The sequence below is a fragment of the Amaranthus tricolor genome, chromosome 3 (assembly GCF_026212465.1).
Source record: "Amaranthus tricolor cultivar Red isolate AtriRed21 chromosome 3, ASM2621246v1, whole genome shotgun sequence".
NCBI classification, from domain to species: domain Eukaryota; kingdom Viridiplantae; phylum Streptophyta; class Magnoliopsida; order Caryophyllales; family Amaranthaceae; genus Amaranthus; species Amaranthus tricolor.
In genome coordinates this window covers 769,983-840,964 of record NC_080049.1, presented here as the reverse complement: position 1 = coordinate 840,964, position 70,982 = coordinate 769,983, and the positions used below count along the sequence as shown (strand labels likewise).

General features: G+C 32.2%; 9 protein-coding genes across 9 annotated transcripts; 2 read left to right on the top strand and 7 right to left on the bottom strand.

The window, feature by feature from the left end:
- Window positions 1-3,362: 3,362 nt before the first annotated feature.
- LOC130807967 (basic endochitinase B-like) lies at window positions 3,363-5,958 on the bottom strand. Its single transcript, XM_057673384.1, has 2 exons — window positions 5,010-5,958; window positions 3,363-3,967 (listed from the first exon to the last, which is right to left on the bottom strand). Exons 1-2 carry the CDS (start codon window positions 5,917-5,919, stop codon window positions 3,567-3,569), a joined length of 1,311 nt encoding a protein of 436 aa, XP_057529367.1. The 5' UTR covers window positions 5,920-5,958; the 3' UTR covers window positions 3,363-3,566.
- A 4,254-nt stretch (window positions 5,959-10,212) lies between these two features.
- On the bottom strand, window positions 10,213-13,063 carry LOC130808001 (uncharacterized). Its single transcript, XM_057673435.1, has 3 exons — window positions 12,806-13,063; window positions 10,753-10,853; window positions 10,213-10,659 (listed from the first exon to the last, which is right to left on the bottom strand). The coding sequence occupies exons 1-3, from the start codon at window positions 12,855-12,857 to the stop codon at window positions 10,381-10,383; spliced, it is 432 nt and encodes a 143-aa protein (XP_057529418.1). The 5' UTR covers window positions 12,858-13,063; the 3' UTR covers window positions 10,213-10,380.
- A 3,651-nt stretch (window positions 13,064-16,714) lies between these two features.
- Window positions 16,715-21,566, bottom strand: LOC130807980 (two-pore potassium channel 1-like). The gene is made up of 3 exons (XM_057673406.1): window positions 21,305-21,566; window positions 17,818-18,747; window positions 16,715-17,135 (listed from the first exon to the last, which is right to left on the bottom strand). Exons 2-3 carry the CDS (start codon window positions 18,711-18,713, stop codon window positions 16,982-16,984), a joined length of 1,050 nt encoding a protein of 349 aa, XP_057529389.1. The 5' UTR covers window positions 18,714-18,747; window positions 21,305-21,566; the 3' UTR covers window positions 16,715-16,981.
- A 1,794-nt stretch (window positions 21,567-23,360) lies between these two features.
- LOC130807655 (two-pore potassium channel 1-like) lies at window positions 23,361-29,020 on the bottom strand. Its single transcript, XM_057672949.1, has 5 exons — window positions 28,788-29,020; window positions 28,553-28,627; window positions 25,345-26,328; window positions 24,430-24,547; window positions 23,361-23,387 (listed from the first exon to the last, which is right to left on the bottom strand). Exons 1-5 carry the CDS (start codon window positions 29,018-29,020, stop codon window positions 23,361-23,363), a joined length of 1,437 nt encoding a protein of 478 aa, XP_057528932.1.
- A 1,347-nt stretch (window positions 29,021-30,367) lies between these two features.
- LOC130807654 (uncharacterized) lies at window positions 30,368-33,641 on the bottom strand. The gene is made up of 3 exons (XM_057672948.1): window positions 33,507-33,641; window positions 32,459-32,555; window positions 30,368-31,053 (listed from the first exon to the last, which is right to left on the bottom strand). Exons 1-3 carry the CDS (start codon window positions 33,639-33,641, stop codon window positions 30,368-30,370), a joined length of 918 nt encoding a protein of 305 aa, XP_057528931.1.
- A 1,371-nt stretch (window positions 33,642-35,012) lies between these two features.
- LOC130808003 (meiotic recombination protein SPO11-1) lies at window positions 35,013-49,986 on the top strand. Its single transcript, XM_057673437.1, has 17 exons — window positions 35,013-35,315; window positions 35,394-35,493; window positions 43,383-43,456; window positions 43,569-43,670; window positions 43,926-43,999; window positions 44,471-44,487; window positions 44,869-44,938; window positions 45,008-45,044; window positions 45,228-45,275; window positions 45,355-45,413; window positions 45,475-45,506; window positions 45,640-45,745; window positions 45,943-46,063; window positions 46,179-46,242; window positions 46,329-46,438; window positions 48,868-48,944; window positions 49,029-49,986. Exons 1-16 carry the CDS (start codon window positions 35,261-35,263, stop codon window positions 48,900-48,902), a joined length of 1,104 nt encoding a protein of 367 aa, XP_057529420.1. The 5' UTR covers window positions 35,013-35,260; the 3' UTR covers window positions 48,903-48,944; window positions 49,029-49,986.
- A 7,512-nt stretch (window positions 49,987-57,498) lies between these two features.
- Window positions 57,499-59,190, top strand: LOC130807968 (uncharacterized). Its single transcript, XM_057673385.1, has 2 exons — window positions 57,499-58,252; window positions 58,332-59,190. Exons 1-2 carry the CDS (start codon window positions 57,625-57,627, stop codon window positions 59,006-59,008), a joined length of 1,305 nt encoding a protein of 434 aa, XP_057529368.1. The 5' UTR covers window positions 57,499-57,624; the 3' UTR covers window positions 59,009-59,190.
- A 47-nt stretch (window positions 59,191-59,237) lies between these two features.
- On the bottom strand, window positions 59,238-62,441 carry LOC130807653 (protein MAINTENANCE OF MERISTEMS-like). Its single transcript, XM_057672947.1, has 6 exons — window positions 62,400-62,441; window positions 60,941-61,057; window positions 59,981-60,352; window positions 59,726-59,902; window positions 59,500-59,589; window positions 59,238-59,399 (listed from the first exon to the last, which is right to left on the bottom strand). The coding sequence occupies exons 1-6, from the start codon at window positions 62,439-62,441 to the stop codon at window positions 59,238-59,240; spliced, it is 960 nt and encodes a 319-aa protein (XP_057528930.1).
- A 3,746-nt stretch (window positions 62,442-66,187) lies between these two features.
- Window positions 66,188-67,330, bottom strand: LOC130807996 (uncharacterized). The gene has a single exon (XM_057673428.1). It carries the CDS (start codon window positions 67,260-67,262, stop codon window positions 66,561-66,563), a length of 702 nt encoding a protein of 233 aa, XP_057529411.1. The 5' UTR covers window positions 67,263-67,330; the 3' UTR covers window positions 66,188-66,560.
- Window positions 67,331-70,982: the final 3,652 nt, after the last annotated feature.

The window sequence follows — 70,982 nt, the reverse complement described above, 5'->3', positions numbered from 1 at the left end:
TTAAGGTGAGAAATAAAGTCAAATTAATAAAATGAAAGCAAATAAAAATGTATTTGAAGTAGTTAAGATAGTTGTGAAGAAGGTAAAATGAGTATAAAATAAAAATAATGAAAAAAAAGAAGATGATTTCTTCTATTATAGAAGTAATACTTTTCCCCAGCCTTCCCTAGGTTAAATATTTACCTTATAAAATTGAGACCTCTCATGTTTTTTCATTACTTTGCAACCATTCTTCCACCTCTACAACAATTAAATTTTTCTAATTTCTCATTTATAAACTTCGTTTTCTTACTTTAACTTTTTTTACCTTTTTAAATATTTACACTCAATTCAAGCATGTCCCTAGTGGAACTCAAACAAAGGGAAATAAGCATATACCTAGATTCGCGGTAGACAACAAATATTTTGATTGATGCCAACATAGTGATTCGTTAGACTCAAGTCAACATGAACCACAATTATTGAAACCAAGTATTGCCTCCAATATTCCCATGATTATATCTCACATATACATATATTTCCTATGTTCTTTTTGTTATTCTTAAATTAATTAGTATAATATTTAAATTCAAAAATCAAATTTTAATTATAAATTTTTCATCATTGAAAAATTTATGTGTGGTTTTAATGGATTATTCATTTCAATATTTATTTGTTCAAATATCAAATATTTATAATTTAGAAACACATAATTAAAGTTATTTGAATTTTATATTGAGATTTGAAAAAAAAAATCAAGAACAAAGAAGAGCATACGGAATAACATTTTAGGCTATATTTGTATTGTAATACATATTTATGGAAAAATAAAAGTTAAAAATTAAAATAAGAAATTAAAACACAGCGATTAGAGTATAAAATTAAGAGAATATAGTTATTGTTAAAGTTAGTGTTACATGGACTTAGTGCGTATTAAAGAGTATGCACCAACCTTAATTTTAAAGAGTATATGAGTCAGAGAGTGTAATTAATTGAAGTGGAGAGTGAGAAGTGTAAACTTGTGAATGAAAAATTAAGAAACTGTTTATACAAAAAATATAATAGACTAATCCCATTTTAAACTTACACTTATTATTAAGGGTAAGACATTACTTTAAAGTGATAGAGAAGGAGAGATGAGAGAATTAATCCCTCATTTTAAGATAAATATTTACTTTATGCTCCTCATACCATTTTGCATTATTTTTTCTTCATCCCTTCTTTCAAATTCATCACTATTCAGCTTTATTTTCGTAGTTTAATTTTATATTTTAAAATTTATCCAATACAAACATGATTTTGGTGTGAAAAATATTAATATTTGAAACAAACTTATTAGTACAACTTATAATTATTATTGAGTTTATTTTTTTTTGAAAATTGATATTATTATTATTATTATTATTATTATTATTATTATTGCTGCGTAGTAGTTGAGGTTATTTTGAATTCTTTTCATAATTGATCCCCACTCTTTAATTAGTTTATCTTCTATAGAAAAGCTAATGAGTATAAAATTTTAGGCACCGTCTTTTTTTTATTCATTTATACCAAAATTCGTTACGTTTGCATATGCATGCACGTAAGGTGAGGTTTGCAAGCTAAGGGTATGAATGAAGGAACTAGAAAGTATAAAAAAAGGCAATGGCAAAAATGAAAAAAAAGAATTTAATTTTTGTATATGTTTTGAGATTCAATTCTACCTTTTTTTAATTACTTTAACTTTTAGGCTTAAGTTGGGTTGTTAAGTCAATAAAGAAACTATGTTAAATAAGTAATTAATAAAGAATAATTTTTATTATAGGCAAGAATCAAGAATATGTTGTGCGACAACAGAAGTAAAAATAGATGAATAAATAAAGAAATTTAATGCAAACAATAAGAAAATGACACAAGAAGTTTAACGTGGTTCACTATCAATGTGATAACTACGTCCACGAGCACCGAGATCAAATAATTTCACTATGATTGCAAAGAATTTACAAGATGAATCACATTCACAAATAACAATGACTCTCTTGTAATCTCTCTCTCAATTTGTGAATAATAAACCCTAGCACTAATAAGAGGGTTATATATAATAAAACCAATTAAAAGAAAATTTGGGCTCCAAATATTAAAAAAATAACCGGCCACAAATAAAAATAATCGTCAAAAATGTCGCGAAGAACAAAAATCACATAAACCGCCAGTTGGGCCGCGGCCTGTACCATATGTCGCGGTTCGCGACTTGCCAAAAATCTAGAACCAGAAACTTTTCATCGGTTTCTCGCCCTCGCAATGCTTTTTGCGGCCCGCGACGCCCTTGATCCCGTCTTCGAGACATACTAACAACAAAATAAACTCCCTATAATTACTTGAACTAGTTTGTGGTTAACCGTACCATGTAATATTTTAAATTTTACTATAAACTTCTTCTCTCTCTATGAGAACACACCTAATATTTTTTAATTAAAATTTAATGAAAAAATGAATTAAGTTGAAGTATAAGATTAACACATATGAATGAAAGAAAATAATGGTTAATATATAGAGATATAATAAATTGTGAATGAGGTTAAAAGATTATCGTACATCTTGTTTTTTAATGTATTAAAAAATTTTATTAAACGCATAAAACCTATATTTTGCTTTCTTTATATCCTATTATAGAAATTGCTTTGAAATAGTAGCTTTCCAGGTTTAAGGATACAAACAGATAGGGTCTGTGTCCTACAACTTAAAAGCCTGGAGCAAAATATAAATTATAGGCCCTTAAAATTTAAAATTACCTTTTTTTACATTTTGGTATTTATAAATTTATTTATCAAGACGTACTTAGTACAATTATTTTTTTATCAATATATAGTATTAAAATATTACTAAATTTTATAATTACATGGAACCAACAACTATTAATCATAAATTCAAATAGCCATTCCTTTTATGTTTAAAGTTTAAACCACTATATATTATCACTTATCTTAATTGAATAATAATAAAAGTAGTAAATTAAAAATTATCAAGGGAGATTATATTGCTCACCTACAATAATTTGTACTAGTATATCCTAATCATTTAATACAAGTTGATAATACAAATTTATTAACCAATTTATATAATTATCTTTTAAAAAATAGATTGAATGTGAATACATTAAATTTTAATACTCTCCATATTCATTTAATTTTGCTCCACAATACACAAAAGCCCTCATTTTAATGTTAACCATATAGCAAAAATATGAGGCCTTGAAAGTTCGTTGGATTATCAGAAAGCAAAATCCATAATTTTTGTTATCTAGATTGTTTTTCGAATTACGTAGTCTAATCAAAGTAAGAAAAACGCTAGATAAGATTCAATCTTAAATTCTAACATAGAAAAACAATACTTACTCTAACTGATCGTGATAACATCCAATCATCTAGAATTCATAAGTATCAATTTTGCATATAAAGTAGAAATACAAGATAGAGTTGGTAGCATCAAACCCCTTAAACCCTTAATTAATACAAATAAAGTATTCAATACGTAAATGTAACATAGTACATGCCTAGCTAGCATGCATAGAATCGGGTCTTACAATAAGTAAACATATATAGTAATGTCTAGCAAGAAAGGTTACTCCCAGGATCCACACCAAAATGATTGCAATAAGTAGTAAAGTACCCAACTCGAGCATTAACAGCAGCAGGTTTTTTTCCATCACATTCTCCATTATTTATAGCTCGGATTGTAGACCCGAATCCACGACCCGAGACAATAAGCGGGTCCACATTTTTCATCCAAAACCATAAGGACGCACTGAAGGAGAGTGTTGGATCATTTGCAACAGTTTCTGGTGCATTTATACCGTCGAATCCAAGGGTTTGGCCAGCAGGACCGTAGTTGTAATTCCAAGTGAGTTGAAGAGGTCCTCTTCCATAGTATTGCTTGTTAGGATTGCATGGCCATTTTGCACTTCCTAAACAATATCTTGCTTTCCTTATCTCTTCTATGTAGCAAAAATCTGTAGTACAAATTTAATAAATCGTCTTAAAAATCATAATGCGCATCAATTTGATTAGGGTTAGGGTTTAGTCTGATGAATACTAGGTTTGTATTGCTTTATTAATGAGAGAAATGTACACCGATCTAAATATACATGATTTGATCATCTAATAAGGAATTAATTAAACATTATGGAATATTAAACTTAAGGAAACTAAATCACAATACACTAATTCTTAAATGAGACAGTCTCACGGTGAGACCATCTCTATTAGGCTGGCCTAATATATATTTTTTATCTTAAAATGATCACTTATAATTTTAATATAATTACTTTATTACTTATAACCTTAAAAACGATTACTTATGATATTAAAGTAATCAATTGCAGAAATAGACGATTATGTGGGCCCCGTCTCATGGTAAGACGGTCTCATACAAAATGAGCTAATTAATTACAATAATATATAATATAAATATAATATTCTAATTTCCTATAAATCGTTGTTGAGAAATAAGATAAATTTTTTTAATGTATGGATAAAAGTGGGCGGATTAGAACTACTTAAAGTAATTCTATATATAGTGATTGGCTTTCAACGCCAATTGCTATAAAGTAATTTTTAAACATTTTATTTGTTTCTAAGACGACTAGCGTGGTTACCTAATACTTCCTTTTATTTGTTTTAAGTGTGTTTTTTTATTTTATACACTCTATCTAATATATTTATTTAATTTTTAATATCTCTAATTATATATAATTAAAAATTAATACTCCACTACTTAGTTTCATTATGAAATACGTGCTATATATAGAAGTATCTTTGGAATTGTTTGTTGTTCAAGCGTTTTTTAAATACTCCATATTGCAGCTAATGTATAAGAAAAAAATGTAGTTAAGGTAAAATCTCATTTGAATCGTCTAAGCTCGTATTTTCATGAAATCAATTTTTCTAATTTTTAGTTATGCATAACTTAAAATAGAAATGATTAAAATATTAATTTGCATAATAAAGTGTAATATAGCAAATATAATTAAACGGAGAAAATATAACACTTACGTGCAGTTTCATGAGTTACGTGGGCGAAGAATGCAGCGATTTCACGTAAAGAAACATCGGATGATCCATGATTACCAAAGTTAGGGTAATTATTAACAGCATCCAGAAAAGCAGACCTGCTGTAGAAGTTTTTACCTGCACAACTTGAGCTAGCTTGAGCAATTATCCCATTAAAGAAATCATCAGTAACCACCTCAGAGATTGACACTCGGCCTCCTTTAGTTGGAACACTAGGAGTTGGAGTATGGCCCGGACCCGTGGTTGGAGTATGGCCCGGACTCGTGGTTGGAGTATGGCCAGGATCCGTGGGAGGAGTGTCGCCAGGATCTGTGGGAGTGTCACCTGGATCCGTGGGAGTGTCACCAGGATCCGTGGGAGTATCTCCTGGATCCGTGGGAGTGTCGCCTGGATCCGTGGGAGTGTCGCCAGGATCCGTGGGAGTGTCGCCAGGATCAGTAGGGGTGTCGCCTGGATCTGTGGGGGTGTCACCAGGATCCGTGGGGGTGTCGCCAGGATCCGTGGGGGTGTCGCCAGGATCCGTGGGAGTGTCGCCAGGATCCGTGGGAGTATCGCCTGGATCCGTGGGAGTATCGCCAGGATCCGTGGGAGTGTCGCCAGGATCTGTGGGAGTGTCGCCAGGATCAGTAGGAGTGTCGCCTGGATCAGTAGGAGTGTCGCCAGGATCCGTGGGAGTGTCACCAGGATCCGTGGGAGTGTCACCAGGATCCGTGGGAGTGTCGCCAGGATCCGTTGGAGTGTAGTCAGGATCCGTAGGAGAATCGCCAGGATCGGTTGGAGTATAGTCAGGATCTGTAGGAGAATAGTCCTGAGCTTCAATTAGGCGGGTAGTGATGCAAAGTACCAAAGATATGGCGAGGATTGCTACAAGGATTTTTTTGGAAAAAGCCATTGTTATGGCTATAATTAAGTAGTGAGGGATGATGAGATAATGGAGGATTGCTTTGGAACAAGCCATTGTTTATATAGTGGATAGTAGTACGTACATGTTAAGAAGTTTGACTAATGGAGAATTGCTTTCAGACTGTCCAATTAATAATGTCAACTGGCAATATTTAAGTTATATATAAATTTATATATTTAGAAATATTAATACGTACGTGCTGATTAAGTTGGTAGAAATTTTGTTATGTTTTTATTTGGGTTCATACCTTAATAAATATATATATTTTTAAATATTATCAATATCATTTGATTTTGTTTTAGATTGGCTACTATTTAACGATGTAAACTAGATAAGTTAATATTTTTAATTTTTTGGATTTTAATTGAAGTATATCTAGATGATTGGCTTTCCATAAGTGAAATGCTGACTGAATGACTTTTGACTTTGGGCAAAGTCAATGATACCAAATCATTGCCAACCATAAGTAACTAAAAAACGAGCAAGAAACCTCATGAAGATTGGGGCCATGAATATGATCACGCACGCAATGTCAAAATATGCAACTGGTGTGCCACTTAAATGACCAACCATTTAATCGTGAGGTGGTCGATGAGTCTTTTATTAAATTAATTAAAAACTAGTTTTTTAAAAATAAAACGTAAAAATATAATTTAATCTATGTTTACTATATACTAAAACAAAATACAGTTGACATAAATAATTCAAAAAAATAATGAGTTGTCATCTTCTCATGAGATTGTCTCTCTCATTTAAGCAAAAATGATGTCATTAAATAAAGATGATCATAGGAATTTCAAATGTTAAGGATGATTATAAGATAATTAATTTGACCGTCATTAAAAACTTTAGTTGGAACTATAACATATACTATTAAAATTTGAAAAACAATGTAATAAATAGTAGTATGTGATAAAGATGCATATATTATTATCTTTAATTTTTAATTTACAAAGCACCATTGATCTATATTTATTGAAAATAACTCATTCATTTTCAAATTAATTATATTGTTTTTAAATATACTTTTAACAAAAAAAGTTCACTAAAATGCTAATTATATTATAATATAATTTACAATGGCCCACTGCTTTATCATTATTATAATGATAACTATAAAAAAGTGTAAATTCCAATTTTCATGAATGTAATAAAATGTGTATTAAGAGATAATTAAAATTAATATAATATTATGCCGGACCTATTCAATTTATTTTTTATTTACATCAAAATGATGTGCATTACACGAAAATTATCTAGTTAAATAATAGTTTAAATAATAGTTAAGAACAACTCCACAAATCTATTTCAATATCGTTGTTCTCAATTGCACAAACCCTGATACTTCACATGAGGTTTAAATAACTGACTTCAACCAATGCTTTCAACGGGTTGAATCGGACATCTCTAGCCAATGCCGAACAGACCCAAAAGCACAGACATGGTTTTGAAAATTAATAACCTAGGTTGTTAGGATCGAGATTCTACCTAGGATCGTAAGATCATGTGATCCTACAAATATGCACTAAAATGCTTTGGATAACTTATAATCAATTATATTTGTTTTTTATGTTTTAAGGTGTATATAAACGCTTATTTGATTTCATCTATTAAGTTTTGAAAAATAATACTTTTCATAATTATTTTTAAACTGAAAATCTAGAAAAACTTAATTTTTATAGTCGTATTAATTTAATTACTAGATAGATTTCCATGCCAAGCACAATTTATGAATTATTTAAATAAAAAATTACTAATCTTATATACGTAATTAAGTTATTGTATGACTCCTAAATCATTTTGATACTATAAATTGATTTGTTTTAAAAACTGCAAAATTTATTATTAGATTGAGATTACTAATATCTAGATAACATAATTATAAAATCACGTATTAAATAATATAGATTATAAGTAATTATATAAAAATAATAGAATATTTCAACACATAAAAAATAATTTAAACGTTCAATGTCTTTCTAAAACCTTAAAATAAGTTTTCAACCTAAAAAACATATATTTTACTATAATAATTGACATATAACCTAATTATTTATGTATAAATTAGTCCAACATAGGTGATAGAATTATCATTTGAAATTTATTTTATCGATATCTTATCATAATTTTTTACTTGAATAATTAATGTATAATCCATTTAATTTATGTAGTTTTTATTATATTACCATGTAAGTAATATACATGATTATCTATAACAAAAAACTATTTCAAAATATTTTTCTTTTCTTAATTTATTGCAAAAATATTGTAATGAAAATAAATTTTTACATAAATAATTGATACTACATATCTTAATTGATTATAGCGGAAAATTTTTTATCGTAAAGTAGATATGTGTCCTAATTGTTTCTTCATTTGTATATTCTATAGAATTATCTATAAAAAAACTATTTCAAAATATTTTTTTTTTCAATTCATTGCAAAAATATTCTAATGAAAATAAACTTTTTACATAAATAATTAATATATTATCCGATAATTATCCATTGTAATTAAAAGATACTACATATATCTTAATTGATTGTCGATGGTAAAAATTACTCCCTCCGTTTCCTAATGTTTTTCCCATTTAGAATATTTTATTTTGTAGAGAGAAATTTGATTAAGATTTTTAAGACATATATTGATAATAAAATATATTCATGTGAGATCTTGTTAGATTTGTCTTAATGTATGCTTTTTTATTATATATTTTTATAATTTTTTATGATGCATATTTAGAGATATTAAGGCACAAAACTTACTTTGAAAATTGTGCAAAAAGTAAACATGAATAACAAAAAAGAACGGAGAGAGAAGTAAATAATGTATAATTTTAAAATCTTTTGTAACTAATAAATTAAACAAATCTAATAAGAACAATATTACATGATATGTTAAAAAATATTTCCCTAATAAGAACATGAAAATAGGGGGGAAATTTTTATCATAAAGTCGACATGTGTCTAAATTGTTTTTTCATTAGTATATTGTGTATAATATAATTATCTATAAAAAAAACTATTTCAAAATAATTTTGCTTTTCCTAATTTATTGCAAAAATAATAATTAATATGTTATCTGATAATTATCCATTGTAATTAAAAGATACTACATATCTTAAATGACTATATACGGTAAAAATTAGTAAATAATGTATATTGTGATACCCCAGATTTAGCTTTAAAAAAAGGATTGATAGACTACCCATATCAACAAGGTGTATCTTTTTTTTTCTAGAGAGCCTATGTGCTAAGAGTTCCACAGTTAAGCGTGCTTGGTGGGGAAGAATCTTAGGATAGGTGACCTTCTGAGAAGTTTTCTCGAGTGCGCATGAATGAGGCCAAAGTGCGCTGGAAAGACTTGTGTTTGTCTGTGGAGCTAGTCTACAGTCTCCATGAGTAGTCACTAGTGGTCCGTTGGATCAGTGTGTTACATGATTTTAAATTTTTTGTAACTAATCAATTAAATGAATCTAATAAGAAAGATATTACATGATATGCTAAAAAATATTTGCCTAATAAGAACATGAAGATAGCGGAAAAAATTTTATCATAAAATCAACACGTGTCCTAATTGTTTCTTCATTAGTATATTGTATAAAATTATCTAAAAAAAACTATTTCAAAATAATTTTATTTCTTAATTTATTGCAAAAATATTTTATGAAAATAAATTTTTTACATAAATAATTAATATGTTATTTGATAATCATCCATTGTAATTAAAAAAATACTACATATTTTAATTGATTGTATATGGTAAATATTAGTAAATAATGTATGATTTTAAAGTCTTTTGTAACTAATCAATTAAACAAATGAGTAAGAAAGTTATTACATGATATACTAAAAAATATTTACCTATTAAGAACATGAAAATATTGGAAAAATTTTATTATAAAGTCAACATATGTCCAAATTATTTCTTTATTAGTATATTGTATAGATTTTAGATATATATATATATATATATATATATATATATATATATATATATATATATATATATATATATATATATATATATATATATATATATATATATATATATATATATATATATATATATATATATATATATGGATTATATGAAAATTTTTACACATTAAACTACCCTGATAAGTTAGATCGTAGAATCGTGTTTTGATCCTACCATCTAAATTCTTGAGCCAAGTAGGATCACACGATTCTACCAACATAAAAAATAATAGCTACTATTCAAATCGTAGGATCCTAAAATCGTAAATTAGGATCGGGATTTAATTATGCTGATGACTAATTTATAAGATTCGAATGGAACACCGTTCAAAACCATCGATATATAAAGAGGTATATAATCAAGGCACATCATGCCTATTATCCTTAAAGCTTCAGAGTTTAAATAGGTTGAAATTGTTTACAAAACAAAGCAGTAAAAGCAGAGTCTCAAGCTTGCAAAACCATTCGATCACTGACGGGTCCGTCGGTCAAACATTGACTCATCACAGTGTGGGTCAAGCCAATCCTTGGGTGAACCTTTCATCATTTTTCCCGTCTTAGCACCGTCACCAACAAGCTCTTTTAAGCTCTCCACTTTGTTTTCTCGCCCTGTGCTGTGTGCTCTTCTGTCCGCTTCTTTGAGCTTCTGTTTAAAACGCTGCTTGCGGTTTGTGGAGGAGTTTTGCTCTTGTTGCTTCTGTTGGGGTGGAGCGCCGTGGGGTCCTAAGTAGATTTTTTCCAGTGAATCCTGAAATGAAAATCGGAAAAAAGTTTCAATGAGAACATGAACACGTTTTCTAATCAAGTGTTAAAAGACGAAGATTGATGTCGCAAAGTTTACCTTCAAGGGAGGAGATTTAGAGACTTCTAATTTCGGAGGCTCAGAATCGGTTTGTTCTGGGTTCTCAATTCCCAAGCTTGGAATTACAAATCCATCAGTATCTGGAAGGAACAAGAGAAGGCATTAGCAAGAACTAAAGAATGAATAATATTCCCTCGTCCCTCCTAAGTCCTATGATAATGCAACTCCTAAGAATAGACGTACTAGCAAACAGAGAGCCGAGACTAGATAAATCATAAAATATAAAACTGGGCAAGACAGTTCAAACTTCTTGACTCTTGAATCAAACATAGTCGTTGCTGAGGCTTTCACTATGCAGCCCAATGTCAAATGGAGTCCATTCAAAAGGTTTACGACAAAGCAACTCTAAGTTGTCAAATAACATGGATTCGTGCAATTTTAACGGGTCTATCAAGAATAACTTCCAGCAAATGGCTCATTCTAATTACCCTTGGTACATGTGTCCAAAATTAACCTGATTAACCAACACCTAGTATGACTCGACTCGACCAGAAATAACTAGCATAAACAAAACAAATTGTTAAGATACACATATGAGTCGAATTAACCCGACCCAAATGTACAAATCTAACCCTTAGCATATCCTATCTAGAATTGCAGGACCAGGACAAACCAGACAGGGAACTAATTTTATGCGTTAACAATATCACATCAAAATGTCAAGAATCAGGGATTCATCATGACATAGAGATAAGTTTACTTCTCCTAACATGATGTATTAGAGATGAAAATATATTGTAATAAGTAGAAGAAAGGGATGTATTAGAGTTGCTATAACATGATGTAAAGTCACAATACAAATACTATGATGTCCTAGCTAAAGCTAACAAAAACAGTTCACCTAATAAAGTCTTAATTTGCTAATGCTAGAAGGGATAAAAGTGCACTGGTATATTGTGAAAACCGCAGCATATATACTCCTCTGTAAAACACACACATCTCAGAGAGTCGGTGCACAAAAGAACCAGAAACTAAAAACTTAAAATGTTTCTTTTGCAGCGCATTTCAATATTTTCATTCTCGACAGAACCAAAGATTTATAGTTCTGGATTTTGGATCATAATTGGCTAAACCATATGGGTTGATGTTTGGAATCAAGAGTCAACTGGAAACGAACTCTTTATCATTACAAGGGTAAAGTTATGTACATTTGATTCCTCAAATAGCTACATATTCATCCCAAGGGGCATAGCACGTAAAGAGGACGAGGCACAACAAAATCCGTTCTGCTTCATGAAAATAAACAAAGAAACGCTGACTACTCCACCATAGAACATGCCTACAGCCATTTCCATCACAGAACATTCGAAACACGTTTTGCTAATTGCTCGTTAGAGAAAACGTATTAATTCATCAAACTTCACAAAACAAGGACAAAGGGTGTAACACCTATCTGCTTCGAATTTACCAACCACATAATTAAACATATAAAACAGCTACAATAGGTGCAAGAATCACCAAGCAAAGCATCTTCAGAACACAAAAGAGGATTTTTCAAGGTTTCTCTTGAATCATATAATATCCATTTTTATCAATTTTTAGTAACAGTTTAATTATTTTTTACAAGTATGTTCTTCATAACTTAAAGAATAATTCAAGCAAATTAAAATCCAATATCCAAAAGCTAAACCAAAGCCAAGATGAATCCCATATCACTAATCCAAATAATGACAGCAATTCAATAAAGTTTGGAATGTTTATGAAAGAAGTCATCCTTATTTCAAAAATTAAAATCAAGATGAATCCAAGATTAAATCCAAGAAAAATACACTAGCGAAAATCAGCAACTAACAATTATTTCAGCATTTGAAAAATAATATTCCGAGTAAATAAAAATTCAATATTTAAAAACAAAATTATCAAAGAAATAATCATAATAACATCTAATGAAAAAATTTAAACAAAGTCACCCTTTTTTTCAAACATTAAAATCAAAATGAACCCAACATTAAATCCAAAAAAATAAAGGAGTAAAATCAGCAATCAAACATGAATTTCATCACTTTAAACCAAGACTAGAAATAGGAAATACCCCATTCATCTTGTTCAATAGAGGAAGTAGATTGAAGTGAAGATTGTTCCATGGAACAATGATGATCATCGATTTGCAAAATAAAAGGGCGATTAAGCCCAATTCACACTCAGTTGAATAAGCAATTGAGAAATGAATTGAAAAAATTTGTTGTAGAAGTATTCCCCGATTCTGATGAGAGGAATCGGGAAGAGAAAACCCTAGAATTTACTCCGAAGAACCTGTGTTGAGATATGAGGTGAATGAAAAAGAAAGATCGTACAAAATGGGTGGGTCATGTGGCGAATCTGATACGGGTATAGCGTTGATAGTGACATTCCATTTCATTCCTTTCAATTAGCATCAATATTTTTGATTTACATTAATATTTTTAAACTATTTAAATGCAATTAAAATTAAATAATAATGTTAAATTTATAACCTACTTTAATAAGAGGAATTAAAATTATACTAACTTAATTTGTAACAAAATAAGTCATGGTCTTGAGTTTCACCCTAATTAAGTAAATGAATTAGGTTCAGAAGAGATATTTAACCCATTTATGTATGACTCGAATACAAACTCGATCCGACTTGACTTGTCTAAAATGCGTATTTCAACTTGTCAAACAAACCAATTAAAAAAAACTATCATTTATTTGCTAAAATATCCTATGAAATATTTCCTCTTTATTTTATTCTAAGACTCTTGTAACAAAAAATAAATTACATAAACATGATAACAACATACTTCAAATACAACTTATATTCATTCATAATTCTCATAATTCTCATGGCTACTATTTACATACAAAGGTCTAACAATTCTTTACAAGATTAGAAAGTAAAAAGGCAAGGATCAATATGAACCACACTAATACTTTGATTAGAAGTGTTTGGAAAGATGAAGTAGCAACAAAAAAAAAACCAAATAAATGTACAATCCTACTAGGTAACATATTGAAAATGAGTTTGTAGGGAGCATATTTTTGAAAAAAAAAAAAAAAAAAACTTTACTTTTTCCCTCATAAAACATGTAGCAATAACTTGAAAAATTATGGACTAACTTCAGAAAAAAAATTAAATTTTTAAGAAAATAGAAAAAAAAAAAGTAATTTCATTTTTCTATCTTATAAATAAATAATAATGGAGATATGTTATACTTCAATATCTTTAAACAAGCATATATGAAAATGATCATCTCCTCAATTAACCATTATTTGTGTGTTTTGGCTTTTAACCTTATGGACATGATTTTATGTTTATGTAATAATGAAGGTAAAGACTAATCTATGTACCCTTTATGTTCTTAAAGTTTTCTTTGTTCCTTTCATTTGTATTTGGTACCAAGAACATAATATTGACATATTGACAAAGTATAAATTTTTGTATCAAACAGTCTCACCGTAAAATACAGTTGATATATCATATATGGGCTAAATAGATCTATAATACAAATTATTAGTACATGAATTTCTTATTTTGAAAGTCTCACTGAAAAACAGTTTCTTACGAGAGTAATTATTAATAAAGTGGTGAATTCACTAGATCTTGGAGCTCAATTAAAGGTACAAAAGTGATGATACCATTTTGGAATGGTATCAATTTGTCAAATGTGGACGGTTTATATTGATTGAAAATATTAAGAATCTTAAAATTACAATATCAAGATCACATATTATGATTGTTGGCATGTAAAATATCTTTTATGTACTTTTTCATGATCTCAAATAATACATAATACAGGGCCATCTTGAATATTTTAAGGGCCGAGTTTAAACACAAATGTACATGTTTTATTTTCTAAAAATATTATTGAGAGTATTAGTTTTTTTTTTATTTTTTATTTTTTATTTTTTATTTTTTTATACTAAACAAGACAACAATTTTTTTTTGTTTAACCATCAACAATATATGTACTTGGCTATCTAAATTCAAGCATTTTCTCTTAAAAAAGAAAATAACAAACAGCAAACAATATCGAGTAACCATTAACCAAAAATAGAAATTGAAAAACACTACTATGTTGTCAATAACAAGGTAATGAACAACTACATCTTCAAAAAAAAGTAATGAATAACTATTATTATTGACATGAATTATACAAAGCTGACTAACGCATATTGCTCTTTTAAATAATAATAATATATTAAGTTAGAACCATCAGCTATTCAACATAAGAAACTGCAACATTCAACATATATATCCTAACGTCATTGAGTGGCTCCCACCTACGAGGAAATCGGAGATCATATGTACATTCAACATGATAGATAAAAAATATCATTTGTAACTTCAACACAAATAATAAGTGCACTTGATTAAACATGTCATTTTAGCTGAAAATCAGGTGCAAGCCATTAAGGATTCATGAGATAGGAAACAATCTGAGAGAAGGCACTTAAACTTTGCTTCATGAACCAAAATGTTCAAACTCCTAGCTAGACTTTGTGGAGACTTGTGTTTTTGGTGACAATCGCCCGAGCCTGGTCACATCAACCGCTTTTGTAAGGGAGCAACCCTTCTCCCGTAGTTAAGAGCTATATTTCCGAGCTTCTTTAGAGAGAGTTTTCTTAACTCTTACGCTCCAAGGTATTCTCTACCAACCTACCTTTGTGGGTTTCGGGTACAAATTAAAAGGTCGTTCGAGCTTTTCCTAGGAGCATGAAATGGGTTACTTCAGTGCCGAATTTGCTAGCAGTAGATCACCGAGATGGTCACTACATAGTTTTTTTGCAAATCTCAAATAAGGAAGACTTGTTAGTTTTGCGAATTCCAGTTTTTATAGAACATTTACCGATTACATTCAGGTGTAAAGCAAGGACATAAATTTTGCCAAAGGAACATAAGATACTATCTACAGGTCATATTTGTACTGTTTAATCTGATCTGCTATCGTGAAATCAATCAGTAGACGGAAAGAAAAACCCGACAAGAGCCAAGACACACAACTCCAGCAGTAGTAAACCATGTTTCTAACAAAACACTAAATGCCGAGGTAGCAAGTTAAAAATCAAATGAGGGGACACCAGGACAACATTGGTATGGCGGCCGTTGGCTGCATGAGTTTGATTAAGTTGCTGATGATATTGAAATACAATTCTGTGGGGATTATTAACTGTTCTGCAGGCAGATTTCAGGATGCAAGGAAGGGATAATCAAAAGCTAGTACAAAAACAACGGTTGCAAGAACTATAAAAGTGCATCAGATATTATTATTCTTGAATTAGATTTCACTCCAATATCCCAAAAATGTGTGAAGTTTGCAAGGTATCACCTGAACACCCTTAAAACATTGCCTAAAATGACCAGTGTCCCTCATTGGGTATCGGATTAGCCAAGGGAGTAGAGGGAAGTCACTAGATTCACAAGGTTTTTCCTTAATTTTTCTCGCCTGAAGTCAACTAGATATTACAGAATGAATGTACAGAGCAATTTTGCTCAACACCGCAAAACATGCTGTACAGAAATGCCGGGTTGGTTGATCAGGCTAAGAGACAAATGCAACTAAACCCTTCTCAGAAACATGGAAGGCTGTGGTGTTGTAGCTTAGAAGGATGAAGTTTCAAACCACCCAAGAATCTGTTGGATGGTTTATCCCACATCGATGGATTATAGATGGTGCGCACATTTTACAAGTCCTTGGAGCCCTTCCTCCCATTGCTATATGATTTTGGGATGGTATCTCATTGGCTTATGGATAGCGTGCACTTCGTGCTTCCCCGGTAATTATGTTGGCATTCACAATAAGTTCGGTCTAATTTAACAGAATCAAGCAACAACAACATTCTATTATCCCAATGTCATTATATGACTAAGTTACACACCAGCACACAAATGCTCACATTGAACATTCAACTTTGTAAGTTCATCATATAATCAAGGAGTATCATATGATCCTGAAAAAATACTTGTGAAATTTTAGGTAAATTGCAGCTAAAATTGTATTATTTCAATTATGTAGGAAATGAAATCTCATGAATGTGGATCGGAAATGCAGAACCATGAACAAAGAGCAACGACAAGGAATCAGTGAAACCATATAACCCATCCCTTAAGAAATAGAGGAAATTAAATTTGTAATCAAGCTACTTACAGTATAATCAAGCTATTTACCGAAAATATATACATCAAATTCTTGAATCTTTCCAAAACTGCACAAGACGGTCTCCAACAACCAGATCATGGTTCTCTTTCTTATTGAGACGTTTGAGCTAATGCTAAATCACATGCGGAGATAGTCCCTGACTGATCAACATCAAGTTCTTCAAATTCTTCCATAACAAGGTTTATATCTTCCTGGGTTATTTTCCCCATTTCTTTGAGCTTATATACAACAAATTCAGCAGCACTGTGTTGAATCAAGAATTCAGAAAAAAAAAAAAAAAATTAGCAGAATTATTTCGCAATCAGAAAAATGTATGGGATTTTTTACAGGAAAAGAATGAGAGTGACAAAAGAGCGAAAGACACTCTGAGAAGTGTAATTTTCATTTCTCGTGATAATACCATCATTCTCAATATCAATAATATCACATATGTATACCACTGTCACATGTTTCACTAATCTCCTTGTGAAGTGCGAATCAAAATAAGCAAATTATGGTCCAGTGTCACATGATTGGCTAATCTCCTTGCGAATCGCGAATTGAAAAGGCGAATTATGATCAGTTTTGGCCTATTCTAGGGAAAATTGAGCGAATCGTGAATTCAAAAAGCGAATTAGCTAGCGAATAATGTTACACTGTTATGGTCAATTTTGGGCTATTCTAAGGCCATTTTGAGCGAATCACGAATTCAAAAAATAGAAATAATTGGCGAATTACGTTAAACCGGTATATGCACAACCAAAGATATAGATGCATGTATAGTTTAGAGTAAGTCAGATCTACAGCTACATCAAGTTTAAATAAGGGCCAAATATAAAGTTTGGATGAGTTCAAGGGCCTATAAGTCCTGAGAAAGGCGAACGATTTCCTGCAAGAAATTATCAGCTAGATAGATGAAGACTAAAAGTATATTCATTTTACTTACTCGACATTTCCATCATCATCAAGATCAGCTGCCTCAAGATCGAGATTCGTCATATGTCGACTAAGGACAGACTGAACCAGGTGCTTCTGTCTCTTATCGGCATGCATCTCGGTTAGATATAGAAAAAACTGAGCTAAGCATATTGTGCTTGTCAAAATCCACACGATTGCAAATATACGTCCTCCTTCTGTTGAGAAACTGCGATCTCCATAACCCAGGGTAGTAATGGTGCAGCATACACAGTAAAATGCATCCACTATATCCAACTTCTCAACAAATCTCAAGAAAATTATTCCAGTTATGAAGAGTACTAAGAGAATTACTGAGGCCAATACAAACTTGTATGTAGCTTTATTTGTTTCTATTTCCTTCATGATGTCGCTAGGACCAAGTTTTTGTCTCATATGCAAAGCTCTGACAAGCAAACCTTCCTGCTTTTCAACAAGGTAATCTGCTCCTTTACTAAGAACTAACCCAACCAAAGCCATGCCTAAGAAGACAAGTGCACACGCAAGGATCTTTCCGGCGACATTCAATGGAACCAGATCCCCATATCCCACTGTTGTCATGGTGACAATACAGAGATAAAGAGCATCGACGATAACATTTGTCTTTTGACCATATATGTGATTTCTGACTAAGTAAAACCCAAGAACGCCCACACTCAGGTAAATACACAAATAAGAAGCTATTTGTATAAAACTAGGATGCAGATTGAGATTGCGAAACAGAGATTCAGATCTGCTAGAAACAGCATCACTGCCGTTTACTTCTCCGGGTGTGTGCTCAATAAGAGGTGCACTTCTAACTCGGCGAAATCTTCTCCTCTTGATGTTGTCTTTTTGAAAGCAGTGTTCTGGTATTAGGAGCTCCTTTACGTTATTGTCATCTTCCATTCGAGCACACCAAACTATGACAATTATTTATCACCTACAAGCATTAGAAGCTAATGAATTTAACTCGTAATTCACATAGAGTTGTCTCATGATGGAAATCCGTTCTAAAAACTAGCACTCTTATCATAATTACGGATCATATAACCCATATAGAAAATAATTAGCATCCTTATCATAATTGCCAAATACCAATTATATTGGTGAAGAATTTTCATTTGAAAACTCGTTTAAAGCTCATATCAACTTTGAAGCTTGGAAGACTTGGAGCATTGATGCCATTTTCACCATTATTTGTATCAAAAAACTTTAATTCTTACAGATTTTGAGAGTTGCTAACTGCCTTCACAGACATCTTTGAATAGGATTTGAACAAAAACATACACTATCATATTCAGAGACTTAGCTTTTAGTGGGCGCCGACCAGCCATGATCCACCCTCCAAAATCAGTAAAAATGTGGTAGATATGGAGTATTCGGCCTATAATTTTTTAATTTAACCTTTCATTTCAGTCACCTGGTCTCATTGTAAATATAACGAAACTGCTCAAATACCCTATACTCTTGGTGATATTCAACCCCCTCATCTAAGAATCTTTTTGTAATGTTAATATAGAAACTTTCAGTATGGGCATCGCCTCAGCCCTAATTTATCACATCTAAGGTTTTGTCGATAACAAGAAATCATTAACAAGGAATGAGCATGCTCTACAACTTCATACATAAGCCATCTCCATTCCAATGGAAGCAACAGCATTAGAAAATGAACACATAATATCTAAACTCTCAAGCATCTACACACAAATTGAGCACATTTATACAACTTAGCAAAACTTTTTTTAAAATTTTCACGCCACATTAGCGTTTAATTTCTTTTCTACACACTAACAATTTGCTCCATGAACATCCACATGTACGAGTAACAGTCCAATACACGAGCACACATAAAACATACCATCGTAAACAACTAAACATAATGTCACTTCTCACCAGACCAACCACTGAAATGTATATTATATAGAGCCTCTACCGATAAACGACAACCTCCACATAGGCAAATCAACCCCCATAAACATAAAACAGAAATATCATATCCTAAGAAACCATCACAATAGCCATTCTAGATATTGCTTTATTACTCAATTATTTGTACCCATCAGGTATGAAGATTCAGTTCTTTGAGAGGCTATTCATAGCTTGATCTAAAAACCCTCTCAATTGCTGCAATAGGTAGGATTCATACAAAGGTTATTTTGCCTACTAAAAGTAGTTGCCTTTCCGGTATGACTAGAAATTTTAGCTTTAACCAGAATATCAGATTTTATTAATCACACCGATCAATCAACCAAGTATTTATAGTTCTGCTATTTGTCATTGTGTTCAAAGGTGGCACTAGGCACGTGTGACGTGTCTAGGGGTGTTCAATGGGCGGGGCCCCCATTTTGAGCCCTTATCCGGCCCATTTTTAGAAGGGTTTTAAACTGAAGCAAGCTTTAAAGTGCTCAATAAGGGTTGAAAACGGGCCTTTGTAAATAGTATAATTAGTGGATAATTTAAATATTATAAATGAAAACGTCAATGGAGATTATTAATATTTTTTCAATTTAATTATTATAAATGATAATTTAATTGTTATAAATTGATAAATGAGGATTAAAATAATTTTAAGTAACAAAAGTGGGCCGGACTGGGCTGAGCATTCAAACCCCGGCTCATTCAAAGCCCATATTAAATTTAAAGGGTCCTTATCCAATCCGACCCATTTTTACTTAAGCCCAGCCCAACCCTTATCCGGCCCATTGAACACCCTAGACGTGTCCAACCAAATAAACCAAAAGCTTAAGTTGTGGTTGCAAGACGTGTTATTTACTTTATTACATCCCTCACACTAGATCTCCTCTTTCAGCTACCAGTGTGGATTGAGTTGGTCTTCTAATATATATCATATCAGAAGCTAATGTGAAGAAAGGTCACGGGTTCAATTCTTATTCACTCTCATTCCTTATTCCTAGTGGAATATCTAGCGTCAAATACGAGGAGTGTTTATACAGCATTCACACTTCCGACTTCTAGCTCAAAAAACTTCAATCATGGGAACCTGGGGCTTCAACGTTAATAAACTTATCCATGTTTTCCTTCCAAATCCCTCCACTCACTTTTTTGTATCCAAACAAAGAATGTTTCTCCCCTTTAAATCCCTCCGCTTTCTTTCCATCTATTTACTTTTATCCAAACACAGTGAATTGTCATTACAACCAACAAACCTCCCCTACTTTCTCTTTCTACATAGTATCACATTAACACAACCACCTTTGAGCTCTAATAGATTCAAATCATGATCTAGCTAATAAAGGTACAAAACAATCATGGTAAAAATCCCTCAATTGGATCAGCAAGTTTAAGTCTCAAATCACTAACGGATAATATCCAGAGCACAATCAACAGAATTAACAAAATACATTTACATCATACAAAACAGTTACTCAGAACCATATATTATTCAGCAAAACTGAAGTGAAAAACATAAATAAAATCAAGCATAAGTTAAAAATAAAAATTCAGATTTTCAGAGAGGAGGTGAAAAGAAATCTTACCCAGTAAAGTTTATGTACAAACAGCAGACCAAAAATGGGAAATTGTTCGGTTGCTGTGGGTTGTAGAGGAATAACGGGAAGTAAAACAATGGAAGAAAAGGATAAGTGTAGAAGGCAAGCCAAATCTGAGTATAAACAGGCCATGCCCATGTGTGATGTGATGCGTCAAAAAGTGGGAATGGAATGGAAATTTAGGAATGGGAAGTCTGTGGCCGGTTTATCAGTAATTTTCATGTGCTAACTGCTAAGTGCTTACATTACTAAATGGATTATGGGGTACACACTACACAGTAGACTACTTGTAATAGTATTAGTGGCCATGTGTTACCATTTTGCAAAAAGTGATTATCATTTGTTTGATTAATAATTTTGGAGTGAAAAAAATAAGGAAAGAAAGGATGAAACAAAGGGAAGAGAGATAAAAAAAGAATTGTTTGTTTTTATAGAACTTTGAAGGAAAGGGAATGAAAATAAAAGGAATTGTTGTGATTGATGTAACAACTCATTGAATGTATTGAATTGTGAGTTTTCTATCTTTTGTAATAGTAACATATTTGTTTTCTCTTAATAGCTTGCACTATATATATGAGCAAGTTCTTGTAATATGATAATGAAATAGAAGATAAATCGATATAAGTTTATCTCTTATACTACGTTTCTCCTTATATTCTCCCTACCTTTAATACCTACCTTTTAATAGGAATGAAGTTGTGACTTCTTTTTTCAAATCTTTTTGAATTTTAAGAGATTAAAAACTTAATAAGATTTATTATTCTTTTAATTCGTTAAAACTTACTATTTTTAGTCATTTGGTTACGTAGGATTACCCTTAAAGTTTGGATTATTCATGGTCAATTAATATTTAAAAGGAAAATTATCAATATGACACTTTATCAGTGGTATCCCTAAGTTTTTTTTATTATCAATAGTACCCTCATATTATTAAGCATCTTTCAACCGTAATTTTTTTTAACTCGTTCAATGCAAAATCGTTAACTTTTTCTTTTATTTTTATTTTCAATTTTGAAAAAATAAAGTAAAAAAAAAGTTAACGGTTTTGGATGATTTTGAACAAAAATGTTAAAAAAGGTTACGGTTGTATGACGCTCATTAATATCAGGGAACCATTAATAAAAAAATACTTAGGGGTACCGTTGATAAAGTTCCATAACTTAGAGGTACAATTGATAATTTTCCTATTTAAAATTATTAAATAAAATTAAAATAATATTAAATAATTCTAGGTTTTCTCACATTAATCAATTAACAAACTTCTTGAGCCAACAATAGAGATTAGAGAAGTTTCACTCTTATAAAAATTTAAAAAAAGGGCTTAAAAAAGGTTATAAATGAGCCTTGATCCAATGTTTATTTCACTTAATGTTATATATATAAATTAATACATATCTAATGTGGAGCTTATTCAATCATACATTACTTTGAGATCTAACAGAAACTTTAGGCAGGGTTTTGTTGGCCTCATTCTTACCAATAGTATTTTCTTTTGTGAGATCGCTGCAAGTTGCTATCTGGCTCCAAACATTACTGTTTCAAACTTATTGAATCTCTATATTGGCCAAAATATTTATTATTATTATTATTTTCAAATTCTGGCATGTATTTGTATGTTTAATAAAATAAATGGGCCGAATTGGGTCAGGTCGGGCCTTACGAACCCGGCCCATTTAAAGCCAATCTTCTATTTTGTAAGGCCTGATCCGACCCGATCCGTTTTACTAAAGCCCAACCCAACCTGTAGCCGGCCCGTTGCACAGGCCTAACCATGACTTATTAACACCCTCAAATAGAATAAAAATAACCTAATTTATTCAAGTTTTTCACATTTATATACAAACATATATTAAAAGATAATATATAAATGTACTTCATAGATTTTAACTTATGAGTTTAGTAGGGTAGTTGTTGGTGGTGGTGTTGGGGGTGGGGGAATGGTGGTGAAGTGGAAGGAGTAGAGAGAGAAGTTGGAAAAGAGGGGTTTAATTGAGGTAATTAGGTAAATTAAGTTAAATTAATGAATTTTATTTAAAGTCAAAGGTCATTTAACAGGATATCTAACTTGAACCTGACAAAGTAGTTATATCGTTGTTGTGTTCATAAATATAAAGGCTATTGTTCGCAAAAAAAAAGTTTGAGATTGTTGTTTGTAAAAAGCCTAAACCTAAAGTTGTAGTTTATATGAAACTCTTTAATTAATGCAGTTTTCTCTCACGGGACCACATTGAAATGTAGTATGATTTTATTGTTCATAATTTCGGGTGAAATGAGAATATTTACCAATATTATCATTTTCTTAATATTTGTGTTACTATAATGTGGTGCAACTTAAAAAACAAAAAAACATTCAAATTAAAATCTTTTTAAAAACAATAGGTGTTTGGATGTTAGCTTTTACGTTGGTTTTTCACTTTTGGCTTTGGCTTTAAGCTTGTTGGTTGGTCAAACAACCAAAAAAGTGTATGGTAAATGGCTTTTAAGCTAGTTGAAAAGTTGCTTAAGCAAAGTACAAAAGCTACTCCAGTTAGAATTTTTTATTAGCTTTTGACTTGTTGCTGATCTACTTTTTCTTTAATAAACAATCAATAAATAATACCTAAATGTATCAAACATCTCCATAAACACCTAGCTTTTCAAGCTTTAAAACCGAACAAAACAACCAACATTTTCAGCTAGTCAAACAAGTAAACAAAAAAAACCAACGGTCAACAGCCAACAACAAATTGCCAAACACCCCTAATTTCTATTTGGGATGAAGGGGTAAATTTGGCCTTTATATAAACATTTGGCTTTATCTTAAAAAAAAAAAAAAAAACATTTGGCTTATGTACACATTAACCAATTTATGACTGAATTTAAAAATCAATCTTACTCATTTATATATTAGTTTGTCTCTTTTATTTTCAATTTGAGAGCCTATGAACGAGATTGTAACAAAATAAATAAGATAAAAAAAATTAAATTTTATAAGCAAGATAAAAAAACTATATTTAATATCATCAAACTCCAATAATCATCAATTTATTGGGGAAGTTATTATAAAAATTTATCTTCTTTCAATTCAAAACACTTTCTTTTGAATTAAAAAACTAATTTTCAAAATCATATACAGATAAAGTTCCAGACTGATGAACATCAAGTTGTTCAAATTCTTTCATGACAAGATATATATCTTTTTGAGTAATCTTCCTCATCTCCTTCAACTTGTATAATGCATATTCAGCAGCACTACACGTGAAACAAACTTAATTAATATTATGCTACAACCATATGCATTCTATTTATCAATCATTCCATGGAATTTAATTCAATAATCTACTTAATTTGGACAATGTTGGTTTGATTTAAAGTTGGTTGGTTCTAGTTTTTTTTTTTTTTTTTTTTTTAATTGATAATCTGTATACAACTGATTCTATTGCTTCATATAATGAATAATTGCAATCATCTATTTTACGAGGAATAAATAGACTGAAAATTAAAGAAAATTCAGTAACATTATGGCATAAGAGATTAGGCCGTATCTCCAAAAGGAAAATGAAAATGAAAATACTTGTGTTTGATGATATTTTAGAACCTTTAATTTTCACAAGACATAGAAGTGTGTATTGAATGTATATTAGGCATAAAGACAACTTTAATAAAATATAATGATATATGTATATTTACATATAAGCCCAATGCTAGACTATGATTCAATAAGCAACACACGAGTCATGGTGAAAAATCTTCAAAAGAATAATTTTTTTTTTTTGAAAATATTGAAAAACAAAATTTATTCTTGCAAGTTTTTACTTGGACTCAAAAATTCATATCCAATACAAATACGTCCTCAAATTCAGGTTGAAAAATACAAATTTTTGGTTCACAATAAAGCGTCCAAACATTGTTCCACCCATATTAATTTGAGCGTCAAAAATCCGACACAAATTCTTAAAGTAAATGAAAAGTTTGACAAACAAAGCATGCAACTATCTATAAGACTATAACATTGAAAAGAAACAAATCAAATCAAATTAAGTACTTACTCAACGACTCCATCGTCGTCTAAATCAGCAGCCTCAAGATCATGAACACTCACTTGTCGTTTAAGAACCTTCTTAACAATCGCATTTTGCTTCCTTTCAGAACTAAGCTCAGCAAGGTACAAAAACAATTGCGCCATACAAATAGTACTAAGCAAAATCCATAACACTGCAAAAGCACGTCCTTTTTGCGTCGAAAATCCATAATCTCCATAACCCAAAGAAGTCATTGTGACACAAACACAATAAATAGCATCCATAACGTCTAATTCCTCAACCTTTATCAAAATTATAGTGCCACAAATTATAAGAACAATAAGTAGCAAACCAATCACAATACATTTGTGTCGAACATTACTTGTTATTTCAATCTGTTTCATTATTATATTATTAGTGTAAAGTTTTTTTCGCTTTTTTAAAGCTTTGACTATTAATTTTTCTTGCTTTTCGACAAGATAATCTGCACCTTGACTTAGGACTAGCCCGACTAGGGCCATTCCTGAGAAAACAAAGGTGCATGCAAGGAATTTTGCTAGGGAAGTTTGAGGGACTAAATCACCATATCCAACGGTAGTCATGGTTACCATGCAAAAGTAAAGAGCATCAATTATGGTATTTGTGGTTTTTTTGCCTTTTATTTGATCTTTTATTAGGTAAAAAGTGATTGCACCAATAAGAAGATAAAGTGATAAAAATGTAGTTATTTTTCTACAACTTGGATGGAGTTTTTTGAAGATGGATTCGGGTATTGGGTTCGGGTTTGGATCTTGATTATTGCTTAGATAGTGATCTTTAGGGAGGGATACTATGAGAGGAGCACTTTTTGAACGTCGGAGAAGTTGTTTTCGACTCTTGGATAAGTTGTTTTGATGGCTAGATGTTGATGATGATGATGATGTACTTAGTAGGGGTTTCTTTAAGTTGTTTTGGTTCTCCATTTCTGCAATTATCCAAGATTTAATTTTGTTAGTTGAAGCCTTCAATGACCTACAAAAGTGTAAGTTTAAGTTTAGTTTTATATTTTTAATTAATTTTCCATTTCAAATGAGTATCAATCAAAGCCAATTACCATCATAAAATTAATAAAATAAAATAATTTATAAAAAATTTATAAATTTTATAACACCTTTTGGCTACTATATCGCTTTACTAACGAACTACCTATGATTTTTTCACCTTCATTATTTTACTGGTCGTTAAGAAAAATTGTAACATCAAATAGATGCTAGCTATTTTAGCGAACAAAAAGGATAAAACATGAAAATGTAACAAATTCTACTCTAGTAAATAAGGTCAAGTCATGTATTAATTTTTGAAATCATTTTTTCATATTTATTCTTTCTTGAAAATTCCATTGCAATTCAAATTGATTTTAGCAAAAGGATTCACAATCAAATACTCCCTTCGTTTTCATATATTCTTCTCAAATAAAATTTACAAATTTTAGTATTAAATTTTGATTATGATTTCTCATCGATCTATAAGAAAAACATATTTATGTGGGATCTTGTTAGATTCGTCTCAATATATACTTTTTAAATATCAATATTTTAGAATTTTCAAAAACTCACAATTAAAATTATTTGATTTTAAAATTTGCGTTGGGATCTATGAAAAAAATAAATGGAAAAAAAATTTGAAAATAGAGCGATTGGTCCACATAGATGATCTAAACTATCTTCAATAATCAAACTAACATTATGAAAAGTATTTGAATTATATTAGACAAACTATAATATTCCCACTCTTTTAATTTGCCTCTTTTAACATTTTTTAAAACTTTTTATTAAATGAGGCAAAATCTAAAAAACGAAAAATGTAATAACTAATAAAATTGACTAAATGATTACCTGGGAGAAGTAAAATAAGCTAAATGCCCAGCAAGAAGAGCAGATTATTCTCCAGAATATTATGGAGTAAGAAAATATGGTGATATTAACATTAATTCTTATTCTCTTTAAGCAGACTGATTCAGGCCTACTGTCATACATTCACAGTTTCCCTTGGCCAGCAATGTACCAGCTCAGCTATTAAATCACAAATACTAGTATAACACTTCTATATATATACTTTTCAAATGAAGAATAATAAATATTTTTTTTTTCCATTTTGATATACTTCGATATAACCAAAAGTAGAGAATTAAATCTCATCAAAAGTATAAATTTATAATAAATAGAACCTTAAAAAATCAAAATACACTTCTTTTCCTTCACTTTGCATCAACAATGAATTATGATACTGAGAGTTTTTTAAGTAAATGATACAAAATAAGTAAAACAAAAAAGTGCATGGTTTCAGATGTCTAGCTAAGAGGTCTAGCCAAGTTGTGTTGTAAATAGCCTATTTTATGAGTATCTCATCATATTTTTAAATATTAGAGCAGGGCGAGAATTCGAAAAGTTATTAAATATATGCATGATTCTCAAATCCTCATTATATATATCTTAAATAAAACTATTATTATTTTTTTTATTTATATGCTCATTAATAAAATATACCAATGAAAAAGCTATTTGAAATACGTGTCACATTGTTATTAAAAAAATTTTTGCCTTTTTTTTTATCATTGATAGAGAAACTTTTGATATTTGATGTGATATTTAAGGAAAAAACTAACTCATTCATCATCATCATTATCATCATACCCAGTGTATCCCGCTCATAGAAAACTATGGTCAGGGTCTGGGGAGGGAAGAAAGACGACGGCTCATACCCATAGAAGAGAGTGCGGTCAAAGAGTCCCTCGGCCCGAGAAAGGTCTTCAAAAATAGAGAAACCTGCAACATACAAATAGAATAAATAGAATACGTACAAATAACTAAAAATAAAGATAAAAGTAAAGAAGAAGGTAAAGAGCAATAATCAAAGGCAACAAACAATAACAAACGATGGGTCAAAGGGACCGGTTTAGTAATTTAAGACGTGGATAAGGCGCCGCCAACTGCCCCTATCCCCGATCAGGTCCTTGGAGAGGTGAAGTTCATGCAGGTCACTTCTAATCTGTTCCTCCCACGTTCTCCTAGGTCTTCATCGACTTCTCTTGCCCTCCATATGATGCATTCGATCCTTCTTACTGGGGTGTCATGGGTCTTTCTCTGCACATGCCCAAACCATCTCAACCTGTTCTCCCGCATCTTTGCAGAGAGAGGTGCAACCCCTAACTTCTCTCTGAATTCCTAATTTCTTATCCTACCCATCATAGTATTACCACACATCCACCTCAGCATACGCATTTCTGTTACTTCTATCCTCTGTCCCAAAACCTTCTTTACGGGCCAATATTCTATCCCATACAACAACGCCAATCTAATTGCAACGTGGTAAAATTTACCTTTTAATCTCCTCGGAAACTTTTTATCACAAAGCACCCCCGGTTGCTACTCGCCACTTAAGCCAACACGCTTGTATCCGATAAGTAACGTCTCCATCAATCTCTCCATTACTCTGAATCACCGATCCCAAATATTTGAACTTGGACGTACATGCAATAACTTCTCCCCCTATGGTCACCTCTGGCTCTCAATTCTGTCCCATTGAAATTGCATTGCAAGTATTCTGTCTTCGTACGACTTATGCGCAACCCCTTACCCTCCAAGGCTTCCCTACACTCTTCCAATTTACTATTAGCCTCCTCCTTGGTTTCTGCGACCAAAACTATATCATTAGCGAAAAGCATGCACTATGGTACGGTCTCGAGCTCCTAGATGGATTTAGAGATTTCCTCCATAATGACCGTGAAAATGAAAGGACTTAGTGCTGATCCTTGATGTAGTCCCACTTTAATTGGGAAAGACTCTGTCATACCCACCGGTGTATGTATGTTAGTCGACACTCTGTCATACATGTATTGTATTACCTCAATGCTTTGTGGTATGGTATCGTACGCTTTCTACAAGTCAATGAACACCAGATGCAAATCCTTCTTTCGCTCCCTATACTTTTCCATCAATCTCTTCAAAAGATGAATTGCCTCGATGTTTGATCTTCATGGCATGAATCCGAATTGGTTCTCTCTAATTACCGTCTCTTGTCTAATTCTTTTCTCAATCACTCTTTCCCAGAGTAGAGTTTCATAGTGTGGCTTCGAAGTTTGATCCCTCTATAGTTCCCACATACTTATGCATCACCCTTGTTTTTAAACAGTGGGATAAGTGTGCTAACCCTCCATTCTTCTAGTATCTTACTAGACCTCAAGATGACATTAAAGAGGTTAGTAAGCTAATGAATTCCCTCCTCTCTTAAACCCCTCTACACCTCAATCGGAATGTCATCAGGTCCAATTGCCTTTGATCCTTTCATTTTTCTGAGAGCTTCTCCTACTTCCGCCGTGGTAATATCAATAATCGACTCATGATCCCGTGTTCTTTAGATGTTCAAAGTTTGTCGAATTTCTTCCTTTAGACCCCTAGTCTCATTGAGCAATTGAGAAAAATATTGATGCCATCTCATTTTGATGTCCTCCTGTCTAAGAAGTACTTGTCCACCTTTATCCTTAATGAACTTCACTGTCCCTAAGTCCTTCTTCTACTTAGATCTTGCTTTTGTCAACTTAAAAATATACTTCTACTCCTCTTTGGTATCATGCTTTTGATAAAAGGCTTCAAAAGCACGATCTTTTGCCTCCGCTACTGCTCTCTTTGCCGCCTGTTTTGCTTCTTTATACCTCTCCTTCTTATGTATCCTATCCTCCCCTTCCGTGCAAGCCATAAGCTCCTTGAATCTCCTGTTTTTGTTCTTTATCTTCTTTTGCACTTCTTCGTTCCATCACCACGACTCTTTGTACACCTTTGTTTTCCCCGTCGACACTCCTAATGTCTCCTTTGCCACCTTTCGAATGGTTTCCGCTATGGTCGCCCACATTTGATTTGCATCGTCTGATATAATTGGGTAGCCCGACGTCTTGATCTTGCTTGACAAGGTTGCAACCATATCCCCTTTAAGTCTACCCCACATGATCGTTTTCCTGACCTTTATTTTCTTTGCGGTAATCTTTCTCCTCATACGAAACACTAGTACTAATAACTTATGTTGGGTGGGCATCTCTGTACCCAGCACGACTTCGATCATCCTTCCGTACTAAACAGTAGTCAATTTGAATTGCATGCTCACCACTCTTGTATGTAATCAAGTGCTCATCCTTCTTTCTAAAAATCGAGTTTTCTATAATCAAATCATTTGCTAACGTAAACTCAAGCAAGATCTCTCCACTCTCATTCCCTACACCATAGCCAAAACTGCCATGAACTGATTTATAGTTAACAACCTCCTTACCTATGTGTCCATTGAAATCTCTACCTATAAAAACTTTTTCATCGGCAGGGATGGTATCTATAACGTTACCCAGGTTCTCCCAAAACTCACGTTTAACTTCCTCATCTAGCCCAACTTGCGTTACATACGCACTGATGATCGATATGACTTCTTCTCCCACTACCATTCTAACTAGCATAATCCTATCATTGCACCTCCTAACTTCTACCACTTGTTTTAGGATATCATTAGCTACAAGAATACTGACTCCACTTCGCTTCCCATCCAAACCTGCATACCATAGCTTATAACCCTTTAAAACGCTTGCTTTTTGCCTCTTCCACCTAGTTTCCTGAATGCAAGCCACTTGAATCTTGTATTTAGAAAGTTCAGTTGACAACTCTAACGACTTGGCTTGTAGTGTGTTTATGTTCCAAGTCTCCACTCTTAGTCGATTGACTATAAGTATATGTGATGATCCATTGAAATATTATATTTTCTTATATAAACCCCAAAAAATATACATGTAAATCTTTATTGGAACTTAGATAAATCATCATCACATAATGAATAAGCAAACTAATTTGACTAATTTTTCAACTAAATCTTCCCTTACATCTATCGTAGTTGAAGACTTTTAAATTTTATATGTTTCAATTATCAATAATTTTTATGAGTATATGTTTTAATATTGTTGTATGATAAATTATTTATTCAATTCGATAATGATAATATAATAACAAATATAAAGATTTAATAATTAAGTTTATACTATAAATGAATTAATTTTATAAAATAATATCATTATTCATATCTAGTAAATATTTATAGTATCCGTGTCTTATACTGGAATCTATCTAGTTATATTATAAATTATAAATGAAAGTATTCTCATACTTATACAGTGATTTTTACTAAATTTCATCCACTTTTTATGCCTAATGCTCCGCAAGTTTCGTTTTTAGTTTAAACTTTATCTCTCAAATAGTCAAATTCATCTTTTCTTAAAGGTAGAGAACTCTTTTCCTGATGTTAGCAATCCATAAATCCATTATTTATATTTGTTCAACAAAAAATTGGCTTTCCAGAGCATTTATTAGGGTTCATTTTTCTAAAAAAATGACATCTTCAAAATTCAAAGTAATTATGTTAAAAATCACTAAAAAAAATATTTGTCTAAAAATAAAAGTATCGAGTACTTATTTGGCTGGTTTCTCAAAATTTTCATCTTATACGGTGCTTAATACAATTTAAAACTAGGGTTTATCTTTATTTAATATATCCAAGTCTTTTACATAATCACAAAATTTAGAATTTGATAGAGAATTTAGCGATATTTAATTGCTTTCTGAAATCCAATTAAGTGAGTACACTTTCTAATGAAGAACATTCATCATTAATAATTTGTCTTTCAATTGTTAAAGGTGGACTTTATAGTATAAGAACAAGTTGTTCTTGGACATTTTCTCACCTCCTAAATTTGAGTTTTCTCATTTGTTTTCTTTCAATCATTGTTGATTCAATTACAATTTACAATAGAGCCCCTTTGCTCAAACAATCAACTATTAAGCAAACTGCACGAGCTAGCCAACTATTAGGATATTTAGTAAAATTAAGTTCTTAAGTATTGGATATTTTTTGTATTTATTATGGTTAAAAATCAATAGTTAATGAAAAAATTACCCAAGTCTCAAAGTAGCTTTTTGATTTTGAGTTTATTATAGTTGTTGGATGGTGTTCCTGTTTGCTTTTGTGGAACAATTAATTACGAACTTAATCCTCTGATTTAGAATTAATCGGAAGTTAATGCTGGTGATGTGGAAGTCTATCTTTGCTATCCTGCCAAGCTATACAATAAGATCACCTGAGAAGATACTTGTTCTTGTAAAATGCAACAAGGGGTTAGCAGGGCCTGAAATGTTTTTCCGAGAACTCACTCCAACGCCCAAATCAGTACCTATCTAATACAATTTGCCTAATAGGTCCTTCTAGGAGCACAGTGGCTATAAGGTGGATTACTACTTAGGACTTATTTTGACGTGAGGTACTTATGAAGAAGATGATTATTAGAAAATATTCCTAGTATCTGACAAATGTTCTATTGAAGATTAATTAGAACAGTTGTAATTACACTCCTGTATTTATGGTTATGTTTTTAATGTTCTTCTGAAAATCAATGTGGATCCTTGAAATTTAGTTGTAATAACTCATTGACAATAAATTACTAATAGTTCTTTGTATCTCTCTTAATAGTAGAATTTATCATTTATGTGTCCCATGAAGTGTATTTATAGTCCATCATTATGCATGTATAATGTTCCTTCTGATATTTCATCAATCCCCAAAATTTCCTTGTATGCCCCTGTAGTTGTCTTTGACGTGTTGATCTCTACTTCATTTCGGTTGCTTTTCCTCTAGTTTAAACGACGCCTTTTGCCTTTTCTATTAACACGTGTCCTATCATCTTGTAATAATCTCTAACAGTGGACAACTGTCCTCATAATCGTACGTAATCTTCTCATGCACTAAAATACTTAATGCACATTGATGCCTTCTTCAACCTTCCCAGATAATTGTTCCTAAATCTTCTCCTAATCTTATTATTTTCTCCCAAATTAACCTTAATTTAATCTTTTCAGACAATTTTCTGCCAGGATTACTTATGACTAATATTTTACATATATAATTTTCCCCCAGACCTATGAATTCTGGTTTAAGAATTCATGGGTCTATCTTCAGTATCAGATACAGGTTTAAACAAATTATTAGTCATCTCAACTCTTGAATTTCCCAGATATGGGTTTGAATAGGTTGTCAATCATCTCAATTTTTCTTGTTGAGCTTAATTTTCTGGGATTTCTGAAATAAATCTTTATTTCTCAAATTTCTGGCAACATGAAGAATTTGGATACTTTGGAGTCATTATCTTCTGGGAACTCTTGTCTTTCTGGAAATTTTTTTATCAATTTTTCTGAATACTTTTCATTTCGTGTAATTTTCTGAAAATTGTTGAACACGCCACAATTGCTCCAGTACACTTTCATCATTATCTCTATTTGATTGTATTATCTTTAAATGCACATCCAATCACTATTCTCTACGCCTAAATTACATCATCATTATTATCATCCTACCCAGTGTATCCTGCTCATGAAAAAACTATGAACAGAGTCTGGGGAGTGAAGGACTGCGGCAACTCATACCCATAAAGGAAAGTACGTTCAAAGGAGTCCACCGACTCGAGAAAGATAAAGAGACATACTAGACAGGAAAGATAAATTTAAAAGCCTATAAATAAAATAAATTAGTACAACCAACTACAAAATAAAGAAAACAAAAAAACTAATAATAGAGAAACGAGAGAAGCAGGAGGTCAAGAACACCAAAAGGTAACCTAAGAGGAGATCAGTAGTCTAAAGCATGAATATGACGCCTCCAACTACCTCTATCCCTAGTCAGACCCTCAGAGAGGTTTAACTCTTGCAAGTCAACTCTTATTTGCTCATCCCATGTTCTCCTAGGTCTTCCTCGACTTCTCTTACCCTTTACTATAATGCTTTCTACCCTCCTTACAGGGGCGTCGAAAGTCTTTCTCTCTGCACATGTCCAAACCACCTCAATGTATTTTCGCGCGTTTTTTTAGAAATAGGGGCTACCCCTAGTTTGTCCCTAAACTCTTGGTTCCTAATTCGATCCATCAATATGTGCCCACACATCCACCTCAACATGCGCGTTTCTGTAACTTCCATCTTATGTTAAAAAATCTTCTTTACATGCCAACATTCGGTCTCATATAGCTTATTTGTCAAATACTAGGAATATTTGTCAGATACTAGGAATATTTTCTAATAATCATCTTCTTCATAAAGACCTCACGTCAAAATAAGTCATAAGTAGTAATCCACCTTGTAGTCTATGTGTTCTTGGAAGGATCTATTAGGAAAATTGTATTAGATAGATACTGACTTTGGCGTCGGAGTGGGTTTCCGGAAAAACATTCCGAGCCCTGCTAACTCCTTATTGCATAGCTTGGCAAGATAGCAAAGATAAACTTCCAAATCACCAGCAAAATAAGACAAATTTCTTATATTGACATACGTAGTGAGTATTGAGAATCAAATCTATATGGTGGCAAGGTGAACATAAAGCCTCAAACAACTCTTGAAAAAGGGTCTGTTTGGCAAATTAATGTTAGTTGCAGCTGTTAGCTAAAACTATTAGTAGGTTCAACTAGTTGAAAATATTGGTTGGTTTGACTAACTGAAAATATTGGTAAAATAACCAACTAATTAAGTACGCTGTTATGGAGATATTTGTTAAAATTATGTTGGATATTTATAGAGAAAAAATAAATCAAAATATCAAAAATTAATACTTTAAAAAACACTACTATAACTAGCTTTTTAATTTTAATTTAAATCAGCTTTTCAACTCCTTCTAAATTCATTTATCAAAACACTTCTATTACGACCAAAATCAAAAAACTTAACACCGCCAATTTCAATTGTATCGTCGCTTCATCATTTCCCAAAAGGTATAAATGGACGAATAACAATTTCATTCAACTGAGTCGTTCATCTCCCAAAACCGGCAATTTGCTTCACAAAATTCGTTCATCTCCCAAACCAGGAAAAATATACTCCTTTACTGAAACTGAACTGCGAAAATGGAGGAAAGTCGTTCATCTCCCAAAACTGGCAATTTGCTTCACAAAATTCGAGGTGTGAAATTCATCAGCAAATAATTTAAATTCAATGCGAAATTTTCTCTCTCATCTTTGTTTCGAATTATTCTTGCAGATTTTACTCGTTCGATTCTCGTTGATCTTTGCAATGGCCGATCTCCAGTGGTTTTCATCAATAAATTCCGAACATATTGCGCGAATTCCGCTGAAAACTGGTTCGATTTCTGACTTTATTATCGTTAGGTTTGAGTCTATACTTTGTTTGTTCATTTTGGAAAACAGTGCATAATTTGAGAGCTTGATGTTTTTTTCTTTCATTTGTGAGATTTTAAAGTGTAATTTGGTTGGATAGTTTTGATTTGAGGTTCCGAAACTAGAATAAGTACTCCATATGTTATATTGTTATTGACAGTGGAGTTTATGATACGACTTCCGATTCTTCTTATGCGATTTTTGATGTAGGTTACAAATTTACGTGGAATTGTAAGTAAATGTCGTTGATTAAGTTCTTTTATACATGTGTTAATTGTTTTATTTTGGAAATTGGAAGCTTACTCTATGTAGTGGAGGATTATTTCTTTCATTAGGAATGTTGTGAAATCAAACATACCAATTATTAGAGAAAAGATAATGATGGAGAGTGGGAAACAAAGCCACACACAAGCACAAAAAGTGTTTTATGATACGTTGAGGTATCCTCCCTAAATCAAATGCTTTGTATTTCTTAATAATAATCCAAGAATTATATTAAGCACACACTCTAGTGTTTGGACAACATAAAATTCACTATAGAGTTTCCTCACAAGTTAACTCTCTCTATGGTTCAACAACCAAAATAGAGATCTCTTGTACTTTTCCTCTGACCTTGGGAGCATTCTTTATTGGCCAAGGAGTCAAAACTATTAATCTTGAGGTCCCTAAAATCTTCACTCATGGAAACACAAGAACTGAGCCTCGAGCATTGCCATTGCTCATACAAACAAAAGTGATTGTTGTGAGGTTCAACACATGCTACTTGTTTGAGCACCTCGTTAGCTCGCCCAAGCAAATCCCTTATCTTTGCATCAATCTCTCCTATGCAATGCACTCTATCACTTGGGTCTCTTTCCACAACAAAATCTAACCCATCTAGCATGCTTAAATGTTCCTTGAACATGTCAACTCAACGAACTTTCACATTGGCTCATTTTGGCTAATTTCAACGTTTCCAAGTTTTCACTTAGGGCAAGAATAAAGCTAGTCTTGCAAGTGAGTCTTTGTCCAAGTAAACAAATAACAACAATAAGTAAGCACACCAACAATTAGTTTCGATCGAATTGAGATAGTCTCGCCTAGACTAAGTCTCGCTCGAGACTCTAAGACCAAAAACTTTCTGCCTTCCACTCATTAAGTTTCAACTGAGATTAAGGGCAGTCTTGGTCGAGACTTAGCATGGGAGGTTCTAAGCATGTTCAACATGTTCGACCGCATAGGCCCCGAAAAAATGAAGGCCTTACTATTACATTATGTTGTATATTTTAAGTGTTTAAAGATACAAAGTTGTTAGAAAAATATCATAATTTTTTAAATTGAACAGGGCCTTCAAAGAAATTTTCAATTTTTGCTCCGCCCCAATCAGCATACACTTGACAAAAAATTATCTCAATCACTTAACTTCATTCATTGAATGTTTCGGACTTAAATACGACTCAATTCAAATCACCAAACATCAAAAATCAACTTAACCCGAATTCGTGTTCAACAAGAAATCCATCATTCAACATACTGAAACTGCAATCTTTAGCCTCTACCGATACTCAACTCATGCATAAACTAAACATCCCAAATAAGTCTGAAACAGAAACTCATTACCAGCTTGCAATCTAGTAACAACCAGTCACAATGCTCCACCATCATCACGAGCCCATGGGTAAGCTCCACCTAGGGCTTCCCCAACACCGCCCTAAAAGGCATGCACTATAAGTATTATTTTAGGGAGTTGATTATGCATTAAGCGAGTCCAGAGGGTATGGGGGAGTTGGTTTGTGGTTAGGGGGGTTTGCTGGGCGGAGATCAAAGATGGTAGCTGGATTGAGATCAAGAAGAGTATATGGGCTGAGTTTAGGTGGAGGGTTGGAGTTTTGTAATGTTGGGTTTGTTAGAAGAGTTTGGATGAGGTTAAGTGGACTGCTGCATATCATTGGCTTGAATAAAATGAGACACATTACGAGAAAGACCATGATTTAGAAAATCATATGTAGGGGTAGATAAAGAAAGAATTTGGAGAAAGGAAATTGAGTTTCATTAAAAAGAACATGTCTGCTTATGATGATTTTTCTTGATGAAATATTATAGCATTTAGAACCTCGATAATGATTAGGATAAACGAAAAAAACAAAAGGATTAGATCTAGGATGGAGTTTATTATTTGAGTGGAGGGAAAGAGAGGATGACATAGACAACCAAAGACTTTTAAATGGGAGTAAGACGAAATTTGCTTGTAGAGAATTTGATGTGGAGATTGGTAGTTAAAAGTTTACTTGGAAGAATATATATGAGATATGTGGTCATTTGAAAATCATGATGCCGAAAGGAGGGTGGTAAGGAAGCATGTGCAAGTAACGTAGGAAGCGGTAGGAGATGTCATTTTTTGACATAAGGTGTGAAATAGTCTGTTTTTATATGGAGAAATTTAAGTTTTAATTTATGATAGGAAAAGTCCATAAAATTTTTGAATTGTCATCCAAAAATAAGATATAATCGTTATGATTCATTGTGCTAAGCAAAGAGAAAGTCTATATATCACTATGAATAATACCAAAAGGAAATAAAGTAGAATTTATTGAACTACATAAAGGTAACTTGACATGCTTCCTACGACACAAGAAGAACAATACATTTTGTCTTTAATTTTATTACAAGAAACTAAATTATTTTGTCTAAGAGAATCTAGGATAGAGGTGACAGGATGACTTAAGCGATCATGTCAAAGAAGAGAAGATAAAGTAGCAAAGGTTAGAAAGTTAATTTGTGGTAGAATGATTGTTGGATAATGGATATTGGTCACCTTGACTATTGCATTTCATGAGAACATTGCCCCTTATTTAATCTTTTACAGAGAAACCGAAAGAGACAAAAGAAATAGACATATGGTTATGGGTTTTGAATTTACGGACATAAATATGATTTTTAATTATTTTGTAGGCATGTAGGACATTTTTAAGTAAATGAAAAGCCAAAATATTGGTTGAATGAAAAAACAAATAGTGTCGTGAGGGCTTTAAGCACTATTGTGGGTTGAAAATTATGACTAACAAATGCTTGTAAATTATTTACAAGATAGTAGTAATAGGATGAAAAACTTAGGCCATTGATTGTGTAATGAGCCGTGAGAGGTCTTGGAAAGAGAGAAGCGGAAGAGAGAGGGAGCTAGGGTTTTAGGAAGAATTATATAGGCTCTTGATACCATGAAATATATTAGCCTTGTTATTATTTCACCATATGGAAAAAAATTAGAGATACAAGATGACTTTAAGAGCAAGAAATGATTTTACCTAACCTAGATTTAAATATTTACATATTTTATCTTATTTTAATTCTAATACATAGTTTGGGAACTTGATTTTTTTTTTTGTCTTTCATTTGAGAGATTTTGCAGTATAATTTGGTTGGATGATTTTGATTTGAGGTTCCAAAATTAGAATTAGAAGTATATGTTAGATTGTTATTGATATTGCAGTTTATGATAGGACTTTCAATTCTTCTCATGTGATTTTCGATGTGATTACAAATTTATATTGAATCGCAAGTAAATGTCGTTAATCAAGTTCTTTTATACTCATGTTAATTATTGTGTTTTGGAAGCTTACCCTATGCACCGGAGGATTATGTCTTTCATTAGGACTATTTCGAAATTAAAGTCACCAAGTAGAGAAAAAGATAGGGATGAGGAGGAAACAAAGCCAACACATAGGTCACAAGCACATACAATAAGTGTTTTACAAGATAGTAGTAATAGGATGAAAAACTTAGGCCATTGATTGTGTAAAGAGCCGTGAGAGGTCTTGGAAAGAGAGAAGCGGAAGAGAGAGGGAGCTAGGGTTTTAGGAAGAATTATATAGGCTCTTGATACCATGAAATATATTAGCCTTGTTATTATTTCACCATATGGAAAAAAATTAGAGATACAAGATGACTTTAAGAGCAAGAAATGATTTTACCTAACCTAGATTTAAATATTTACATATTTTATCTTATTTTAATTCTAATACATAGTTTGGGAACTTGATTTTTTTTTTTTGTCTTTCATTTGAGAGATTTTGCAGTATAATTTGGTTGGATGATTTTGATTTGAGGTTCCAAAATTAGAATTAGAAGTATATGTTAGATTGTTATTGATATTGCAGTTTATGATAGGACTTTCAATTCTTCTCATGTGATTTTCGATGTGATTACAAATTTATATTGAATCGCAAGTAAATGTCGTTAATCAAGTTCTTTTATACTCATGTTAATTATTGTGTTTTGGAAGCTTACCCTATGCACCGGAGGATTATGTCTTTCATTAGGACTATTTCGAAATTAAAGTCACCAAGTAGAGAAAAAGATAGGGATGAGGAGGAAACAAAGCCAACACATAGGTCACAAGCACATACAATAAGTGTTTTACAAGATAGTAGTAATAGGATGAAAAACTTAGGCCATTGATTGTGTAAAGAGCCGTGAGAGGTCTTGGAAAGAGAGAAGCGGAAGAGAGAGGGAGCTAGGGTTTTAGGAAGAATTATATAGGCTCTTGATACCATGAAATATATTAGCCTTGTTATTATTTCACCATATGGAAAAAAATTAGAGATACAAGATGACTTTAAGAGCAAGAAATGATTTTACCTAACCTAGATTTAAATATTTACATATTTTATCTTATTTTAATTCTAATACATAGTTTGGGAACTTGATTTTTTTTTTTTTGTCTTTCATTTGAGAGATTTTGCAGTATAATTTGGTTGGATGATTTTGATTTGAGGTTCCAAAATTAGAATTAGAAGTATATGTTAGATTGTTATTGATATTGCAGTTTATGATAGGACTTTCAATTCTTCTCATGTGATTTTCGATGTGATTACAAATTTATATTGAATCGCAAGTAAATGTCGTTAATCAAGTTCTTTTATACTCATGTTAATTATTGTGTTTTGGAAGCTTACCCTATGCACCGGAGGATTATGTCTTTCATTAGGACTATTTCGAAATTAAAGTCACCAAGTAGAGAAAAAGATAGGGATGAGGAGGAAACAAAGCCAGCACATAGGTCACAAGCACATACAATAAGTGTTTTACAAGATAGTAGTAATAGGATGAAAAACTTAGGCCATTGATTGTGTAAAGAGCCGTGAGAGGTCTTGGAAAGAGAGAAGCGGAAGAGAGAGGGAGCTAGGGTTTTAGGAAGAATTATATAGGCTCTTGATACCATGAAATATATTAGCCTTGTTATTATTTCACCATATGGAAAAAAATTAGAGATACAAGATGACTTTAAGAGCAAGAAATGATTTTACCTAACCTAGATTTAAATATTTACATATTTTATCTTATTTTAATTCTAATACATAGTTTGGGAACTTGATTTTTTTTTTTTTGTCTTTCATTTGAGAGATTTTGCAGTATAATTTGGTTGGATGATTTTGATTTGAGGTTCCAAAATTAGAATTAGAAGTATATGTTAGATTGTTATTGATATTGCAGTTTATGATAGGACTTTCAATTCTTCTCATGTGATTTTCGATGTGATTACAAATTTATATTGAATCGCAAGTAAATGTCGTTAATCAAGTTCTTTTATACTCATGTTAATTATTGTGTTTTGGAAGCTTACCCTATGCACCGGAGGATTATGTCTTTCATTAGGACTATTTCGAAATTAAAGTCACCAAGTAGAGAAAAAGATAGGGATGAGGAGGAAACAAAGCCAACACATAGGTCACAAGCACATACAATAAGTGTTTTATGGTACCTTAATGTACCCTCCCCGAATCAAATGCTTTGTTTTTTAATAATAATTCAACAATTAGGTTAAGCGCACACTTTACATTAGTGCTTCCGCACATACAAGCTCACTCTCTCTCTATGGTTCAACAACAAAAATAAAGGTTTCTTGTACTTTTCCTTTGACCTTGGGAGTATCCTTTGCCAAGGGGTCAAAACTATGAAACCTTGAGGTCTCGAAAGTGATTGCTGTGAGGTGCAACACAAGCTACTCGTTTGAGCCTGACATACTTTGCTCGTTTGAGCATGGCCATTGCTCATACAAAAAAAGGTGATTACTGTGAGGTGCAACACATGCTACTCGTTTGAGCATCTCATTAACTCGTCTAAGCAACCTTCCCTCCACTTCTTTGCATCTATCTCTTCTATGCAATGCACACTATCAATTGGGTATCTTTGCACAACAAATCTAACCCATCTTACATGCTTAAATGTTCCTTGAACATGTCAACTCAACCAATTTTCTGTTTGGCTCATTTTGGCCAATTTTAACTTTCCAAGTCTTCACTTAGGGTAAGAATAAAGCTAGTCTTGCAAGTAAGTTTAGATTAGCAATAGTGAAGTAAAAGTTTGTTGAGTCTGTAAATAAGTCTTGAAAAACAAAGACCCAGTTTAAGACTCTTGAGGTGGGACAGTTTGATGTTTTTTTTCTTTGGTCCAATAATAAAGTAAAGTATAAAATTGAGTTTGAAGTATGTCTAGGAATAAAGTGTAAACATGAGGAGAGTCTTTTATGAGTCAATTAAAAAAAGTGAATATAAGTTGGTGGAAATCTAACGTGGCAGAGCTTGAAGATTGGGGTTTGAGTCTGGGGATATTCACACCCTAATCAATGCACAAGCATTCACTTTAGAGAATTTGAGTTTTGTTACGAAAAAGAAATGTTTGCATTGTGATATTTGGCTGGACTTGGACATGGTATATATTTAGAATTATGTCTCATTTTGATTGTGATTTAATAGTCGTCACTTGAATTTTGAAATGGTGGCTTGGTAGTTGCGTGAAGATGTTGCGTGGTGTTGACTAAGGAGATTGGTGCTACATTTTTTTTTCATAGGGATGTGTGTTGAAGCTTAGCACTATTGTACGTTGAAGGTAGGAGCATCACATGTCATGAGAAGTGGCAAGCAACCACCAGTGTATGTATATATATAGGATTTGGATCATATGAAAACCAATTAAAGTGGTGAAAACTGAAAACATGTGTACATACAAGCTTAAAAGATGTACATATAAATAATTAGATATTTGCTATAAGGTTTACATACATGCTTAATATGTGTACATATTCGGGTGAAATTTCTGTAAATAATACGAATTTTTTTCCTTTACTACACCATTTAAGACAACATGTACAGCTTTTGCCACAACGTGTATATCTCAGTCTAGTTTTCAGTTTCAACATTTTAGTTCTTTAATCTGATTCTGCTCCTACATATATTATATATACATATAATACTTTTGAGTTTACATTTTTGTGACAATCTTTGGAATTATGGTGATCAATTCCTTTATGTCAATGAAAATTTTCCACTTGAAAGGTAGGTATTTTAAAACTTGATGATTGTGATTCTGTGATACTTTTATATTGTTTATGTGGAATAATTAGATGATATAGATAAGTTTTATAAGTGTGTATTGGTTAGATTCAAATTTGTCTAGCGACCTTTTTTGGTATGATTTGGAGTCCCCTAGGGTTGTAGTGTTTTGCGGTATCTAAGGAATGAATATTAGCAACTTCAGCATTTGATGAAGAGAATAAGAAAAGCAAGCAAGCGTCAGTCTGCATATGAGAGACAACGATGAGATACTTCTCTTGTCTTTCTTGTTTGATTGTACATGCATGTATACTTGATTAATTGGTGACATTGGGATATGATTTTTGAAGTAGAAGCTAGAAAAAGAGTTTGACATGTTTAAGAGTCAAAGAAATATCACTTAAGTAGAAATAAAATGATAGTTTCTCGCTCAGAGCACCTCAAAAATCATTTGTAAATTGTTAGCTCTTGAAATCAACTTTACCAACTTTTTTCTTTTGGTCGAGAGTATTTAGAGTAAATGCTGTCATATCTACTGTTTGCAGTTTCTGCCGTTCAAACGTGGCTTTAGGAACAGAAGCACTTACTCTCCAAAGGCAACCACATGCTCATAGGATAGGTATCTTCCACTTCAAAACATAGACTTGATATCATGTCACAATTACAGATACCATACTGGCATATACTGCTATGCATATCAGTTCAACACTTCAACTTACTTTGTTCTCCAGATGTTCTGCTAAGGGTATTGCTAATTGTTCAGCAGCTTCTGCAAGAAAACAAGCATGCATCAAAGCGAGACATATACTATACATACCCATCCTTATTTTCAGGCAGGATCTTTTTTGTTTACACTTTTCATAGAGGAATTTTGTATTGTAGACTTCTGTAATTTTTACTAAGTTTATTTTTGCTTCCTAATTGGATGATTAACTGCTCTGGTAGACTGCACACATGCATTTAGAGTTCTCACATTTTTTTCTATTTTAAAGTTAATATGATATGCAATGATGAAGTCACATTCCATTTCAGTTGTTTGTGTTTTTATTTTTCTGGGAAGCTAAGCGTTTCTTTTATCTTCTGTTAAGATCAGTCTGTTGTAGAACGGGCCATCAATGATGTATGCATAATCCTAGAATGTAGTCGCCACAACTTGAATGTAGTGAGTACTTTACTCTCTGCCTTTCTTAATCTCCCTTGTCAGATTTATTTCTATTGCTTATCAAGCTTGCATGTTGTAGCTTAGTTTCTAAGTAGAAACTGCCATATAATTTTATTACAAATTAAAACACGAATGTTCCTTGAAAGTGTAATCCTTATGTTGGAAAGTATCAGATTTCAACCATGGTTCATGCAGCTCATTCACAATGGTTTTATTTTATGATCCTGCTTCATAGTTCATACACAAAGCCTTAACAAATGCTAAAGATACATGCTTGCTCTTGGTATAATTTCTGACAACATATTTTTTTAGGTTTATGTTCTTTGTTATTGAGCAGCATGTCGTAAATACTGAATCTTCTGAATCACCTATGATTTGGTTTTCCGTTGCCTCTGTCAATACATCCTCTGTATTTTTTAATATCCAAATTTAATTCCCTTTGTCATTTACTTCATCCCCTAAATCTTGCAGGTTTCAGTTGGGAAAGGGTATGTTTATACTTCTTATCTTTCTCTTTATCATTTTTCATTCTTCTTCTGCATTGCCCCTGCCTTCCATAGGAGGGTAAGTTTTAGCTACATTCAACTTCTTGATGATGATCATGGAAGTACAGCATCACTTTTTTGTTTGAACTCTCCTATCATATCCTTTAGCTTGTGGGATTAATCCTAATATAGTTTCGCTTTCTAAACTTATGGGAAAACTAAGCAGATTAAGAACAATGCATTAATAACACAGTTATGATTTGAGCAGTCTGAATCTTGACATCTACAGTCACGTGGCTTGTGTTTTTTATCCTTCCAACTGTTTGAATCATATGGTCTTAGCTTGTGATTTACTTTTAACATGTTTTGAAAACCTATTCTCAGGTTGGTGATGGGCTGGATAAAATTTTTTGAAGATGGAAAAAAAGTTGATTGCCTAAGTAATCCTAACACTGTAAGTGCCCTTGGTGTACAATTCTATTTAATTGAATAAAGATTGAGTTATTTACTACTCTTTTTTTAGGCTCAACCCATTCCTGTCCAAGTTGAAGAAGTTCAAGGTATCTAGCAACACAAGACATGATGACATGCATGCTTCCTTTACAAGCTTATCATTTTTGTCCTTTGCTCTTCCATTTTGTGCAATTCCTTTACATGGACAGCCTATTTATCAATTTGGTTTGCATGGTATACTGAAGTGCTGAAGCCTGAAATAATACGAATTTTCTTGACTTCTGGAGCAGATATCCTCGCTTTTGCTGACTACATCTTAGTTGTTGAGAAGGAGTCAGGTATTACTTTTTTGTCATGAGTTTTTGAATATTTTTCTTTATTATACAAAAAGTGAACCCGTGTTCCATTATTTTGCAGTTTTCCAGCGACTAGCGAATGACCAATTTTGCAGCTTCAACAGATGCATTGTTATAACGGTAATCAAGCATGCTCGTATTTTTTCTACTTAGAAGATAATGCTAACTCTACTCTTTGCAGGGACGTGGATACCCAGATGTTCCTACTAGAAGGTATATCTTTTTGATAGTATGCAAGGTTGTAAGGGAACTTTCCCCTTTCGATTCGAGTTTTAAAATGTACTGTCTCAGTAAGTAAACTCCGTCACTTAGTAATTTTATATGTATGAATTTACTTATCTTTCAGATTCCTGCGCCTCCTCACAGAGAAGTTATACATTCCTGTATATTGCTTGGTGGATTCTGATCCATATGGATTTGACATCTTAGCCACTTATCGGTTTGGCTCTCTGGTTAGTAACTTCTGTAAATGTTGCATGATACATTTGTGTATTTTATCTGTTATGGAGGCAAATTGATGTACACATTTAACCGGGAGTTTGTGAAAGATTCTGATGTTAATTAAGAATTCTAATTGCATCTTTTGCAGTCAATTAGTGTTGGTTTATTCATTTCTATAATTGTAATTTAATTTAATTGATTTCTTAAGGAAATGGCATATGATGCTGAATTTCTTCGAGTACCAGATATTTGTTGGCTGGGTGCATTTACATCTGACTCTGAGAAGTATGCTCTTCCTTCGCAGTGTTTCCTTCCGTTGACAACTGGAGGTGGATACAATTAATTTCTATTTTCAATCAAGGATTTGATTTTTATTTTTGGTTTCTTTTCTAAATTGTCTGTGGGATAACTCATCCATCATCCGTTACACTTTTATTCCATCAGATAAGAAGAAAATTGAAGCATTGTTAAACAGATGTTACCTGCAGCATGAGGAGCCAGATTGGAGGTCTCTTTTGTCACCCTTTTTAAGTAGTTGTGGTTTTTCATTAGTGTCTCAGTGTTTCCTGAATGTTACTTATTTATTCTTTTAAGGCTGGAGCTAGAGAGGATGAAGGAAAACGGTGTTAAGTTTGAGATAGAAGCATTGTCTGTTCACTCACTTTCTTTTTTGTCAAAAGAGTACTTGCCTTCAAAAATTCATGGTAAGGAAAAATGTCTGGGATTATTTTCTTGCATTATTCATTGTCTGTTGTCATTTCCAAATGGTTAAGATCTATCTTGCATTCACAACAATGTCAAAGCTAAGCCTTAATCCCAATAGGTTGGGGTCGGCTACATGAACCAATATATCAGTTCCTATGGTCGTCCATATGAATTTTTCTTATCTATTCATTCTAATCTTCTACCATCTCAATTTGTAAGTCTAGATTAGGCCTGTGCAATATTATAGAAGAAACGGCTTGGGCCAGGCCGGATCTTACAAAATGGAATCGGGTTTTAAATGGGCGGAGTCTATCAAGCCCAACCAGGCCCAACCCATTTGTCATATTTCTTCGATACATATTTAAAAACTATAATCAATTAAGTTCGAAAAGTTGGAAGCTATGTAACTATGGAAAGCTTGCATTTCTGTAATCATTATTTGTGAATCTTGTTGATAATTATCAATTAAGAATTATAGTAAATGTCAAGTTTACTCTAGCTTTCAGCTTGTACATATTGAACTTATAAGTTATTGCCGTTATTGGAATTATAGTTAATGTTGCTAGCACCCTAATTTTCGTAATCATTATTGCATTTTTGTAACCAATTAATTTAAAAGTTATTGACAACGAAATTTAATATGGATTGTACAGATTGTACATATTGGATTATAGTAATGAGGATTTTAGCTCATTCTCATCATACTACAACCCATTTGTATTTAATTGTTTAAATTATACTAATAAAAATAGGAAGGCCGTCAAAACCCGGTTTGAGTGTGCTTTGTATATAGCTAAAATTGACCCTTTTAAAATTCGGCCGTTAAAACTCGACCTGTTAAAAGCCCGTATAATAAAGTGTCGGGCCCGGAGGCCCGATATGCCCCCGGCCCATTGCACACCTCTAGTCTAAATTATTCATATCCTTTCCCGCTCCTATATTCCTAATCATCTTCGGTATTTCTCGACCTCTTTTTAGTCTCCCAAGCTCTAGGAATGAAAAATTATATTATATTGGTGGCATGATTATCTCTTACATGACCTTTTAATTTTTTGCTCAATGAAATTAAGAACTACTGTCTGCATGAAAAAAGACCTTGGAGATATATTATTGCTCTAGCCCCCAAAGATTTATTTTGTTAAGGGTTGATAATGTATGTTGCTTTCTATGGTTATACTACCTTTTAAACTTTTTTTTATTTGCTTATAATTAGAATGCACAGGGCACAGGTCCAAATACTTATAATTATTGCCGCCCTTTTTATTCTAGAATGATAAGTCGGATAGTTTATAATAAATCTCTGCTGTGTATTGGGACTTTATGGACACGGAGATGCATTAATCAAGTAATTACTTACATTTTATTATGATCAATGTGCGTGTGCTCATTGGAGATTTGGCCTTATTTTTGTGGGTAGGATGGCTTTGATTTGGGTGAATGGACTCAATGCAGTAATGATTCTGTTAGCCAAGTCTTTTCAGTTTCGTTGCGTTGATTATATTTAGAGCCAATAGGCTAAGAAATCAAGATTGGAGGTGGCGGGCCTTATGCTCTTCTGAGAAATTTCTGCTTTCCTCATCAAACTCCTGAAACTACTTGCCATTTGTCGCAACAAAAGGGGGTTTCATTTGTTTATAAATATTTCATCCCCACGTCCACTGTTCTACAACTGCTAATACTCTCACTTGCCATTTTTTCTTGTCTTTCACCAAGAACCATTGTACCTTCAATTATGAGTTTACTTTAACCATTTTTGCGTACTTTTGTAATTGTGGATATCATAAGTCACTTATGCAATATGCATAGCAATAATGTTGATTAGTATTTCAGAATTTGATTTCAATTCACTATAAGTTATTCATGTTCACAAATATTATCCTGTATTGTCAATTCTTTAGAATGAACTGTGACACTCGTGTGGTTAGGACTTTTTCATTCATGGATCCCACATAATAATGGACTCTATTGCCAAATTATGAATGGGACAAACTATGTTACTATGCTGTTGTACCTCACAGGTCCCAGAACTTCCTCTCATCTAATATATTGCTTTCATGAATAGTGCTTTAAGGCCTTCCTTTGAGCTTGGAGAATTATTTTCTAGCTAAATTATTCTATGGATGCTTGGTAGTCAAATCATCAGGTGTCTAACATAGAGCAAAAATAAGGCTGCATCACCGCATTATCAGACCATATATCGTAAAGGTTATTGAGTTTCACACGACCGAAATATATGCCGCATTGACCGCAAAATCATCCACAGTAACTGTTAAATCTGATTTGCGACTGTTATTGCGATCATGACCAAAAAGATATTTTTGCACTATGGTGTACAAGGAATTTTTAGTTACTAGTTCTCTAATAATGTACTAAATGATACGATAAATTGGTAAGAGTTTTGTTCTCTCTTTTTTCCCTTCACTCGCAGATATGTCCCAAACGGTTGGTTTGATGAAGTGCTGATGTACTATTTTTGCTCCTTGTCTCAATTCCTGTTGCATTCAGGTACAGGTGGTCATATTATTTTTCTCCAAATAAGCACTAAACTTGAAGGGTTATCTCATTACCGTCTACATTGTTGAATTTCAGGCATGCAAGATTTGACATTCCTCTTAAATTTCGATTGACTAGACCACTTATGGGGACCCGACATAGAAGAACTTGGATTATAATGTAAACCTACAGAAGATGGTGAAAAAGAAAGCAATTAAGGATTTGAATGGACAAGTATCAAGATGTGATGAATATTTAAGCCACCTGTACTATACGAAGTAAGTAGACGAATATGATACATATTTCTTTCATCTTCTTAACAATTAATGTTTCATGTGCTGAATATTATGTTTTTTCCTCTCCCGTATCCTAACTTCCGTGGAAAATCTACTTGTCGAGTCGTTAATGTTTGATCATCTCACTTCATTAATGCTGATGTTCCATGTTGTGCTGTCTGAGTACATATGCTGCGAATCAATACAGCATGGATGTTCTTTTGCCATATTTGTGTAGTTTTAGTGTATTACTTTACATATGAAAGCATGTTTTAGAGTGCTGGGGCTAGACGTTTAGTTTTTCCTTTTTTTATAGGGTTGGTTTTATTTTACTATATGAGAAGATATACGGCCTCTTTGAGCTTGATTAGAGAGATATCTAAGTTTTGATACAATACTAAAATCTTAATCCTAATAATGTAGGGTCGTAGACATGACCAAAAAGAAAATCGACATCAAATATCATTGCTTATATTCTCTTTGCGCATTCATTCTCTAACTGATAAATTTGTCATGAGAGTTGATTGCACACATGCCAATGAGGTTTCATCCTAAAACCAACTGGGAGCGGGAGGAGTTGCTCATAAAACATATGTGTTAGCATGGTTATTAAAATCGCGATTCTGATCTACGATTTACGATTTTACGATCAAAAGATAAGCGAGCGATTCGAATCATAGGTAGAATCGTAAGTTGGTAGAATATTACGATTCTAATTAATATAAAATTTGTAGAGGTAGAATCATAACACGATTTTACGATTTTACACATTTATTTTTCATTTTATTAATTTTGCTTATGTACTAATTTTTCTTACAATTTAATGATTCATCATCATAATTTTAAAAAAATAAATTTCTTCATTAAGATTTAAACTAATTATTGAATATTTTTCTATTTCATTCTTAAAAATAAAGTGAATGAAACTTAAATCACTTAAACTTTTGAGGTGAATAAATATGACTAGATAGTAAATTTATGTTTATTGTAGAATCTTACGATTCTATAATTCGATTCTACAGGCTTGACGATTCCAAGTAGAATTTCAATTTTAACAACTTTGTGTGTTAGTCAGCTTCTATCTAATTTTTCATTATGGAATTACATGTGTATTATTCTTCCAACACTAACAATCATAAACTTATACAAATATAAACATTAATTTCAATAGTCATAAACATATATTCTAAGATAAGTACTATAACAATAATGTAGATAAAGCAGATTGAGGAATTAATATTTATTTAAATTGATGTTCTTAGTTGTAAATTCATCATTATTATCAACTCAATATCCCACTCGAAAATAGAATCTGAATGAGGGACGGTAACAGGTAATTTATACCCTTAATCCCTACAAAGACAGGACTCGAAGAATGTGATCAATTTTACCTTTAAAAATTAAAAACCTTGCATAAGGAGGAATAGAAAAACAACATTGACTAAATTATGTCTGAGACAATATAATAAATACGATGCGTATATACAAAAAAGTAAGAAGCAACTAGCCAATATGGCAAGAAGGCACTTATAGAAACTTTTAGTAGTCTGAAATATAGATTTGTCGTCTCTAACTATTTCTATCCTTAGTCAGGTCCGCGGAGGGGCGCAACTCACTTAAATCGTATTTAATTTGCTCAACCCACGATTTTTTAGGTCTTTCTCGACTTCTCTTACCCTCTACTAAGATGTTTTCTATCCTTCTGACGGGAGAGTCGACTGTCTTTCTTTGAACATTTTCAAACTATCTTAACCTATTTTCACTCATCTTAGCAGATAATGGGGCGATGTCTAACTTCTCTCTAAACTCTTGGTTCTTGATTTGATCCATCACTGTGTTACCGCACACCCATCTCAACATTCGCATCTCTGTTACTTCCATCTTTTGCTCTTGAATTTTCTTAATGGGCCAATACTTTGTCCCATACAACAATGCTAGCCTAAGAACAACTCTGTAGAATTTACCTTTTAGTCTCATCGAGAACTTCCTAGCACATAAAATAGGGTTTTGATGACAAATTTTCTTTCTTGTAACTTATTGTTAAGTGAATGGCGTGTTTAGGGTCCTTGGAATTATGTACAATACAACCATCTGGCCTTTCCCAATTTTCTCTTGTCATCATACATTTGAGGCAGTACTGTTTGTGGCGTCTTGTTGGAAGTGGTGGGAAAGCCATATTTAGTTTCGCCCTTATGATTGAGTTCTTTGGACTTGGCCCTTAAATGCATAGCAATCATGTAAATTTCGGTAGGCCACAGCATCCGCACAGACTATGTGTAAATTGATTAGATTTCAAACTGTAGGTAGGGTGACCATGGGAGGATGTATAATGTACTGATTGAGGTCAACTGATATTACTAAATACAAAATAAAATCAAGTGGTACATGTAAATTTTTCAATTAAGTTGGTTTCTTAACATGTTAACAAAAGTTAATATGACAAGTAGGGGTGAAAGTTTGGTTTTTGATTTGCATTCGATACAATTTCAAATCAAACCGAATAAAATTCGGTTTTGATATTTTCAGTCCAAATCCAAATCATAATATTTATAATCCAAATTGAACCCTAACATTTTGGTTTTTTCGTTTTTTCGGTTTTATTGGACCCTAAACCGAGTCCAAATCGAACACCGAATTATAATTAAAGTTTAGTCCAAACCAAACCAAATTTAAAATATAGTCAAACCAAATTACTTATTCGATTTGGTTTACTTCGGTGTTCGGTTTTTCACCAAATTACTTACACCCCTAGTGACAAGAGTTCACAGGTTCGAATCTCACTCCCCTAGATGAGTTGGTTAATGTATTGTCTTCCACATGAGTAAATAGGGTTTGAAACCCATGAAGTGTGTTTTGCCTTAATTTATTCATTGGTAATTGTAGTTTTTTTTATCTTAATTGACATCACTTCTTTTGTTCTGGATCTGCCACTGAGGGATGACATATTAAAATGGATAATGTCATTGTTATTAACAATTTAGTTAGGAAAAATTATAGGAAATTATTTTATTTATAGGTCTATTTGCAAAAAATTATCTTATGTATTTTTTTTTGCAAAAACTACCTAATATAATATATTTCTCTGCAAATGACTATCACTTAACAGAAACCGTGACTTGACCGTTAAGTTTGAGGGTTTGACCAATTTGAGAGGTTAAGCTGTCTATGTAGCAGTATTCCATTGGTCCTCGCATTTTTAATAAATAAAAATTAAAACACATAAATTAAAAAAAAAGATATTTGACATCATTTTTACCCATCATAACGATATTTTTTAAAAAACGGACGTCGCAATTACCCTTAACTCTTTTGAAAATCCAGTCGATACAAGTACGTATTTGCCTATTTTTCGATACGTAAATCGAAAAAGATACGTCATTTTTACCCATCATAACGATGATTTTTCAAAAAACGGACGTCGCAATTTTCCTTATGGGGTAACTCTTTTAGAAATTCGGTCAAAACAATTACTTAACTCCGACACATAACTGGAAAAGATTTTTAACATCATTTTTAACCATCGTAATGATATCTTTTCAAAAAAGGACGTCGCGATTATCCTTATGGGGTAACTCTTTCGGAAATTCGATCAAAACAAGAATTTATTCACCTATATCCCGACACGTAAACCGAAAAAGATATTTAAAATCATTTTTACCCATCATAACGATGATTTTTCAAAAAACGGATGTCGCAGTTACCCTTATGGGTCACTCTTTTAGAAATTCGGTCAAAACAAGTACTTATTCGCCTATATTCCAACACGTAAACCGAAAAAGATTTTTAACATTGTTTTTACCCATCATAATGATATCTTTTCAAAAAATGGACGTCAGTATTATCCTTATGGGGTAACTCTTACGAAAATAAGTATTTGTTCCGACTGGATTTTTGAAAGAGTTACCTCATAAAGATACCATATGCTTATATCATCAATTCTCTTCTATTATTTAACAATAATTCTAACTTGAGACTGTCTTTTGTAAAGACGATTCTCAAAGCCCAGCCCATTATGTTAATTTAAAAAAAAAAAAAAAAATCTGACGCGCGCGTGTAACTGTAATGTGAAATGTCACAAAATATATTTGGAGTTATAACAACATTTATTTGGGGTTTATAACATAATTTATTTTGGATTATAACATAATATATTTAAAGTTATAACAATATATATATATTTGAGGTTATAACATAATATATATGGGGTTATAACAACATATAATTGTAGTTATAACATAATTTTTTTGGGGTTATAACACAATATATTTAGAGTTGTAACAATGTATATTTAAAGTAATAATATAATATATATGGAGTTATAACAACATACATTTGGGGTTATAACATAATATATTTGGTGTTATAAAAATACTATACCCTCAAACACCGACCATTATATACCCAACTATATATATATATATATATATATATATATATATATATATATATATATATATATATATATATATATATATATATATATATATATATATATATATATATATATATATATATATATATATATATATATATATATATATATATATATATATATATATTTTGTTATAACTTCAAATATATTATGTTATAACCCCAAATAAATTATGTTATAATCTTCGACTATATGCTGCTATAACACCAAATATATCATGTTATAACCCCAAATAAATGTCATAACTCCAAATATCTATTATGTGATATTTCACAGTACACTTACACGCGCGCGTCAGTTTTTTTTAAAATTAACATAATGGGCTGGGTTTTTGAGAACCGTCTTTAGAAAAGACGATCTCTCAAGAGAGAAGCCGTATATTTAATATTTCCTTTTATAACATCCTTATATTTAGATATTTTGTCTTATTATCTGAAAAAAAAATAATAACATAATAGAATAATTTGCAAATTACAGCATTAAGTTTAAGAGTTTTGCAAACTACATCCTCAATATTTATTTTTTGCGAAATATTGTCAATCAAAATATCATATTTTACAACACCAGGCCAAATTACTTAATTTCGACCATTTTAGTGGCCGCAATTTTAGTTTACGTGATTGAAATTCTGTAATTTGGCATGAAAGTTGTGGACTTTGATACTTTGATTGACAATATTTTGCAAAAAATAAATATCAAAACTGTAATTCACAAAAGTCATAAATTGTAATTTATAATTTATTTAAAATAATAAAACAACATTTTATACTTATTGCAAATTCTCTTAAATCATCTATACTCCTTTTGGCATGAATTATATATCCATTTAAGTGTTACTCTCTCCCTCCAAAAAACTTTGATTATTTTTGTTTTTAGTATTTCCTCTCTTATTTAATATTTGCTATATTTCTTTTTACATGCAATATAATGTAGGTTTTTAATATTAAATATCTTTATTTTAATTAAAAAATAATGAAAATTACATATTAAAAAATTAAATTGTAAGATGTATGATCCTATATAACTATTATTTCTTATGCATGAGTCGAATTACCACAACAAAATTGAAGGTGAATATTGTTACTATTAAAATATAGTAAGTCTTGTGGAATGAAGAGAGTATGTTTTAGAAGTAATAAAGTTGTTCTATTTCTATTATTGACGACTCTTTATTTTATCGATATATTTATCTTATTAATTTATCTTTATTGTACATTTCTTTTTTTTTTTCTAAAATATATGTTTTTACCATTTTTATTTTTTTATTTACCCTTAATTTGTACATAAAATTTTTTTGACGTAGGGATTATTAAAAGGGAGTTGCTATTTTTCGCCACCCCTTTTCATTTTTTCGCCACCCCCTTCCAAAATTACTTAATTGCCCCTGGATTTAAAAGAATTACAAAAATGCCATTGGAGTTAAAAAATAATTAATAAATGTAAATCACGCTTAATAAATGTAAATCACGCTTAATAACACTATTAAGAATTTAATGAGGATGATTTGTCTATATATATCGAACTCTGAGATGCGTTTGAAATACGAATTGAAACACGGTAATATCTCACTAAAAACTGGTACTATCTCTCTAAAAAGTGTTAAAGAAGTTGTAAGGCGTAGTTGGTTGAATATGGCTAACGAAAGCGACTATGAGTCGGATGCGGTACGTAAAATTGCCGTTCGAAGAAAAAAAAAAAAAAAAAAAAAACAAGTCGCACAAATCTGGGCGACTGAACCATGGTCAAGTCGCACAAATCTGGGCGACTGAACCGTGGTCCAGTCGCACAAATCTGGGCGACTGAACCGTGGTCCAGTCGCACAAAACTGGGCGACTGAACCATGGTTCAGTCGCCCAGTTTTGTGCGACTGGACCATGGTTCAGTCGCCCAGATCTGTGCGACTGCTATTTTTTTTTTTTTTTTTTAAAATTTACGTATTAATGTATTTTTAAATTATTATTATAATTATTGTTAGTATTATTATTATTGTTGTTGTCATTATTTTAATTTTTATTGTTGATATTTTTATTTTTTAAATTTTTTAATATTTTAATTTACGTAATTTATTTATTTATTATTGTTATAATTATTATTATTATTGTTGTATTTGTTGTTATTATTATTATTATTATTATTATTGTTATTATTATTATTGTTATAACTATTATTTATTTATTTATTTATTATTGTTATAATTATTTATTTATTTATTATTGTTATAACTATTATTATTATTGTTATTATTTTTCTTGTCATTATTTATTTATTTTAAATGTTTTTAAATTTTTTTTGTTAACGTAATGTTTTTATTTTTATTAAAATTATTATTGTTATTGTCATTATTAATTTGATTTATCGTTATCTATTTATTTATTAATATTATTATTATTATAAATATTATTATTATTATTATTATTATTATTATTATTATTATTGTTGTTGTTGTTGTTATTATTAATCCAAATATTATTATTGTAGTCATTAATGTACTTAATTTATATCATTTCAAATGTGCAGGAGTTTGAAAATTTTGGAGACAACGTAGACTACTCCGGTCGCTTTGTTACGGATAGGGAATTTATCTCCATAGATGAGTTACATAGTTGGGCCGATGCGATAGCAATTACAATCGGTTTTCTATTTACACGTGCTTCTTATAAAAAGAAAGAAGGACGTTCCAGAGTTAGTTGTTATTTAAGATGTCACCGCTATGGTAAACTTAGGGGTGATGTAGATAATGTAGATAATGCTGCCCGACCTGGTTCTAAAAGTAGGAGTTGTGGGTGTAAGTTTATGATTGTAGGAAGTAGTCGTAAACCAGGAGAAAGACCTTGGACGGTAAGGGTGTGTCCTGGTGAAAAGGGAAAACATAACCACCCGTTCTTGGTGTACAGAGATGGTCATGTAAGGGCGAGGATTAATGTAGATATTCAGGAGCACATACGACAGCTTAGTGCAACCGGAATGCAACCGGCCTTTATTATGAATTCTATTAGAGATAATTTTCCTGGTTTTTATGCTAGTATGAATCAGATATATAATATTAGGCAATCAATAAGGAGAGATGAAATGGAGGGCAGGACTCCCCTTCAACACTGTCTTCATATGGCCACAGAACATAATTATGTGGTCTGGACAGAGTTGGATAATGACGGGCACTTGAGCAGACTTTTAATTGCAAATCCTACTTCAATCCAAATGATACGTACGTGGCCGTATGTTGTGTTGATAGATACAACGTACAAAACGAACAAATCAAAGTGGCCACTATGTGAAGTCATCGGAATGACGCCAACAAATCACAACTTCTTGGTTGCGTTTTGTTTGATGCGAGATGAGGCGGCTGTGTCGTACTCGTGGGTGCTGCAGGGATTGAGAGATATTTTCGGCAGTGCTCAGACTCCTAGCGTCATTGTAACCGATCGTGACGAAGGTTTATCTGCAGCTATTCGTGACGTCTTCCCAGGTAAAAACGCTTTGTGAGTTCATTATTGTGGTTATATCTATTGATAATGTCTTAATTACGTTCACTGTTTTGTTTAATGTAGATGTACGTCATTTTTTATGCACCTGGCATATTGGCAACGATGTTGAGAACATGGTGGACAAGTTGTGCGGCGGCAAGAAAAATCAACAAGGGCAGTTATTTAGGAAAAGTAGATGGAACCCCTTGGTTGAAAGTGCTACAATCCGGGAATATGAAAAGAGATGGGAAGGGATCGTCAGTACGTGGTCGGTTAGGAACCGAAGGGTCGTTCGGTATTTGACTGGAACATGGATTCCACTTAGAGAGAAATTTGTGCGTGCGTGGACGAATGATGGTTTACACTTTGGTAACCATACTATCAGCAGAGTGGAAAGCCAACACTCGTCTTTTAAGTATTACCTTGGAAGCGGTAATAGCTCATTCGATACCCTTTTCAAAAGGGCGCACGCACAGATCACAAATCAACAAGCTAAAATCCGACAATCGCTACAGGAATCCATGACTTCTGTACCAAGAATGCTACGACAGTATTTCTTTAGACCTCTATATCGCCACGTGTCTCTCTATGCCTTGGAGCAGATCCAGAATGAGTTTAACCGCATGTTAGAACTGGGTGATTTTGCATTGAACAAATGCGGTTGTGTACTTCTAAAAACCCATGGATTGCCGTGTGCATGTTATTTACAAATAAAAATTGGATCACATGGTGCTTTGTACTTGGATGACATTCATGAATTCTGGAGTACTTTGAGGTACACAGAGGTAGGAGACGAACCCAATGAAGAAGTACGAAACGCGAACGCCAATGACAAAGAGTACTTTCAATCTCTGGTCGATGAAGTCCTTAAATCTGATCCCGCTTTTGTTCGCCGAATGGCTGAGGTACTTGAATATGAATTACACCTAGATGGTGCGGATATACCTGAGCCTTACGCTAGTCCACCGAGAAAGGGAAGACCAAGCACTAGTAAAACCATGAGAAGGAGAAAAAGTTCATTTGAATATAGCCGATCATCTTCTCGTGGTCGAGGGTCTAGATCTTCTTCCCGCGGGAGATCAAGTGGCAGATCTAGTGGCCGAGAGACGCAATCTTCAGTAGGAATTAAGTTCAGTTTCAACTTATCCGGTAATTGAATTAATTTTTAGTTTTTTTCATTAATTATTTGTTATTGTGGTTATATTAACTTAATTTACATTTATTGTAGATGATCCAGGAGGTCGTGATTTCTCACAGTTTCCATGGGCTGATTACATCCCATTCATGCTTCCTCCTTATTTGTTCGACTGGATTGATGTGTTAGGTGATGGTAACTGTGGATTTAGAGCAATTGCCGTCACAGAGCTGGGAGGCGAGGAAGCATGGCCTATTTTAAGACGTGCTATGAGTATGGAAATGCAAATGAACAGAGCGCAATACCTAACTTTGTATCTATCTCATGAGTCACTAGACGAGTCAATATTCAGAGTAGGTTCACACACCGATGGACCTGCTCCTTTCATGCACTGGTTCGATGCATCGATGGCTTTCTACTCTGCAGCAACGTTTCTTAACATTGCCATTGCTTTTTATGGTTCTGCTAACGGTGATTCAATAAACAACTGTTTGATTCTTCCTTTAAGAAAATCACAGGCCGCGAGAAGTGTAAATAAACTAATACATATACTTTGGGTTAATCGAAATCATTTTGTTCAACTTTTTATGAACGACGATTCATCCCCTCTGCCGCCGATCCACCCACGTTGGAAACAAGCAGCTGACAATTTCGCGAAAGATCTTGACACAAATTTCACTACGAGGATTATGCTGTGGAATAATCTACGCGGGGCACCCCCACCAACAAATAACACCGCTGACGATGCTGTAAATTTAGATACTCCATAGAATTTATACACGACATTCATTAAAAGTTGTATATAATCCATAATTATACTACAGTGTGTGCTGTTAACAATTTATTTATTTCTTTGATTAATAGGAGGAATTTATAATGCTGGTAGACAAATATACATGTATTTGTGTGATGTGGGTTAGTGTGTATATTTATGTAAATTAAATGCAATCATTGACGAAATTAAATGCAATAAATAATGTAAAATAGTTTCAGTACAGACTATTCAGGGCCTTGCCCTTGATCAGTTTGCCATTGATCATATAATTCTCTACAATCATTAAGGTATATTTCTAACGCATGTCGTTGACGGGAGTTCAAATCCGCAAGCCGCGTAGGTAGTCTTGCCACTGGAGAGAATCGACTGGCCCATTCTTTCGCGAACTGAAAACACAACAGTACAATGTGCGTTATTAAATCATTAAATAAAAGAAACTTGAAAAAAAATTTATAATAAAACTCACGTAATCACATCTGCTCTGACCAGGACCAGGACCGGAAGCCAGCAATTCGTCTCGGGATATGTACGGGTGCGAGCAAACTCTGAACCATTCAACGTAATTAGGTTCAGTCTCTGAAGGAACAGTAGCCCGTCGAAGTCCCTGCTCAACAAGGCGGCCACTGTAGGGGAACCTACTCCACGCCTCCACAAATGCAGCAGCAGGAGAAGGAAAGGTCACGGAGTAGGTTCCGTGTGCCGGTCGAAGAGCCTTGGCTGGTCTCATAGGAGCTGGAGGAATACACTGCACGAACCCAATCTGTCGCAATGCCCGCTCCGGCAAATACACCTCCACAACATCAAAGCAGGTGATACCCCCGATGACTGTGGTGCGTGGGTGCTCATTCAGCAACGCAGCAGCTCCACAATTGTAGGGAGTCCATTCAACCTGCTTACAGGCCAAGTTAAAAAACAAATTTCCTACAGATAAAAAACAACATGCATGATAAAATGTAATGTAAAATACCTGAGTCTCTGTCATTGAGTCCAGAACCTTGCGGAATGATATCAACCTGTCCAGCTCACGACCTACTTTCTTCGGCGTCCACATCTCCGCCCTAGTCGTGTTTGGCACATCATCTCGGCGAGGATGAGGGCGGAAAGCGGGGAAGTACTCATAGATCCATGTCTGGAGCAATGTGAGGCATCCAGCAATGGTCTTGCAACCAGCCCTAGATGCCATTCCGAGCTGCCTGTACAAGAACGCCAAAGTCACCGCACCCCAAGCCACGTCCTGTTCATCGTCGTTGACGACAACTATCGGGTGAGGTCGCATGCCAGTCCTGGTCTTATCCGCCAACAAGGTAGAGCCAATGACAGCCATGTAGTACGCTGTGGTCTGGGTATCCAAGGCATGCGTCCTATGACACAGCCGCATCAGTTCAGCAACGCTTATGCATCCGCTGGTGAATGAACCTTTACGTCGAAGCTCAGACAGAGGCTCGCCGACCAGATTGGTGATACCAACCTCCCACTCCGCCTCCGAAGGCTCAGCCGGCAGAGAACCATCAATAGAAATGCCCAATATGCGTTGCACGTCGTGCAACATAATCGTCATCTCTCCCCAGGGCATGTGAAAGGTGTTCGTATCCGGCTGCCACCTCTCGACGAACGCCGATATCAAAGCAGAGTCGATGTGCTAGTGCATAATGACCGGTAGTCGACCGAGGGAAGTGGAAGGTAGAAAATCGACTAGCTCAACGGACAAATCCCTCAATCCGATGATGGACTCCACCGGTCTCTTCCTAATACGGCACTCCAGAATCGGAGGCGTACGCTCGGAGCCGTCATAAATAAGTTTAGCTATGTGCCCGCCATAGCTAGGGATCAGTCGCGTATCTGTCGGCCCCCCGGGCTGGGGTGATGTCACTAACCAGTCTGTGTTAGTGGACTGTGAGGGCCTGCCCCGTGGCGGCTCATTATCGACAAAACTTCCTCCTGCACGCTCAGATGCGGCGGAAGAACTAGGGCCGCCACGGGCAAATCTGCCTTCGGGGCCACGAACTATAGTCCAGTCCAATGGGGCAGGCTTAGGACCTTGGAACTGAACATCATCAGCATCATTATCATCATCACTATAAACCCCCCAACTACTCTGGAGGCTATCAGCCTGGTCATCAAAATGAGTACGCACTTGGTTCAGCGTACTCGACCTTTGGGCCTCACTGTGTCTGGCCGCCTCTTCCTGCCTAGCCCTCCTAGCAGAACCCGTGACCCCTCTCTCATGCGGGTCCCCTCTGAGTAAGGTAGGCCTAGAACTATTACCTCTCAACAATTGCCTAAAAAAACCCTTTCCTTTTCCTTGATTACCAGCCATTTTCTACAATTTTTTACGGTTTCATTCAATATTATAAATAATAATATTTCTAAATACATAATAATCATAAATAAAATATGGAAAAAAATAACAAAAAAAAAAAACAAAAAATTATTAACATTTAATTAAAAAAAATATATACAAAACATAAACATATATTTAATAATAAATAAAAATAACAATAACAATAACAATAATAAAATTAATAATAACAACACTAACATATATTTAATAATACAAAATTAACAATCACAATAATAATAATAATAATATTAATAATAATAATAACATTAACATATATTTAATATTAACAAAAATAACAATACAATAATAATAATAATAATTAAATTAATAATAATAAATTTAATAAAATACATACGGAAAAAATAAAAAAAATAAAAAATAAATTATAGGAGTCGCCCAGATCTGGGCGACTCCTTTAATTTTTTTTTTTTCGTGATTAAATTTAATTACATATAACTTAATTTATTAATAAAAATCAGGTTTTTTTTTTAAATTTCAAACTTTAAATATATTTTTCCTAAATATAAGGAAAAAATTAAAAAACAAAAACTTTTATATATACAAAACATAAACATTTATTTAATAATAAATAAAAATAAAAAAAAAAAATTATAGGAGTCGCCCAGATCTGGGCGGCTCGACCCCGGTTCAGTCGCCTAAAATTAGGCGACTGAACCGGGGTCCAGTCGCCCAGATCTGGGCGACTCCTATAATTTTATTTTTTTTTCGTGATTAAATTTAATTACAAATAACTTACCTCGATTGATAAATTCCGGATTGAACTTAATTTTTGCTCCCAAATTTTGCTTCTGTATGTTGGTTTTTAGTTGTAGTGAGAGTATTTTTAGTGTGATTGTGGTTTATATAGAAAATTTTAGCTTTAATGGCATAATTGTAATTTTTTCAAAAACCAAGGGCAATATGGTAATTTACTAGGGGGTGGCGAAAAAATAAAAAGGGTGGCGAATTATAAGGATTGGGTTATTAAAATAGTGATTAATGCTTCATCAGCACACCTTTTTCCATTGTAATAACCACGTGTTACAAGTATGATGTCCTTGATTGTCCTATGAATATCTGAAGTCATTTATTTGTGGAACACACAAGGCCTAATTGCCTATATAAACAATCATTCCTTTCTTGTCCCCCAATCATTCCAAAATCTAACTAAAATCATCTAGAGTTTTACGAGTAGAAAATACTCCCACCAATGCACCCAATTTATATTAGGTGGAATTTAGCGAAAAGGTAAAATTTAATTGGAAAATAAGACAAAAAACAAGTGGATAATAGAAATGAATGGTTAATGTGCAGAGAGAAATTTTCAAAGAAAAATTCTAAAAAAAAATAGAAAGAGAAAATAAGTTTGTGGATAAGATTTAAAGAAAGAAAGTGAGATCATTGCCAAAAAAGAAAAAGGTGCAAAATAAGTGAGACAACAAAAATGAAAAGAGGTGCAAATTAAGAGAAACAAAGGGAGTAATGTATTCCTCTATATTAATGTTTTCGTTCTTATCATATATATTAATATGATTATAAAATGATTATTATCATAGATTCTCTTATGAGAAATTGTCTTTTAATAAAACAATATTATATATACTAATAATTTGTATTTGAGTTATTTAACCTATATATTATACTGACTCACAGTGAGCATCTCATACAAGAATTTATTTATTTTTAATAATTTGTGATAATTTCAACTTGTTCATAATGGGTTGAATTCTTGAAATTAACTTGTATGCTTATCTTAAATTACTATATTGTCAACAATCGGTTTGGTTAATGGTACTTATTGGTGGTAATGAGAATGATTTGTAGTGTAAATTTTCATAGTATGTATAATGTTATCAACATAGTAATGAAAGTTTGACCATAAAAAAGTTTTTGTTTATAATTATTCAATTACCACCTCTTTTTAGTAGTTTCTATTACTACCTATTATCACATGTTAAAGTGGTAATGTATTGAAATGAATTTTGTGAAGAAAATAAGCTTGTTGAAGGAGAATAAGTATGGTGGTTAATTTTATCAAGAGATATTGTTACCAAAATTACACTAACATTTCATTATCATTCCTAAAATTTAGTGTCAGTCACCAAACAGGCCGCAAGAGTCATAATAGAATTTGCATATACAAGATTGATATTAACTTGAATTAAGTTTAGATATAAATTATATTTTTCTGCTAAATAATGACTTATTAGTGTATTTTTATAACGTAGTAAAAAAAAAGTAGTCTAACGTTATTTATTATGCCTTAAAATTTTATAAGTCTTTTTATATTTCGCTCTAAGATCCAAAAACAAAGGACATATTGATGGGCATTGTATCTCTCACACACCAACAAAAAAAATACAAGTTTTGTGAAAAATCTATTAATCATAGCAACAAGAAATGAGCTGAGTAGAACGAACGTACAATGTATAAGCTGGCCATTATTGATCAATGATTCACATGAACCATCATGTATATTTTGAATATCTTGACACCATGATTGGACTATATTTTACGACTATACTCGTCCTTTGTTTTTGCTCCGATTAATTTTGCGATATTTCTATTTTAATTTTTTTTAATGTTGTTACATTTATATTTTAGATAATATTTATTTCTTTCTTTAATAATTATCCAGATATCTTTTTTTATTATAGCAGCACTTATATTATTTCCAATATTTTTTTATTAGTTGTTGCACTAATCACTATGAAGGGGACAAATGTCAGTTTAGTATAATTTGAGCTGATGTGGACATGACTTTAGTCTTTCCTTCTGAAGACTGTTGTCTGTTGTCTGTTGTCGTGTGTGTGAATCTAAACTAAGCCATGTCACTTAACGGATAATTTGGGATTCAATCGTACAGCATAATTATTTCATAATTATTTATGTTAATGTTTTTGATCATAATTATAAGAAATGACATACATAATTCGTGTTAGCAGCAGCCATTATTTTTGATCTCACTCAACCATAATGCCTTTCAACATTATTCTGACCGACAATTAAAAAGTTTGATATCTTTAGTACTCCTTCTATCCTGTCCACTTACAAAGAAATTCTAATTTTAAGAAAAAAATAGATATTGTTAATAAATAAAAAGAAAAAATAACTTATGTTGATGAAATTAAAGAGAGTTAAAAGAAACTTGTGGGTCATTGTTTAAAAATAAAAATGACACAAAGTGAATAGGACGGACCAACATAACAATTGATGTAAAATGAGTGGGACAGAAAGAGTGTATGGTGAAACATATATAGTACTCCTTCTGTTCCTATGAAATTATCATGCATTTTACTATTTTATACGTTTTTAACTTTGTAATATTTTTTAACATTTGCTAGGAAATAACCATAATTAACCAATTTGTTAAATTACATGTAGATATCAAGTATTTATAGATTTGGACTTAAATGATTTTATTCTCCTTTTTTATTTTAATTCTCTAATTAATTTTTTATATTTTTATAATAATTTACAAATAATCATAATTAACTGAAACATTTTTTAATGTCTCCATTAACCGGTAATATTTTGGAGAAAGAGGAAGTACTTGTTTTACAGCTGGTTGACAATTATCATCATTTTGATAATATATTTTAATGATGGCATTGTAGTGCAAGTTTTATAGGTGTGCAAATGAAAATTGAGTTCGTGGATGACTGATGAATATAAGCTTTGTATGGATTAATACTATTTTAATGTGAGTAAATCTAAAAATAGCAATTTTTTTAAAATTATTTTACTTATTGTATCTTTTAAATGTAATAAAATATATTATTTTTATACCTTATAAGATTGGTTAACACTAAAATATTATACATAAATTTTTATTTGAATTGTGTTTGTCATAAATTTTTATTTACTATTTTATTACTTTTTTAGATTGATCCATATTAAAATAATATGGATAAGTCTATACATACAATAAGTTCTCAAAAGGCTAAAGAAATCAGTATCTAATATCTTATGTAGAGTATCTTTACAAAAGTATGTATGTGATGAACCTGTATATATATATAGGCTATATTGAATATAAATCCTATAAGTCAATCAAAAGGTGGATTTTTTAAGGGGATCACCTAAAATGTGGGTTTATTATATTTAATTGATACAATTTTTTTATCTGGATTCTTGAACTGAATGATTTGGATCAATTGAGTGATCGGATTGAGCCCTATGATTTATATTTGGGGAAAGAGAATGACAAATCTTATGGGAATTGGGTTCAAATTAACCAATTCTAAGCTATGATTAGTGGAAAAATTGGAACTTAAAATGAAGGTGGGCCAAAAGACTGGACAATAATTATTCAATTGGTTAAATTCATTAAAAATTCCTAATAAATATTATCATAAAAAAAATTCAAAAATTGAGGTGGGGCCATGGCCGAGTCCTATACCCTTAGCTCCGCCTATGACCATGATGGTTAGCAAGCCTTGAGACGATGGAGTTAGGAAGGGATACTTATTCTATTAGCTCCTTAATTTGCTTTCCTATGAGGTGAAAGTTTTTTATGCATGGTATTCAAGTGCATTTTATTCCTAAAGGAATACAACTATTGCATGCCATTTGTAAGTATCATTTGCTTGTGGCCGGTGTAACATTATTTGTTAGTTAAATTGCCTTTTAAATTTGCAATTTATTTAAAATGGCTTAAAGATAACCCAAAATCAACCATAATTCGCTTTTAATTCGCAATTCGTAAGGAGATTAGAGAATCATATGACACTGCTTGTTGCCATTTATGAAGTACATAGTTGCTTTTTGAGGCTCAATCTCCTTTGAACTTTCCTCTGGTTTTTACAACTGAGTTAGACTTCTGTTACAACACATTTATATGTAAGGCCTTAGTTGGTGTGAAAACTTGAATGTATGAAGTGCTTATAAGTATATAATCTTTGGCAAAATAGGAACATATCTACACATAATTAAAGGAAGTGCATGCTAACATCTATCAAGTAGGTGCTTGACCGTACATGTCATCCTAAATTTAGAACCCTCATATATTAGATAACATTAATTTACATTATATTTTCTTTAGTTTAACAACTTGTTTTTAGGCCTCAAAATTTTGCAAAAATGTAAAAAAAAAAAAAAAAAAAAAAAGCGGACCTAAACTTTTGTAGTGTATTTTTGTTTTGCCCTTCAATAAGATGAAATGAAAACCATGCTATAAGAAGGCATTCATCTCTCTATTGTTGTTTCAAACCAATATTAGTTGTCTTTGAGCTTCGATTCTTAGCTCTTCTTTCATTTTTCTTATGAAATCGTCAAATTTTCTGTTTAATTCTTCTGTACTCATCTTAGAGATCGTTTCTTCTTCTTCTTCTTCCTCTTCTTCGTACTCCCCATATCCGTCTTTTTCCTTTTTTTGTTCATACTTCTCATCTTCGACTTCTTCTTGTTCATACTTCTCATCTTCGACTTCTTCCTGTTCATACTTCTCATCATCACCATCATTGGTTACGTCTTCTTCTTCTTGTTCTTCACCATTCGTGATTTGATACACAACATATTTCTCATCTACTACTTTATCCTCTTCCATCATGACTTCTTTATTGGTGGCTACATCCTGCTGATATTTCCCGAAACTTAAGTCCTCATCAGGACTAGTTTCAGGTAATAGAGGTAGACGAGTGTCAATTCTTTGGCTCGGGTACTTAGCAATCAAAACAAGAATCCCGTTACATAGCAAGAATATATACTTCTTATCAGTCGCGAGAGAAAAAAGATGGGATGAAAATGTACATAAGTGTGATATGAAAGAATGGATGAAGGGAAGCCAAGAAGGGTGCAAAACTATGAAACAAAACACACACAAAGAGATTACAAATTGTATCAGATTTTTATATAAGAGGGAAGCAGTTTGGTGCATGTTTGTAAGCTTTTGTTGTTGCTGATACATTTTTTATATCTTTCTATTTTTAGTATCAATTAATTTGGGAAACTTTGTGGAGGTTATCTGAACTTAGAAGATTGGTACTTTGGTAGTACTCCCTGCAAATTTGGGTCTTTTTTATAGTGGCTTAAAACATTTGGGATATCTGTGAAATGACATAAATACCCTTATATACTGATGGTGCTTGTGATGTAAGAATTGTATGTAATATGATGTGGGGCATTTTACATTTACTTGAAAATGTTGAATATGAATTGTTAGGTGTCATTAGGTCTTGTGGTTAGAGTTGCTTCATGTTATTTTCCTTAGGTGGAGTTGCTTTCAGGGTACAGGACTGGAGTTGGGCATTAATTTTGGACCAAGATTCATGAGACAGTGATTTTTAGAGAAATTAATTTGGGAATTAAGGTCCATATTTGGGTTGATAGTGCAAAATAATTTTGGTTTCGATTCTGATTGCAGTAACGATTACAATGTAGTGCAGGCTGATGTTTGCTAATGTGATGAAAGGTCGAGATTCAAATTTTTATTATTCACCACTTATTTTCAAGTGGAATTAAGCACTAGATACTCAGAGAGTTACGTACTTTTAGCTCAAAGAGCTTTCATTTGAGGAGACGTGATAGAGTGTATCTTTAAAACGACTGTTAATGCTGAATCATATACGCCCTTTAGAATTCGTCCAATATTTCACCACACAAGTTTTGCTCTGTGTTTGGGCTTTCTTAATACTAATTAGTTATGATCTCTCTATCTCTTTAACTTTGCTTTGTTTGTTAGAATAGTTTGGTCCACATCGATGAATTAAAAACCGTGTGCACGTTTTATAAGGAGGTTTGCCAGGCAAAAAAACCGTGATTTACCAATTTAGTATCACATGTAGGTGGCAAGTATTTATAGGTCTATAGCTTTAATGATTTTGTTTTCCGATTATTTTATTAGTTTTTGTTTTGTCTTTTTACAGTGATTTACAAATCACAGTGATTGACTTAGATTTTCTTCTTTGTAAGTCATTGGAGTTCTTCTTCCCATTGTCAATATAAGTCTATTCTACCATTGTCATATGATTTTTAGATGATATCTTGTAGTGGAATTCAGCACATTTCTTCGTGTAAACTTATAACTTAAAAGGTTTTGCCAACATCCAGAAGATGAGGGATATCAAGCTGTCTTTCGGGAAAAGGAACGCGTAGATGCAAATGTTTGATGGATTATTTTCCCATTTTTCTTACTTGACTCTGAAATTTAGGGGCTAAATTCCAAATGCAGATTTTAAGCAGTCATTCTGATACAATCATACAAGTTTCTCATCCTTATTGATGAAGCTGGCACTCCTTATTTCTCAACACTATGCCACAACTGAGACTTGTTCATTCGAGTTATCGAAACGATTTCGGATTAGGAATTTCAAGTTGGTTTAAAATTAGGTTTTGTTTCTATGTTGGTTTTATATAATTGTAAATCCATTTGAAAGTCCGGTCAAATCAAATTTGATTACAAAGTTAGGTAAATATTAAGACGTAAAATCTGTTTTGTGCACATCTTACTTCAAAATGTACTCCCTCCGTCTCATTTCAGTGGTCAGAGGTAGATTAATTATTTTAGTTATGCATGAAATGCTATTTTTTTTTTGAAAAATTACCGTGAATAATACAATTTTTTATTAATTTTCCTATAATAATACCAACTTTTGATTAACCATGAATAATACCAACTTTAGTTTATTAACTAATTTACCAATTTTTTTTGTCATATAATCTCCTATAGTTTGATTTTTAACATGTTAAGTATATTCTGGGGAAACACCCCCTTAACTTGGTATTATTCATAATTAATTAAAAATTAGTATTATTGTAGGGTAATAAACAAAAAATTGTATTATTCCTGATAATTTTTTTTTTATTGGAAAACCTTATTAATAGTAAGGTCAATTGAATTTTTTTTTTATTACAAAAGTAAGGTTGTGCTTGTGTATAGGGATCCTTCCTGTCATTGAATTAGTGGAATGTGCAGACTTAAAGAATTAGAAATTCGATACTTTATGAATTCTCAATTGAACCAAAGTTTTGTATTTGAATTGTAATTACGATCTCTTTGATCAGTGAAATAGTGATACTATATATAATGGTAATGAGAATAATTTATAGTGTAAAATTTTATTAAAAGTTCTATTTCATTCCTATGGTAATTAAACTTTGATTATAAAAAAGTTTTTTTATTTACAAATTTTCATTACCACCTAATATCACCTCATCCTGTGGTAATTTATTAAAATGAATTTTATCAAGAAAATGAGATGGTTGAAGTTGGATAATTAAGACCATCAAAGTAGCCAAGAGTTTTTTCAACCAAAATTACACTAGTTTTCGTTTCCATTACCACCGTTTATTATAACCTACCAAATGGGTCGTTTGTGTTATACCATGTGCAACTCTTATTCATATGAAAAGTTACAGATATGTTTGCAAGGTCGTTGAAAACTTATTTTTGTTACTATAAGAATAAGATCGTACACATCCGACTTAACATCATCTTAGCGATAGACATTTAGTATTTTAAAGTAATGGAATGTTGTGTATGTAGGACAAAGGGAATCATCTGTGAGTACAATTTGGACCAAAAGTACAAATTGTTTGACTTATGACGAGAGTTTATTCCTCAGCTACTTAAGTGTGGTAATTACAAGTAGATTTTGCATGTAATTTGTGTTCAACGTAACTATACTCATCTTTTAATAAGTTAGACTTGGACTGAATCTTTAAATTATGAGTTATTCATTTTATTTCAAGTATTCATTATCGAAGTCTTGACACTCGAATATAAGTATGACAGTTGAAGATGTTAAATGTAATTCAATTAAAATAATAAATATGTCTCATAAAATTTCTACGTCACATACTTAAACACGTATTTTAATCGGACACGAGCATATAAATCCAAGTAACATTACCTCGAAACATTATAAATATCATCTAACTAATAATCGTTGTCCTGAGTTGTAGGAAGGAAAAAGAATAGTTAAAATTCAAGATGAGGGTATTCTATAGTAAGTAAATAAAACCTCATACGAATGACGTTTGCTTAAGTTTGTCATGATAAAATCTTTTTAGTTCAACTACAACAAGTACTTATATTGAATGTGCTTAAAATAAATCAGATGATTCAAAATCATCCGATTATATAATTAAATTTAACTTTAATCTGACTTTAAAAATAGATTGACAGTTACGTAAACATCAACATGAACCTAACTCGAAATCGAACTGAAGAACCAAATGAGCACTTTTATCACTAAATCAATTGATTTATTTCTTTCCATTTGTGAAATTAGTTATGATGCATAAACATCTTGATGTAATGCATTTTTAATTAGTAATTAGGCTTTGTTTTACAGCCACACGTTCTAATTGTACGACACATCTAATTGACAACACCTAATTAATCAACTTCTCTTAAGTTTGGTTATGATGTGAATATTTGTTTCAAGTATTGATTTTTGGTGATGGGTCCTCAAACATTTTCCAAAAATCAACCAAGGTTTAATACTTCAAAATTCAGAGTACCACTTATCTATTTTTTATATAGGATCAAAATTTAAAGGTCTTCGGTTATAATTATATAAAAATATAGTAAAAAAATGATAAATTATTAAACGTAATTTTTTTAAATTTACAAATAATATTTAATATCAAAAATTAATTGAAAATAATCTCTTTGTATCTAAGT

What these genes read in the sequence shown, in the direction of transcription:
- LOC130807967 (XM_057673384.1), bottom strand. Translation starts at nt 5,919, where the DNA reads ATGGCTTTTTCCAAAAAAATCCTTGTAGCAATCCTCGCCATATCTTTG. An exon ending in CGTAACTCATGAAACTGCAC is followed by an intron (nt 3,968 to 5,009) that starts GTAAGTGTTATA and finishes TTTGTACTACAG; the next exon opens with ATTTTTGCTACATAGAAGAG.
- LOC130808001 (XM_057673435.1), bottom strand. Translation starts at nt 12,857, where the DNA reads ATGGAACAATCTTCACTTCAATCTACTTCCTCTATTGAACAAGATGAA. An exon ending in TATTGAACAAGATGAATGGG is followed by an intron (nt 10,854 to 12,805) that starts GTATTTCCTATT and finishes TGTTCCTTCCAG; the next exon opens with ATACTGATGGATTTGTAATT. An exon ending in CTAAATCTCCTCCCTTGAAG is followed by an intron (nt 10,660 to 10,752) that starts GTAAACTTTGCG and finishes TTTTCATTTCAG; the next exon opens with GATTCACTGGAAAAAATCTA.
- LOC130807980 (XM_057673406.1), bottom strand. Translation starts at nt 18,713, where the DNA reads ATGGAAGATGACAATAACGTAAAGGAGCTCCTAATACCAGAACACTGC. An exon ending in GATGATGATGGAAATGTCGA is followed by an intron (nt 17,136 to 17,817) that starts GTAAGTAAAATG and finishes GATTCAACACAG; the next exon opens with TGCTGCTGAATTTGTTGTAT.
- LOC130807655 (XM_057672949.1), bottom strand. Translation starts at nt 29,020, where the DNA reads ATGCTTTTCGCTAATGATATAGTTTTGGTCGCAGAAACCAAGGAGGAG. An exon ending in TTTGGGATCGGTGATTCAGA is followed by an intron (nt 28,628 to 28,787) that starts GTAATGGAGAGA and finishes TGTATGGGATAG; the next exon opens with AATATTGGCCCGTAAAGAAG. An exon ending in GACGACGATGGAGTCGTTGA is followed by an intron (nt 24,548 to 25,344) that starts GTAAGTACTTAA and finishes TTTCACGTGTAG; the next exon opens with TGCTGCTGAATATGCATTAT.
- LOC130807654 (XM_057672948.1), bottom strand. Translation starts at nt 33,641, where the DNA reads ATGATGAAAGTGTACTGGAGCAATTGTGGCGTGTTCAACAATTTTCAG. An exon ending in CAGAAGATAATGACTCCAAA is followed by an intron (nt 32,556 to 33,506) that starts GTATCCAAATTC and finishes AAATTGTATTAG; the next exon opens with ATAGGTACTGATTTGGGCGT. An exon ending in AAGAACAAGTATCTTCTCAG is followed by an intron (nt 31,054 to 32,458) that starts GTGATCTTATTG and finishes ATATACTTATAG; the next exon opens with TCAATCGACTAAGAGTGGAG.
- LOC130808003 (XM_057673437.1), top strand. Translation starts at nt 35,261, where the DNA reads ATGGAGGAAAGTCGTTCATCTCCCAAAACTGGCAATTTGCTTCACAAA. An exon ending in GCGAATTCCGCTGAAAACTG is followed by an intron (nt 35,494 to 43,382) that starts GTTCGATTTCTG and finishes TACTGTTTGCAG; the next exon opens with TTTCTGCCGTTCAAACGTGG. An exon ending in CATGAGGAGCCAGATTGGAG is followed by an intron (nt 46,243 to 46,328) that starts GTCTCTTTTGTC and finishes TATTCTTTTAAG; the next exon opens with GCTGGAGCTAGAGAGGATGA.
- LOC130807968 (XM_057673385.1), top strand. Translation starts at nt 57,625, where the DNA reads ATGACTTCTGTACCAAGAATGCTACGACAGTATTTCTTTAGACCTCTA. An exon ending in GTTCAGTTTCAACTTATCCG is followed by an intron (nt 58,253 to 58,331) that starts GTAATTGAATTA and finishes CATTTATTGTAG; the next exon opens with ATGATCCAGGAGGTCGTGAT.
- LOC130807653 (XM_057672947.1), bottom strand. Translation starts at nt 62,441, where the DNA reads ATGACTTCAGATATTCATAGGACAATCAAGGACATCATACTT. An exon ending in CTCCTATGAGACCAGCCAAG is followed by an intron (nt 59,590 to 59,725) that starts GCTCTTCGACCG and finishes CTGTTCCTTCAG; the next exon opens with AGACTGAACCTAATTACGTT. An exon ending in GGCTTCCGGTCCTGGTCCTG is followed by an intron (nt 59,400 to 59,499) that starts GTCAGAGCAGAT and finishes TTGTGTTTTCAG; the next exon opens with TTCGCGAAAGAATGGGCCAG.
- LOC130807996 (XM_057673428.1), bottom strand. Translation starts at nt 67,262, where the DNA reads ATGTATCAGCAACAACAAAAGCTTACAAACATGCACCAAACTGCTTCC.